Source organism: Equus quagga, chromosome 2, assembly GCF_021613505.1.
Source record: "Equus quagga isolate Etosha38 chromosome 2, UCLA_HA_Equagga_1.0, whole genome shotgun sequence".
Lineage (NCBI taxonomy): Eukaryota > Metazoa > Chordata > Mammalia > Perissodactyla > Equidae > Equus > Equus quagga.
In genome coordinates this window covers 114,058,315-114,130,403 of record NC_060268.1, presented here as the reverse complement: position 1 = coordinate 114,130,403, position 72,089 = coordinate 114,058,315, and the positions used below count along the sequence as shown (strand labels likewise).

The following is a 72,089-nucleotide window of genomic DNA, read 5'->3' as shown; positions in this document are numbered from 1 at the left end:
TTAACAAGAAGCTGTTAAATTACAAAATAAAGTGGGCTGTGCCTTGCCTAAACTCAGTCTAGTCCCAACATCCAGTGCATGTCCACTTATTACACACTCTTTATCTCTTTTCCTGGGCTCAAAGAGAATCCTAACAGTCAAAAACAACCACAAAATTTAGTCAAAGCTTATTATCTGTGGTCAACCTGTGTATGCATTAACTCATTGAAATGTCACAAACCCAATATAGAATAAGAATTATTAACATTCACATTTTACACATGAAGAAACTGAGGCAGACCCAGAGAACTTAAGTACTATGACCAAGACCAAACTGCTAGGAAGTAGAAGAGCTGAGATCTGAACTAGAGCCTGCACTACTAACCTACAATGCTCTGCATGACATACCACTAGAGTGAAAAACAGGTCAGTTTATCAATGGCTCATTTGTTCAACAGCAGAAACTGGAAACAGTCAACCCAATCTACACCTGAGGCAGAGCTGCCAGGCAAAGTTGCCGTGCTAAGAGGAGCAGCTCTCTCAGCTGAACTCAGTCGAGATGGAGCTCCCTCTACCTCACCGTGCACCTGGGTCTCTTGGGTGTTGGTAATTTTCTCAGCCTTCTTGGGCACCTGCAATTGGAGCAGGGAAAGAGGGAACCCTGTCTTAGACCTCAGTCACCTGATTGGGATCATCTGCCTGTTTTGTGCCTGCCAACTCTATGCCCTGCACCCTAGCCCCATCTCCATTCTCACCATCCTATTCTGAAGAAAATTTCCTGGAATAAATTTGTTTGCTTGATATTCCTACTGAGTCTCCTCTGAAATTCTAAAGACATTCATTTTCACCTTTTATCCAGAAATTATACTAATTGAGTTTTCAACATCTGGCCGGCAATTAGACTGGTCTTATGTGTGTGCCTTTATTCTAGCATAGATAGCTGATTTTAACTGTCTTAATTTCCCCAAGAGTCTCACCTCAGCTTTTTCTTGGAGGCCTAGCTGTTGTATTATATTCCTCTGCCCTTAGTAATCTCTTGCCCTCAGGTGCCCACAGGCCTGCAGTCCCCCTGCAGCTCTCTCTCGTGCCACAACACCTGCCACTGCTATCAGCAGCTCCAACCTGATATCCAAACTATGCCACCATTCCCAGCAGCATTCTGAGTTAAGAAGGCAGAAACCAGTCCCTTAGGCAGCCCCCAAATAAACCAGAAGTTGCAAGCAAGTTCCGTTCTTTTCCTTTCATCCTGAGGGAGGAGCCAGGAGTTGGGCAACATTCTCCCTCCCATGCCATGCTGCACTGGAGGGGTGGGTGGTGGGGGTAAGAGTGAACAAAAACACCACAAAATTTCCTACCATTTTGAAAGTAGCTTTTTCTTGGTTAGCGATGGTTGCTAACCAACCTTGGTTAGCTGCAGCTTCTTAACTGGTTTGTAGAGTTCTCACAAATCTATTTTGGTGCATATGTTGTTGTTTATTCAGTGTTTCCATCCAGGAGCAAGAGCCTGGAGCTTCCAAGTCTGCCATCTTGCTGGCCTCACTCCTCAGGTAGATTCTTTTGCAGCTTGGTTTTAAGCTTGGTTAGGGAAAGTCCAGATCAGTCTGTACTCTACATCTAATTTTGCTCCACTATTTAATTATAGCAGTCTGATGATTGTACCTGATGCAATATGTATTTCATTCATAGGTTTTTTTTCATGAAACTGGTGGAAACAGGAACTATCACCATCTCTGTATGAACTCTAGGAATTGTTTTCCTTACTCCTTTCTGGAGTCTTTCCCAACTTTGGGATAGTTTTCTCTTACATGTGCATAGATCAATATTCAGACAAAGACATGAAGTTACCCCTCTGCAGATGTCCAGAGCTCTCTCTATGTAGCCCTCACCCCTTTAATACTCTGGCCCACAATATATAGCTACATGGGCCTCCCTGAATTCTGATCTCTGTCTCCTCAACACAATGAGACCACTAGGCTCTTGTTGCATCCTCCATCCCTGCATTGCAGCCTGGAACCTGCTTTCCTCTCAGACAGTAAGCTATTGTAATCATAGGGCTCACCTTGCTTGTTTCCTTTTCTAAGGGATCACATTTTTTTGTGGTCTTTGGTCCATATCTGTAACCATGTTTCACATATTTTGTCTGGTCTTCTAGCTGTTTAAGGTGGTCCCTACTACTAAATCTTGGCCAGAAGTGTCTTATTTAATATTAATAACTTCCATGTAAATTATTTTGATAGTCTACAATCCCATATTAATGCATACGATGACATTTTTCTTTCTTTCTGTTGAGCAGAGTACAAAGCACCAGTTACCCATCCCAGGGGAGGATTTCAAACACGTCTGCCCACTGCCTCTTGATATCAGAGTCAGCAAGGAAAACAAAATGCAATGAACCACTGGATGGAGCAATGCTTTACTTACACAGAGAAGAGACAGAGCAAGATCAGCTTCAGTAGTGGGCATTGGTCCACCATGGCAAGTGGGTCTTTTATTACATTTTTAATAATAAAATATATAAAAACTGTCACAATGGCAGATGTGATGGGCAGCCCTCTAAGATGGCTCCAAATAATCCCAGCTTCCTGGTGTTCATGCCCTTTTGAAATTCATTCCCCCTTGCATATGCTCTGATGAATACAATATGACGAAAATGCTGGTGTGCTCCTGCTGTGATGAGGCTAAAAAAGACCATGACTTCTGGATGGCTGGCACTTTCTTACTCACTTTCATTTGCTCACCTTGATAAAGCCAGTTCCCATATTGTGAACTGCACTTTGGAGAGGCGCACATGGCAAGGAACTGAGGGCAGCCTCCAACCATCAGCCAGCAAGGAAATGAGGCCTCCAGGCTAAAAGTCTGCAAGAAACAGACTCTCATCAACAACATGTGAGAGAGCTTGGAAGTAAATCGTTCACATGAGATGGCAGCCTCATATGACACCTTCATTGTTGAAACAGAGGACCCAGGGAAAGCATGCCTGCATTTTTGACCCACAGAAACTTTAAGATAATAGATGTTGTTGCTTTAAACTGCTAAATTTTGGGGTAATTCATTACACACCAATAAATAATTGATGCAGCAGGAAAGGGGATACATTGAATTATGCTGTTGTAAAATTCTTTCATGAAATGTAAAATGGAATAATACTAACCCAAGGTGGATTGTGATAGTTTCAGGATGAATGTTGTAATCCCTAGAGCCATCACTTAAAAAACAGTATCTAAAAGGAAAACTTAAAAGCCAACAGGGAAGATAAAATAGAATTCTAAAAAATACTCATTACTCCACAAGAAGTTAAGACAGGAATAAAGAATAGAGCAAACACATAGAAATCAAGTCAGAATATGGTAGATAAAAATTCAATTCATCCATATCTACACTAACTTAAAGAGACTAAATGCTTTAAATAAAAGGTAGAGATTTTTAGACTGTATAAAAAATAAGAACCAATTATATGCTATTTAAAGGAGACGCAACTATAATATGCGAACACAAAAGGTTTAAACAAAAAGGAATAAAAAAATATACCATGCAAGCAATCATAAAAAAAGAATCAGATGCGGCTTTATTAATATGAGACAAACTATATCTTAAGAAAAGGAATATTCTCACAGATAAATAATGATATTCTCAAATGATAAAAGATCAATTTTCAGGAAGACGAAACCATTCTAAAAGTGTAAGCATCAAATAACATAGCTATAAAATATACGGATAAAAAATTTAATATCTAAAAGGAGAAATAGACTAATCCAAAATCATAGTTGGAGATATTAGCACTCCTTTTTCAATAATTGATAGAACAAGGAGTAAAAAATAAAATTCATGTACGGAAGATTTGAATTATACTACTATTTAGCGTAGCTTAATTGACATTTGAAGAGTCCTATACCAAAAGATGCAGAAAACACATTCTTCTCGAGTGCACATGGAACATTTACCAAAACAGACCATATTCTGGGCCATAAAACAAGTTTTAATATACTTAAGAGAATTGCAATTATATAGAATTTGTTATCTGACCACAATGGAATTAAGTTAGAAATTACTGAGAAAAAGAGAAATAGAACATCCCCAAATACTTGGAATTAAGCAACACACTTCTAAACAATCCATGGATAAAGAAGAAGTCACAATGGAATTTTTAGAAAATGTTTTGAACTGAAAAATGATGAAAACACAACACAAAATTTGTGGTATGTCACTAAAGCAGTATTTAGAGGGAAATTTATAGCTTTAATTACACATTCTAGAAAGGGAGAAATGATAAAAATAATTGATCTAGGCTTCTAAATCACAAAATTAGAAAAAGAACAATTTAAAACCAAACAAAGTAGAAGGCAGGAAATGAAAAATGATCAGAAAAAGGAAAATAGACAATAATAAAGAAAATGAACAATGCCGAAGTTGGTGTTTTGGCAACATTAATAAAATTTAAAAACAATGTGCAATACTAATAAGAAAGGGAGAGAGGGAGGAAAAAGGAAAGAGAGAGAAATATAGAATGATAGGGTCTGAGGGAGGGGGGAGGGAGGAGGGAGGGAGAAAGATAAAATCAGGAACAAGCATGTAAGCATCATTAGAGTAGAACAGACATTAAAGGGTAAGACAACTTTATGAACAACTTTATGCCAACAAATTGGACAACTTAAATGAAGTAGACAAATTCCTTGAAAAAATACAGCTATTCAAAATGGACCTGAGAGAAATACAAAAATCTGAAGAGGGGTAAAGCTATTAAAGACCTTCCCACAAAGAAAACTCCAGAATAGGTGGCCCCAGTAGTTGATTATATCAAACATTTAAGGCAGAAACAATGCTAATCTTACTAAGACTTTTTTTAGATAATGGAGGAAGAGGAAACACTTCCCAAATTATTTTGTGAGGCCAGCATTGACTAAATACCGAAACCTGACGGGGCATTACAAGAAGAGAAAACTATAAAGAAATATCTTTCACAATCACAGACATAAAATTCCTTAACAAAATATTACCAAATTCAATCCAGCAATATATCAAAAGCATGATACATCATGACCAAGTGGAGTTTATCCCATAGTGTAAAGTTGGTTTCATATTTGAAAATTAATCAATATAAATGCTATATTTACAGAATAAAGGAGAAAAATCACTTAGATTTGATAAAATTCAACACCCACTCATGATAAAAACCCTCAGTAAACTTGGGATAAAAGGGAACTTGGTCAATTAGATAAAAAGTATCTACCCAAAGAAAGCAAAACCCCTACATTTAACATCATACTCAAGCTTTTCTCCTAAGTTTGAGATTAAGGCAAGATTGCCCTCTCTCACCTCTTCTATTCAACACTGTGTTGGAGTTTTAGCCAGTGCATTAAGGTGATAAAGAGAAATAAGAGGTGTAAAAATTGGAAGGAAAATTGTAAAACTGTCTTCATTTACAGATTAAGTTCTGTAAATAAAAATTTACCGTTTCAAATAACATATATAAGTTCAAAGATCTAAAATAGCCCAGACACTTGAATCGGGAGGCTTATACTGCCTTTACACTTACAGTTACACTGCTACATTTACTATAATACCACCTTGTTTAAGACGGTATGATATTGACCTAAAAATAGATTAATAGACCAGTAGAACAAAATAGGTCAATAGAACACACATACCTGCAGAGCCAATTGATTTTCAATTTTGGTACCAATAAAATTAAATGGATAAAGAAAAACCCCTTAAACAATTAATGCTTGATGAACTGGATATCTGTTTGGAAAAAAAAAAACTTTCACCCCTACATTACACTATTTGAAAAAGTTGAAGATGGATCGTGAGACTTAAACATGAAAGCTAAATCTATGAGGCTTCTAGAAGAAATATGGGAGAATAGCTTTATGACATTGGAGTGGGAAAATATTTTTTAGACAGGATGAGAACAGAAAAAATAGCTCAAATTTCAACAAAACAAATCATGTCAAAAGACATGAATAAGATAGTCTGGGAGAAAATATTTGCGAAACATTTATCTGACAAAGGACCAGCATCCAGAATACATGAAAAACTCCTACAAACAAGTAATAAAAGACAAACAACCCAATTTTTAAAAATGGACAAAATTTGAAGAATTTCACAAAATAATACATACAAATGGCCAATAAACACATTAACAGGGGCTCGACACCATTATTCATCAAGGAAGTACAAACTAAAAACACATTAAGATACCACTACATACCTAGTAGGGTGACTAAAATGAAACAACTAGCAGTGCTAAGTATTGAGGACATGAAACAGCCAGAACTCTCATACATTGCTGGTTGGATTGTATCATGGTACAACTTTGGAAAACTGCTCAGCAATTTCTAATGTAGTTAAACATATACTTCCCATCTTATCCAGCAATTCCATTTCTAGGTATATATCTAAGAGAAATTAATGCAAATGACACAAAAAGATTTTCACAATAATTTTTATAGCCACTATAATTGATAATAGCCAAAACCTGGAAACAAACCAAATGTCCGTTAATAGGATGATGGATAAACAATTTGTGATACTGTCAGGCAATAGAATATTATTCAGCAACAAAATGCGACAGTGTGAATGAATCTCAAAAACATTCTGCTGAGCAAAAGAAGCCAGACTCAAAAGAATAGATACTGTATTATTCCATTTCCATAAAGTTTAGAAAAGGCAGGACTAAGTTATGATGATATAATTCATAACAGTGATTGTTTGTAGGGGCAGGATTGACTGGAAATGGACACAAAGGAATTTTCTGGGCATAATGGTAATATTTCATTTCTTAGTTTGCTTCATTGGTGACATAGGTTTTAACATCTGTTAATACTCTTCGAGATGTATATTTAAGATTTGTCTGTTTTAAAGTGTATAAATTATAGATAAATAAAAATAGGAAAAATTAAAACTATAGAAAGATCATAATGGGATATTTTGAATGCCTTTATCCAAATAAATTTGAAAATCTAGATGCAATGTAATAATGCCTAGAAAAATGCAAAACATCAAAACTGACCCAGGAATATATGGATAACCTGAATAATCCTATGATCATTGACAATATTGAATCACTTATTTAAAACATTTTCACAAAGAAAACTGTAGGGCAAGATGGTTCCCAAGGCAAGTCTACAAAACATTTAAGAAAGAAATTAATACAATAATATGTAAAAGCTTCCAGGGAATGGGAAAATAGGAAATATTCCCCCAATTAATTTTAGAACAGTAAAATTATAGGCTGATATCACTGTGAACATAGGTATAAATATTCTATACAAATATCCAAAAATACATTAAAAAGTAATACACAACAAAGTTGGATTAATATAAGTACAGTCATGCGCTGCATAACAACGTTCAGGTCAATAACAGACCACATATATGATGATGATCCCATAAGATTAATACCATAAAGCCTAGGTGTGTAGTAGGCTGTACCATCTAGGTTTGTGTAAAGACACTCTATGATGTTCACACAAAGACAAAATCACCTAATGGTGCATTTCTCAGAACGTTTCCCTGTCGTTCAGCAACACATAACTATAATACATGATTATTTTAGTATTAGAAAATATGGTTTACCAGAATAACAGATCATATTATCATCTCAATGGATTCAGAAAAATATTTTGATAAAATTTAATATGTATGCATGAAATAACTTTTGGCAGCTAGAAATAGAACAGAAAGATCTTTAAAAGTATCTACCAAAAAACTGACAGCAAATATATGTAACAGTGAAACACTAAAAGTTGGAGAATGGAAACAAGTCAGGTTTGTTCCAATTTCTCCACTTATTAAAAGAATTTTACTGGGCATTCAAGCCAGTGCAATAAAGTAATAAATAAATAAATAGAGAGATAGGTAAATAAATAAGGATTTAAAAGTGTTGGGAGGGGCCGGCCAGTGGTGCAACGGTTAAGTTTGCACGTTCCGCTTCTCAGGTGTCCGGGGTTCACCTGTTCAGATCCCGGTGTGGACACGGCACCACTTAGCAGGCCATGCTGTGGTAGGTGTCCCACCTATAAAGTAGAGGAAGATGGGCACGGATGTTAGCTCAGGGCCAGGCTTCCTCAGCAAAAAAGAGGAGGATTGGCAGTAGTTAGCTCAGGGCTAATCTTCTTCTTCAAAAAAAATCTGTTGGGACAGGCAATTTCTTGCATGCAGCCTTTCAGCCTCCACTTGGCTGCCTAAGAATAGGCCTTGGGCCTGGAACACTTCCTTGTCAAGAGAAACAGAGCCCACACAGCCTGTGCGAGGCTTCTCGCCTTGTGAGGGAATAGCTCTCCCTGTTGGAAGCCCAGTGTGTGCTCTTTTGTTCTGCCTAGCCTGTTTGGCAGTGGCCCTCAGGCCTGCCGCCAGCTGACAGTAGATGTGCTGGGCAGAAGCGTTCGGACTTCTATTCCTGGCGGTTGGCACAGCGATGAGCTTTGCTGTCCCCCACATGGCTGGAGTCCACTTCCGACGTTGGTAACGAGTGCATGGTGTTCTGCTCGACAGGAGTCACCTAGAGCTAACTGAAGAAAATTATGTTTAACTATGTATTTACTGTGTTAATTATTGTTCTTTACTCCTGCAGATCCAGGTTTCCAACCGGGATCATTGTCTTTCATCCTCAAGAGCATCCTTTAGTATTTTTAAAATTGCAAATCTGCTGGTAATCAGTTCTTTCAGCTTTGATTAGTCTGAAGATATCTTCATTTTATCTTCCTTTTTGAAGTTTTTTTTTTTTTGGCAGTAGTAGAAGCTTTTGAAATGATCTTTTAAATATCTAAAGGATTATATGGTATTCCTCTTTTTATTGCTGGTACAGTCACTTCTACTATAACATGACGAATATGTTTCTAAAAATCGTTGTGCTATACAAAATAGAATAAAAACCATATATACAATACTGAAAATGAACATGTCAACAGAAAACTCAAAGAATGTCAGAAGACAAATGGCAGACAAATGTAACCACATGCAATACTTTCTGCAAAATGAAAGTATTAGTAATATATATAAAGCTCCACTGCTAACACACACACACACACACATACAATCAAACAGAAAAGTGCACAAAGTACATCAGCATGCAGTTCATGGACTATGACATGCAGGCATCTAAGAAACGTGTGAGAAGAGCTGAAGCCTCAGTAATGGTCGGGATAAGTACAATCCAAACTACAACAGGGTGTAGTTCTTTTCTCATTAGATTGATAATGATTAAAAATGTTAAAAATATTCAGGTCGGCTGAGGCTGTAGCTGACAGGAGCTCTTACATTACCTACAGTAGTGTAAATCGCTACATATTTAAGAAAGGAATCTGACAGGATTGATAAAAAGTAAAACACCATAATAAATCTGGCCCAAGTATCTCTCTTCCTGGTATCTAAACAAAACAAAGCTGAACAGTAAACTAAACAAAAGCAAGAATTGGAGGACTTATGTAAATGTGTATATATGTGTACTGCAGCATTATTTGTAACTGCTAAAAAACTGGGAAGAAATCGGGACTCGGATTCTGGTTCATGAATATGGAAATCAATCAGAGTCCTGATTTCATTCCAGTTTCTTTGCAATTACAAATAATGATGCAGTACACATATATACACACGCATACTATGAATTATTATGCAGTTATCAAAAAAGAGTGAGTTAAAATTGTATATGTCAACCTGGAAACATATCTGTGGTATAGGTTTAGATGAAAGAGAGCAAGTGGCAGAATAACATACTTAGTCCAAATTATTTGTTAAAAGAAAAACAAAATAACCTTATAAAAGTGTACATGTATTTGATATATTTGTTGAGCCGTGGTAAAAGCTGTGAAACTCAACTGTAATATTGCTTATTTATTTCAAGTGTATTGGGTTGGGAATTTGGGGAGGAGATAATTTCTTCATACATATTTGCATGATGGAATTTTTACAGTGAGCTTATATTAGAATTTTAATTTTAAAATAATAAAAGTAAAAATTAAAATGTAATTGTAAGTGCTTGGCTGTGGGGACTTCAGGGGGAAGGAACATTCAATCATGTTCCTGGATATCTGGCCTGGTGCTGTCACTTATTGATAGAAGGAGGTTCACACCTTCGTGTATATAAATATTTGTTCATAGTAAAGTCAGCACTTTGATGTTAACTATAACCTGTGTTACTTCAGAATGAATTTGTTATGGTCACTTACTAATATCAGTTTTGCTCCCAAATTCCAACATGTGTGTGTGTTGACAGGGGGCGGTCCCCACACCAACAAACAATTCTCAGACACCAACTCTAATAGAAATACTCAATTTTCCAGCTGTGTGGGGAAAAATTCAGTTCTTCTCTCTTTTGTCTTTCTCTTGTGAGTTACCTTTACTACCCACACAAAACACTTCACTTCTGGTCACCAAATGTATGGAAGTTTTTCCCCACATCAAGCAATTCTTTGCAACATCAGCTGGTTTCCTACATATTAACTCAGTTCTAACACTATCTACCTGGAGATAGTGTCAGATCTCACAGGTTAAGGGCTCAGTCTCACAAGCGTGCTCCCAACCTATTTCAGATGCCAATTGCGAGTAGCAGGTCCCCAGGATACCCACAACTTCTGTCAGATTTGGGTACAAATCGGAGGTACCAACGACTCCCTCCTCAGGTTTGATTAATTTGCTACAGCAGCTCACAGAGGTCAGAGAAACATTTTACTTTCTAAATTACTGGTTTATCATAAAAGGATATAACTCAGCAACAACCAGATGGAAGAGATGCATAGGGCAAAGTATGTGAAAGGGGCACAGAGCTTCCATGCTCTCTGAGTAGGCCACTCTCCCCAATCTGCACGTGTTTACCAACCTGGAAGCTCTCCAAACCCCATACTTTTGGGATTTTATGGAGGCTTTATCATGTAAGCTTGATTGAGCATTAATTCCATCTTCAGCCCTTCTCTCTCCTCAGGAGACTTGGGGGACAGGGCGGAAAATTCTAAGGTTCTAATCATGACTTTGTCTTTCTGGTGACCAGCGCCCATCCAGGAGCCCACCCAGAGTCACCTCATTAGAACAAAAGACACTCCTTTCACCCAGGAAATTACAATGGTCTCAGGAGCGCTGCATTCAGAACAAGAGATGCTCCTAGTGCTCTTATCACTGAGAAAATTCCAAGGGTTTTAGGAGCTCTGTGCCACAAACAGGGATGAAGAACAAATATATATTTCTTATTTTAAATCCCAATATCATACTTACACTGTATACTGTAAATGCAATAGAACAATTTGCAGTATGTATGCAGAGAGAATTTCTTTCACAAGAAGTCCTACATTTACACAGACTGAGTGACACAATGCAAACTCACAATGTTTTAAAAAGCATGAGCATCAGGAGGCTGTAGTCACCATCCTTTCAAGAATGGAGTGGCATCCTAAAGATGCTTCCTACAAAGTGAACTGCATTGCTGGGATTCTCTATAGTGATCCATTCTTGTGTAGAATGAATTTGCCCTCATTGGTATAGAAATGAAATCCTAGAGAGGTGAGGGGCGTGAACACAGCCAGGTGGTATCCTTGCCAGAACTGGCTGCTTTGCTTTCGAAACTCTACCTAGCCTGTTCTTTGAGGGAAGACTTCTGCCCTGAACTGATTTAAGCTCATCTCAGAGAGGTTGAGTGGACCAAGCAGGTAGATATATGTAAGCAATGTTTGTAGATGGATAATATTTCTGTGATATGACTCTTGATATTGGTCCTTACTTCAAAACCAGAAGGGCAAGATCTCTGATTTTGGCCGAGGACTTAATGAGGCAATTCCTCATTAAGGCAGGAGGAGGACTAAGGTGACACCTAGACATGACCTTCTCCTTATGGCTCGAATGAACAGGTCTCGTGATGCAGCCCAGGAGCTCTTGAGAAATTAAGCTACTTGGCTCTCTTCTTCCTGCTTTCAACTAGAACTTTAATTCAGTTACCCCCAGATTTATGAGCATTTCTATTGTGTAGAGGGGTTGTTATGTAAGAATTTTGTTTGTATGCATTTTTGAATTTTTTCAACTAGATTGAATCTAGAATAGGGGTAAAGAGGAAGGATAAGGCCCTGGATTGTTCTTGAAATGCAAATTGCTGTCGTGTGCTCAAGTCAGTCAACTTGGTGACGTCCAGAATGAATTCTCAGGGCCATAGTAACCTGCTATCCTAACAGAGAGGCTCAAGGACATCTGCCTGTCTCCTTGCCTAGTAGCCAAGATTAGCGCAAGATAACAAAGCATTCTCCTCTCAGCAAGGACAGAAGCTCTTTTCTCGGAATTGAGGAAAAGGATTCTATTAGTTATTTATTACTACATAACGAATTACCACAAAACTTGGTGTCTTAAAACAACAATAATCAGTTAATATCTCTCATATTTTCTATAGGTCAGAAATTCAGACAGGATGAAAAAGAATGGTCCATCTCTGGTCCATGATTTCTAGAACCACGGCTGAAAGACTTGAAGCCTGGGGGTTAGAATCATCTGAATGTTCACTCATTATCATTTCATGATTGATATTGGTGTTGGGTGAAACACTCACATGTACCCTTTCCATGTAAAGAACCAGATAGAAGTTTTGAAACCTAGCATTGGCAGTCACATAACATCACTTCGACCATACTCTATTGGTTGAGGATTCACAAGCATCCACCAAGATTCAAGAGGAAGGAACACAGACCCAACCACTCCTCAGTGGGAGGAGTGTCAAATACATTGTAAGAAGAGTTTGTGGGATGGCATAGATATGTAGCCATGACCATCTTTGGGAAATATATTCTGCCACATGTACATAGATGTTGGGTACCCTGTGTTTGGGGTAAGTGTGGAAGTGTCATTGTATTTAAAGTTTAATTAGAATCACAGAGTTTCATATTATTGTATGTATTAATTCATGTGTGTTCATATACACGAGTGTACAAAGTGTTTGAATGTTATACTATTTGCTTTTGTGTGAGCATCTCTTTGTGTGAGCCTGTATTCATGACAATATTTTTGACAACTATTGTACATGGTGTGAATGTACATTCATAACATTGCATGAGTGACCATCACAATGACTTTCAACATGAGCCAAGACGTAAAGAAAAACACAATGGTGGAGAATATTGGCAAATATATGCATGTGAATCAAGAATGGCACAGCCTTGGCCCTAATACTCCTACTACATCTGCCTTAAGGGGGAAAATTTGTGTGGGCCCTGAAGCCTACAGACTCTCCTCCGGGTTGAGGAGTCTCTGAGTTTCCAAGACCCCGAGGTCCTAAAATCTTGTAGATTGGGAGTGTAAGTGTATATCAAAAATCCTTCCATTGATTTGGTAGTACTTTTAATGCTCCATGAATGCTGGGGGTCTAGTGGCCATGGGGGAAGGGACAATGGCTTATACCCACTTGAAAGTATATGCTACATTCCTGAAGACAGTAATCTATCCTCTCAAGATATTGTCTTCCAACTGTCAACATAATTGAGTCTTCAGTGAGCCATTCCACTGCTCAATTAGGCGAGCTGCTTCTGGGAGCAGCTGATACAGTATGTGTAAGACCAGTTAATTCCATGGGCATGAGCCAAATGATGCACTTCCTTTGCTGTGAATTGAGTTTCTTGACCCAGATGCAATGCTGTGGGGAGTACTATGATAGCGGATAAGGTATTTTGTGATACCATAACTGGTGCTGGTGCATTACAGTTAGGGAAGGCAAATCCATATCCAGAATATACATCTATTCCAGTAAGAATGAATTTCTGCTCCCTCCATGACAGAAAAGGTAAAATATAATCGACCTACCAGGAGTTGTCTCACAGATCCTCCCAAATAATGGTGCCATATCAGAACTTAATGCTGATGTCTGTTGTTGATGACTCATTAGGGACTTAGCAGTAGCATTAGCCAAGTCAGACTTGGTAAGGGGAAGTCCGTATTGTTGAGCCCATGTATAGGGCCTATCTCTGCCATCAAGGCCACTTTATTCATGAGCTTATTGAGGCTATGATCTACTGTAGTAGATGAGGAAAGAGGCTTGCTGTCATACACAGAGCATACTATTTTGTCCACCTAATTAAGAGTGCCTTCTATAGTAGATGTCCTTAGGTGGACATTAACTATTAAGTCAGAAACTGTGAAGGATCTGAGATTTTTATCTTACTTGCGAGCTAACAAGTTAGCCTACCAAATATACATATATGTATGGTAGGCTAATTTATTAGCTGCAAGAAGGGTAAAATCACAGATATACGCTTAAACACACCCACAGAAAACACGAGGTCTTGGGAGTAGAGATAAAGATAGTTTACTGGTCACAGCAAAGCAGCAGCCGGAGTAACTTCATAGCACTGATTCACTGAACCTCAGCTCCCAGGGGGCAACACAATGAAGGCCAGATGATGCCTATACATGCAATGGAGTGCATTAAAGGAAAGGCATCCTGAAATTAGGAAACAGATTTTATGTAGGCCTGTTGGTGACTTTCAGAGGGTGGAGAGGGAATCTCTTTCCACTGGAATATAAGCATCTTTTCTTCGGGGAGGGGAAGGAGAGTCTTTTTCTTTATTACCCTGGACTATCTCCAGGGAGAGAGATGTCTCTAAGCTTTACAATACTGGAATTTTTTCTTATACAAACACTTTCAATTGAATGTAAATGCCTTTGCTCAAAGGATCCAGACCATACATAAATGTGATATTCATGGAGAATTGTCTCCCCTAACATTTATCCATTTCTACATAGTTTTGGATCCTGGCAAATTTTCCCATGTGTATGCCACTCCATCAGTCACTTTTATTAATCTGGCCAGCACCAGCTGGGACCAAATCTGTTCAGTGTTTCTCACACACAACATAATTAAGATTATTTTCAATAGAACTCCAAGAAGCAGGATGAGGCCAACCTGAAGTATGGACCTCAGCCATGCTCCCAAAGGTCCTGGATCTAGCCAGCCTCACAAATACCATGAATTCTCAGGGTCCACCTTCAAACCAAGTTTGAAGGAAAGGTTCTATATTAAACTTTACACTTGGCCCGAGGCATTGGTCCATGCACAGCAGGATATGTTATCAATCACGCAGACACCACCTTGGTCTGCAAAGAGGAGGTCTAGGACAATTCTTTCATCCATAACAACGCTGTCCAGTGATGAGGCTGACCTGAATGCCTTCAATGTCCAAAGTAGTGTCATTGATTGTTACGTCTGAACTCAGGGACAAATTTGGCACTATATTTTCTAATGGAATGATTCCCATTGTAAGTAATACTGCCCATGTTGTACACAGGAGTAAAGACTCAGCTAACCCTCTGATAATCTCACCCAAGTAACCAAAGGTAGCTTGATTCTCTGCAGTCATCTGGGGGCTACATGATCTACTGGAGGTGTTTTCTCAAATACTTGAGGCAAACACTCTCTTATAACCATTCCTAAGGCACAAGTCACCATGTTTTGGGGAGGGAGGCAAACTAATGCTTATCTCCACATCAGAATTAAAACCCAGAGGGCTTATATGGTGCCCTGGAAACAACTATTGTTTACCTTAGGGTCAGAGTATTTGAATCCAGTCCTTGTTTTTAGAAGGATCACATGAGAGTATTTCAAATGATGTTGTATTCTTGACTTCTCTTTCTGCTAGTTTGTTAATAGTGTGTAGAAATGCAACTGATTTTTGTACGTTGATTTTGTACCCTGCAACTTTGCTGTAGTTGTTGATTATTTCTAATAGTTTTATGGTGGATTCTTTAGAATTTTCTATATATAGAATCATGTTGTCCACAAAGAGCAAGAGTTTCACTTCTTCCTGTCCAATTTGAATACTTTTTATTTCTTTTTCTTGCCTAATTGCTCTGGCCAAAGCCTCTAGTACTATGCTGAATAGGAGTGGTAAGAGTGAGCACCCTTGTCTTCTTCCTGTTCTCAGGGTGATGGCTTTCAGTTTTTCACCACTAAGTATGATGTTGGCTGTGGGTTTGTCATATATGGCCTTTATTTATACTGAGATACTTTCTTTCTATACCAATTTTATTGAGAGTTTTTATCTAAATGGATGTTGGATCTTAAGTGCTTTCTCAGTGTCTATTGAAATGATCATGTGATTTTTATTCCTCATTTAATCTGGTGTATCACGTTGCTTGATTTGCAGATGTTGAACCATCCCTGCATCCCAGGTATAAATCCCACTTGATCATGGTATATAACCCTCTTAATGTATTGCTGTATTTGATTTGCCAATGTTTTGCTGAGGATTTTTGCATCTATGTTCATCAGCAATGTTGGCCTGTAATTCTTCTTTGCATTTTCTTGTCTGGTTTTGGTATCAGAGTAATGTTGGCCTCATAGAATGAGTTAGGAAGTGTTACATCTTCTTCAGTTTTTTGGAATAGTTTGAGAAGAATAGGTATTAAATCTTTGAATGTTTGGTACAATTCTCCAGAGAAGCCATCTGTTCCTGGACTTTTGTGTCTGGGGAGGTGTTTGATTACAGTTTCAATTTCTTTACTTGTGATTGTTCTATTCAGATTCTGTTTCTTCTTCATTCAGTTTTGGAAGGTTGTATGAATCTAAGAATTTATCCATTTCTTCTAGGTTATCCAATTTGTTGGCATATAGTTTTTCATAATATTCTCTTATAATCCTTTGTATATCTGTGGTATCTGTTGTAATTTCTCCTCTTTCATTTCAAATTTTATTTATTTGAGCCTTCTCTCTTTTTTTCTTAGTGAGTCTGGCTCAGCACTTGTCAATTCTGTTTATCTTCTCAAAGAACCAGCTTTTATCATTTACCCTTTCTACTCTTTTTTTGGTCTCTATTTCATTTATTTTGCCTCAAATTTTTATTATTATTTTCCCTCTGCTGACTTTGGGATTTGTTTACTTTTCTTTTTCTAGTTGTGTTAGGTACAGTTTAAGATTACTTATTTGAGATTTTTCTTGTTTGTTGAGGTGGGCCTATATTGCTATGAATTTCTCTCTTAGAGCCACTTTTGCTGCATCCCATAAGAGTTAGTATGGTGTATGGTCATTTTCATTGGTCTCCAGAGATCTTTTTATTTTTCCTTTGATTTTTTCATTGATCCAATGGTTGTTCAGTAGCATGTTGTTTAGTCTCCACATCTTTCTCACTTTCTCAGCTTTTTTCTTGTAGTTGATTTCTTGTTTCACAGCATTATGGTCAGAAAAGATGCTTGATATGATTTCAATCTTCTTAAATTTATTGGGACTTGCCTTATTTCCCAACATACGGTCTATCTTTGAGAATGTTCCATGTGCACTTGAGAAGAATGTGTAGTCTACTGTTTTCGGATGGAATGTTTTATGTATATCTATTAAGGCCATCTTGTCTAGTCTTTCATTTAAGTCCACTATTTCCTTGTTGACTTTCTATCTGGATGATCTCTCGGTTGATGTAAACGGAATTTTGAGGTCCCCTACTATTATTGTATTGCTGTTAATTTCTCCTTTTAGGTCTGTTAATAGTCACTTTATATACTTTGGTGCTGCTGTATTAGGTGCATGTATATTCATAAGTGTTGTGTCCTCTTGGTGGAATGTCCCTTTCATCATTGTATACTGCCCTTCTTTGTCTCTCATTGTCTTTTTTATCTTGAAGTCTGCTTTGTCTGATATAAGTATAGCAACACCTGCTTTCTTTTGTTTTTCATTAGCTCAGAGTATCATCATTCACTCTGACCATATGTTTGCCTTTAAAGCTGAGATCTGTTTCCTGGAGGCTGAATATTGTTGGCTCTTGTTTTTTCATCCATTCAGCCACTCTGTGTCTTTTGATTGGAGAATCAATCCATTTACATTTAGAGTGATTACTGATATATGATGGCTTAATGCTGCCATTTTATATCTTGTTTTCCAGTTGTTCTTCACTTCCATTATTTCTTTTCCCTTGTATTTCTGACTACCATTTCAGTTTGGTGCTTTTCTGTGATGGATTTCTCAGTTTTCTCTTTATTTATGAATTGTGGCTCTGCTCTTATTGTTTGTTTAGTGGTTATTGTGAGGTTTATATAAAAGATCTTGTAGATGAGATAGTCCATTTTCTGATAGCCTCTTATCTCCATTAGCCTAAGCAGGTTCTGTCCCTTTCCTCTTCCCCCTCTGAGGTATTGTTGTCACAAATTATTCTGTTTTGTGTTGTGAGTTTGTGATTAGGATGATGTGTTTATAGTTATTTTTGATGTTTTCCTTCCCTTTATCTTTTATGTTATAATTAAGTGTTTATATCTATATTTTATAATTGTGTTATAATTAAGTGCTAACTTGTTCTGAGAAAGAGCTGCAGTTTTCTGATTTTGTCTGTCTATTTATCTCCTTGTTCAAAGCTTTGTAGACATTTGCCTTTTTGTTTCAGGTATGAGGCCTTCTTTTATCATTTCTTATAAGAGAGGTCTAGTGGCAATTAACTCCCTCAGTTTTTGTTTATCTGCCAAAGTTTTTATTTCTACATTGTTTCTGAAAGATAGTTTCACTGCACAGAGTATTCTTGGCTGGAAGTTTTTGTCTTTCAGTATTTTGAATATATCATTCCATTCTCTCCTAGCCTGTAAAGTTTCTGCTGGGAAATCTGCTGGAAGCCTGATAGGGGTTCCTTTGTAGATTGTTTTCTTCTGCCTTGCTGCCCTTAATATTTTTTCTTTATCATTGACTTTTGCCAGTTTTACTATTATATGCCTTGGAGAATATCACTTTACATTCATGTAATTAGGAGTTCTGTTGGCTTAATGTACTTGTAAGTCCACTTCTTTCTCCAGGTTTTGGGAGTTGTCAGCTATTATTTCTTTGAACAAATTCTCTGCTCCTTTCTCCCCCTTTTCTCCCTCTAGAATATCTATAATCCTTATGTTGCTTTTCCTGATTGAGTAGGATATTTCTCAAAGCATTTCTTCATTTTTAAAAAACCTTAGCTCTCTCTCCTTCTCCACCTGAAACATTTCTATATTTATGTCCTCTAAATCAGTAATTCTGTCCTCCATAATGTCAGATCTATTTTTTAAGGATTCGTGATTATTTTTAATCTCATTAATTGCATTCTTCATATCCTGAATTTCTGTTTGGTTTTTTTTTCAGTTTCAATCTCGTTTGTTAATTATTCCTTCTGCTCATTAATTTTATTCCTGAACTCATTGAACTGTTTTTCTGAGTTTTCTTGTAACTCATTCAGTTTCTTTGTGACAACTATTTTGGAGTCTCTGTCATTTAGGTTGTAAATATTTGTGACTTCAGGATTGGTTTTGGGAGATTTATCATTTTCCTTCTGCTCTGAAGTGTTACTGTAGTTTTTCATGGTGTTTGATGAACTGATCCTTTGCCAGCACATTTGTGGTAGTATTAGGTCACAGATTCTACCCGCCATCACTCAAAGGAAGCAGGAGCTATGTTTCTGATCCCCCCTCATCTGTTGGTTGTTGTGCAAATACAGCATTTGCATGGGCTGGCCACATCTGCTTGGCAGATCACTCTCATGGGGGAACAGCGTCTGTGCCTCCATGCTTAGAGAGTAGGTTGTGTAGGTGCAGGCTGGCATGTGCTCCCTGGTAGTTTGGTGGGCAAGTCACTGTGCTTGGTGGGCAGAGCACCTTCACAGGGGCTGAGCCACAGCTAATCAGTGGGGAGCATTCCCACTGGCAGGTCCACTAGGGCATTGTGGGCACTCCCACAGGTCGGGCTACCCTTCTGAAGGTGTTTGTGCATGCATCCTGGGCTGCCCCCACCTCCTCTTACAGTTGTACTGACTGCTGTGCTTGGTGGGTGGGGCTCCTTCACGAGAGCTGAGCCATGGACTCTCGGTGGGGAGCGTTCCCACTGGTGGGGATGCCACAGCACAGTGGGCACTCTTGAAGACCAGGATAGAGTTTGCATGGAGACTGGACTGCCCCTGCCTCCTCTTAGAGTTGCTGTGTCAGGCTCTGCAACCTGGCTTGCTGCTGCCTTGGAGGGGGAGGGGTGTGCTCCTGGATCTCCACTGCTTCCTGCAGATCCAGTCCATCCACCTTTAGATGTATAGCTGTTAGAGTCTCTCAAGGATCCTGTTATGCTGTGTGGCTATCCTCTATCAGTCAGTCAATGTCTGCTTAGTTGTAATTCAGAAGGAAAGAGACAAAGGGAACAGTTCACTTCATCATGTTGCTGATATTTCTATAGTTCTTGTTATATATTGTTGGATTCAGTTTGCTAGTATTTTATTGATGATTTTTGCATCTAAGTTCATGAGAAATATTGGTTCTGTCTGTAGTTTTATTTTTGTACTATCTTGGTTTGATATTGGTGTCAGGGTAAGAACAAGTCTCATAAAATGAGGTGGGAAGTGCTCCCTCTTCTATTTTCTCGACAAGATTGTGTAAAATTGAAATGAATTCTTCTTTAAATGTTTGGTAGAATTCTCCAGTGAAATCATCTGGGTCTGAAGTTCTCTGTTTTAGGATATTTTTACGTACAAATTAATTTTTTTAAATAGTTGTGGGACTATAGAGATTGTCTATTTCATCTTGGTTGAGTTTTGGAATTTTGTGGGTTTTGAGAGATTATTTCATTTTCTCTAAGCCCTTGAATTTATGAATATAGAGTTGTTTGCAACATTCCCTTATTACCATTTTAATGGCTAAAGGATCTGTAGTGATATTCCCTGTTTCTTTAATCACATCGGTGATTTGTATCTTCTCTCTTTTTTGCTGCATCAGTCTTTTTAGAGGTTTACCAGTTCTGTTGATTTTTTTGGGGGGGGAAGTAGTTTTTTCTTTCATTGATTTTTCTTTATTGTTTTCTTGGTTTTGATTTCATTGATTGCTACTCAGTCTTTACTATTTCTTCTGTCTGCTTGCTTTGAGTCTATTTTGCTCTTCTTTTTCTTAAGTTTTTTGGATTAGAAACTTAGATAATTGATTTGAGATCTTTCCTTCTTTCTAATGTAAGCATTTAGAGCTATAAATTTCTCTCAATACTGCTTTAGCTGCTTCTCACATATTTCGATATGCTGCATTCTCATTTTCATTCAGTTCTATGTATTTTTAAAATTTCCTTTAAGACTACTTCTTTTACTAACAGATTATTTAGATCTGTATGGTTAAATTTTCAAGAGCTTGGAGATTTTCCTGTTGTCTTTCTATTATTGATTTCAAGATTTATCCCATTGTGATCACAGAAGATACTCTCTACAATTTCAATCATTTTAAATTTGATGAGACTTGTTTTATAACCGAGTATGATCTCTCATAGTGAATGTTTTATTGGCACTTAAAAATATATATATTCTGTTGATTTTGGGTGGAGTGTTCTATATGTCAATTGGATCCTGTTAAGTGATTGTGTTGCTTACTTCTTCTCTACTCTTGCTGATTTACTAGTTAGTAGTTTTATCAATTGCTAAGAGGCGCGTGTTGAAGTCTCCAACTTAATCATGGATTTTTCTATTTCTCCTTTCATCTCTATCAGTATGTACTTCATGTGTTTTGAGGCTCTGCCACTTGGCGTGTACACATTTAGGACTGTTATGTCTTCCTGGTGGAATGATCTTTTTATCATTTTTGTCATTATATCATTATGTCTCTATTTGTCCCTAATAATTGTCTTAGCTCTGAAGTCTACTTTAGATGATATTACTATAGTCACTCCTGCTTTATTTGATTAATATTTGCATGATATATATTTTCCATTTTTTTACTTTTAACCCACCTGAGTTGTTGATTTGAGGTAAGTTTCTTATAGATAGCACATTGTTGGGCCATTTTTTTTAATTGAGTTAATGATAGGTTACAATCTTGTGAAATTTCAGTTGTACATTATTGTCCGTCAGTCATGTTGTAGGTGCACCCCTTCATCCTTTGTGCCCACCCCCCACCCCACCTTTCCCCAGGTAGCCACTAATCTGTTCTCTTTGTCTACATTTTTAAATTCCTCATATGAGTGGAGTCATACAGAGATTGTCCTTCTCTATCTGGCTTATTTCACTTAACATAATTCCCTCAAGGTCCATCCATGTTGTTGCAAGTGGGACGATTTTGTTCTTTTTTATGGCTGAGTTGTATTCCATTATATATATATACCACGTCTTCTTTATCCAATCATCTGTTGATGGGCACTTAGGTTGCTTCCACATCTTGGCTATTGTAAATAATGCTGCAATAAACATTGGGGTGCATGTGGCTTTTGGAATTGCTGACTTCAAGCTCTTTGGATAGATACCCAGTAGTAGGATAGCTGGATCATATGATAGTTCTATTTTTAATTTTTTGAGGAATCTCCATACTGTTTTCCATAGTGGCTGCACCAGTTTGCAATCCCACCAGCAGTGTATGAGGGTTCCTTTTTCTCCACAATCTCTCCAACATTTGTTACTATTTGTTTTAGTTATTTTTGTCATTCTAATGGATGTAAGGTGATATCTTAGTGTAGTTTTTATTTGCATTTCCCTGATGATCAGTGATGATGAACATCTTTTCATGTGCCTTTTTGCCATCCATATATCTTTGGAGAAATTCTGTTCATGTCTCCAGCCCATTTTTTGATCGAGTTGTTTGATTTTTTTGTTGTTAAGTGTGTGAGTTCTTTATATATTATGGATATTAAGCCTTTGTCAGATGTATGACTTGCAAATATTTTTTCCCAGTTAGTGGGTTGTTTTTTTGTTTCAGTCCTGTTTTCCTTTGCCTTAAAGAAGCTCTTTAGACTGATGAAGACCCATTTGTTTATTCTTTCTATTGTTTCCCTTGTCTGAGAAGACGTGGTGTCTGAAAAGATCCTTTTAATACTGATGTCAAAGAGTGTACTGCCTACGTTTTCTTCTAGAAGCCTTATGGTGTCAGGTCTCAGCTTTAGGTCTTTGATCCATTTTGAGTTTATTTTGGTGAATGGTGAAAAAGAATGGTCAATTTTCATTCTTTTACATGTGGCTTTCCAGTTTTCCCAGCACCATTTGTTGAAAAGACTTTCTTTTCTCCATTGTATGCCCTCAGCTCCTTTGTTGAAGATTAGCTGTCCATAGATGTGTGGTTGTATTTTTGGGCTTTCAATTCTGTTCCATTGATCTGTGCACCTGTTTTTGTACCAGTACCATGCTGTTCTGATGACTGTAGCTTTGTACTGTGTTTTGTAGTCAGGGATTGTGATGCTTCCAGCTTTGTTCTTGTTTCTCAGGATTGCTTTAGCAATTCACAGTCTTTTGTTGCTCTATACGAATTTTGGGATTCTTTGTTCTATTTCTGTAAAGAATGTCATTGGGATTCTGATTGGGATGGCATTGAATCTGTAGATTGCTTTAGGTAGAATGGACATTTTAACTATGTTTATTCTTCCAATACATGTACATGGAATGTCCTTCCATCTCTTTATGTTGTCATCTATTTCTTTCAGGAAAGCCTTGTAGTTTTCTTTGTATAGATCTTTCACTTCCTTAGTTAAATTCACCCTGAGGTATTTTATTCTCTTTGTTGTGATTGTGAATGGTATTGTGTTCTTGAGTTCTTTTTCTGTTAGTTCATTATTAGAGTATAGAAATAGTACCAATTTATGTCAATTGATTTTATACCCTGCATAGTTGGGCCATTTTTAAATCCACTCTGCCAATCTCTGTCTTTTAATTGTTGTGTTTAGACCATTTATATTTAAGATAATAATTAATATGTTAGAGCTTAAGTATACCATTTTTATAATTTTTACCTTGCTTTTATATTTGAGATTCATTAGTATAAGCATAGTGAATTATATTTACCCCTCTTTTGACCCAGTTCTGTTGTTCTTCTGTCCTTTCTGAAGTTTCAGGTCTTTCTGTTTAGATACTTTCCTTTAGTCAGTCTTTCAGGCAGGGTAGATTTGCTAGTGACAAATTTTATTTGTTATCCTTCATCTGACAGTGTTTCAATTATTTTCTCTTAACTTATGAAATGTGTGCACTTGCTTCTGGCCTTCATGTTTTCAGATGGGAAATTCATTGTCATTTGAATTGATATTTCCCTCAAATAATGTATCTTTTGTCTGGCTGCTTTCAAGATTTTTTCTTTATCTTTATTTTCCAGAAGTTTAATTATGATGTGTCTTGGTGTGAATTTCTTTGGGTTTATTTTATTTGGGATTTGCTCAGCTTTTTGTATGTTTATGGTTTAAAATTTTTTTTTTGCCAAATATGGACAATTTTCAGCCATTATTTCTTCAAATACTTTTTCAGTTCTACTCTCTCCTCCCATTCAGGGACTCCAATGATAGCTCTTTTGTTGTTGTCTCACAGGTCCCTGGGACTCTCTTCCCTCCCCCCACCCCACCCCCCCATCATTTTTCTCTCTGTTGTTTGTATTGGGTAAATTCTACTGATCCGCCCTCAAGTTCACTGATTCTATCCTCTTTTATTTCCACTATGCTACTGATCCCATCTAGCCATTTTTAAATTTCAGGGATTTTTTTCAGTTCTCTAATTTCCATTTTGTTTTCTCTCTGATAACTTCTATTTCTTTGCTGAGATTTTCTATTTTTCATTTGTCTCAAGCATATTTTTAATTTTGATGATAGCTTATTTCAAATCCCAGTCAGATAATTCCAATATCTAATTCATCTCAATGTTGGTGTCTGTCTTTTTTCATTCAAGTCATAATTTCCCTAGTTCTTGGTATGATGAGTGATTTTCAGTTGTTTCCTGGAAAATTTGGATGTTATATTTTGGGGCTCTGGAAACCACTTAAATTTATTTTTTAACAGTCAGTCCCCTTGTTGAGTTACAGCATAAAATGTGGGTTGGGGGAATATGTTGTGCTTCTTGCTGGGTTTTGCTGATACTACCTTGGCAAAAGTGGGTTTCCTACTCATGCTGCCTTGTTGTCCCCTCCTTAGTCAGGTTACCATCCTCCCTGCAAAAATGGAGTGCTCATTCACATCATCTCGTCTCCAGCTGAGGATACAAGCTCAGCTCCCTGCTGGACTTTGCTGATACCAAGGGCCCTACTGGCCCTGCCTTCCACCACATAGCTCTGCTTCTCTGATTCCAAGAGGTGGGAGCTCAACTTCCACTGTTCCACTTGACACTAAATAGGGGGGAAATGGACTAGCTCTCTCTTGCAAAAGCTTGTTTTGCCTCATTGTTGCCAGTGGGAGCAGAAGCTTAGCTGCTTACTGGGCTCCCCTGATAGGTGGTTGGAGGCACCAAATTGCTGACCAGCCATGTTGCCTTGTTTAATCTCATTACTGCCAAGTGGGTAAGGAGGTTCAGCCACCCACTGGACATTACTGACACCAGAGGTGGGAAGAAAGTGGAGTGCCGAGTTGCACTGCCTTGTTCAGCCCAACTGGTTGCAAGTAAGGATGGGGGCTTAGCTCACCACTGGACTCCTGTTCATTACCCTGGTGGGGGAATCAAAACACCACCTGCTTCCACCAGGTGAGAGATGCAAGATCAAGTCCTGGCTCAGCCCCATTGACACTACCCTAGTAGGTTAATCAGAGAACCTTCTGCTTCTTGTTGAGTGGGGATGGAAGATCCGCTCCCTGCTTGGGTTGTCAATATCACCCAGCAGGGGAATTTGGAACACAACCTACTTCCACTAGGAAGGGAATGGAGAATTAATGGGGCAATCAGAGCATCACTATCTGCTACCACACAGTGCGGGGGGAGGTGGGGGGGGAGGAGGAATGTTGGGGAGTTCTCTTAGGCCACTCTTTTCTTGGTCTTGGTTAGAGGAAAAAAACTTTTAAAAAAATTTATTGGAGGCTTCTGCAGTACCTTGTCTGAGATATAAACAAGGTAATAAGAAAATCAATGGAAATCACCACCACTGCTGAAGTATCAAAGTCCATAGGCAGTCAGCCTTCTTCTCACCTTTCACAGTCTTTCTATGCTTGTTTGTTGTGTTATTTCCAGGGTATTTTCATTGTAAGAGTGAATAATTGTAAGGAATAGGACTACTACATCTTAGCCAGAACAAGTAGTCCTGGACTATTAAATTTTGTGTTTGAATTTTAGCAATGTCAGCCTTATGGCAACAAAGAACAAGAGCTTCTTTTAGGACTGCCATGGAAGTTGTCTGGTTCTCAAACCATGATTTTTTTTTTAAAGATTTTATTTTTTTCCTTTTTCTCCCCAAAGCCCCCGGGTACATAGCTGTACATTCTTAGTTGTGGGCCCTTCTAGTTGTGGCATGTGGGATGCCGCCTCAGTGTGGTTTGATGAGCAGTGCCATGTCCATGCCCAGGATTCGAACTGATGAAACACTGGGCCGCCTGCAGCAGAGCGCACGAACTTAACCCCTTGGCCATGGGGCCAGCCCCCTCAAACTATGATTTTTGAAGAGAGATGACAGACCTGAGTTTGTCATTTTCTCTTCATAAGTGCTCAGGAGCACTCAAATAATTTCTCCCACACCACAATCCTTATAGTCATCATTACTGCCATAACAGTCAAGTGCAGCAGTCTCTTGGGCCTCCAAGGCACACGCTTCAGTTAGTATTTCATACATGATAGTTACTTAACTGTGAAGCCTCTGCATGCCGTGGCTTACAAGCATCCTATTTACCGTTGGCAAGGAGATCAGCATTGTACTCATGCTGAAAGGCACAACCAAACCAATCCCCAAATTCCATCTTTGCATGTCTGTCTCCTGACATCACCTCTGGTACCAATTCTGTATCAAGTCTCCTGAAATCTCTCCTGTAGCAATTCTATATTGATCAGAGCCAAATCACAGCACTTGGTAATTAGTATTTTGAGCTAGGAAATTTTAATATAAGGAATTATTAATTACAACAACAGACTGTAGTATTTAAGGATTGAAAGTAAGAAATAAAGAGAATTGTAAAGAATAAGACTTGCATGCATTAATTGTAAAAACATTGGAACTATGCTTTACATATTCTTGCATGAATTGCAATTTTAATTGAAAAACATTTCATGTAAAACCACTCCCACTTGTGAGTTAGTATATCTATATTATTACTTTTAATCGCTAACTACTGTTCCATCTTATACATTACCATAGTTTATTTTTAAGTTGCTTTTCATGGTTTGTTGTCATGAACTAATTTGCAAAGTGATGGTTAATTTTATGCGTCAACTTGGCTGTGTCATGGTGCCCAAATATTTGATCAAACATTATTCTGGATGTTTCTGTGAAGTGTTTTTTTTGTAAGATTAACATTTAAATTGGTAGACTTTGAGTAAAGCAGATACCCTCCATAATGTAGACGGGCCTCATCCCATCAGTTGAAGGCCTTAGTAGGACAAAGACTGACCTCCACTAAACAAGAAAGTATACTGCTAGCAGGCTGTCTTTGGACTCAAACTGAAATTCTTCCCTGGGTCTCCAGCCTGCTGTCCTGCCCTGCAGATTTTGGATTTACCAATCCTCACATTCATGTGTGAGCCAGTTCCTTAAAAGAAATCTCTGTTTCTGTCTCTCTCATCCTGTTGGTTCATCTCTCTGGAAAACCCTGACTAATACAGTACATCATTTGATAGTTATCTACTAGCGTTGTCCTAAACGTAGGAGTGCTAATTAAGAGCATTCTCATTTTGAAGTATGATATAAAGAAACTTCTAGAAAATTTGTATTCCTTACAATAAAATTTGGTGGGAGCAAATATTTTCCCAAATCCATATCAACCCCGGATATTTCCTAGTATTTAAACTTTTCATATAACTTTTTAAATGTTTTCTAATATTACATGTCATAATGGTATATTATGTGATATTTTAAATATTGATAGTTCTTTTATTTCTCACAACATACTTTTAATTAGGTTGTTTATTTTCTTATTGTTGAGTTTTAGGAGTACATTGTATGTTTTGGGTATAAGTTCTTTATCAGATATGTGTTTGGTAAATATTTCCCTAGTCTGTGGTTTGTCTTTTCATTCTCTTAGCAGTGTCTTACACATAGTACATTTCTAGTGTTAATAAAGTCCAACTTACCAAATTTTTTGTATCATGGATGATGGATGATGGTTGATGTTGAATCTAAAAATTCACCACCAAACCTCAGGTCTCCTAAATTTCCTCCTATGTTATCTTCTAGAAGTTTTTTAGTTTGGGGTTTTACATTTAGATCTATGATTCACTTTGAGTTAATTTTTGTGAAAAGTGAAAGTTCTGTGTCTAGACTCATTTCTTTTGCATATGTTTGTCCTATTGTTCCAGCATTATTTGTTGAAAAAACTATGCTTTTTCCATTAAGTTGCCTTTGTTCTTTTGTCAAAAATCAAAATATTGACTATATTTATGTGGGTCTCTATTCTGTTTTATTGATCTATGTGTCTTCATTTGCCAGTACATATTGTCAAAAATTAATTGACCGTGGATGTATGCAGCTATTTCAGGACTCTCAATTCTATTCTGTTGTTCTATATATCATCCCTATAGCAGCACCACACTGTTCTCATTAAAGTAGCTGTGTAGTAACATTGGAAATCACAAAGTATGTCATCCAACTTTGTTCTCCTTTTTCAACATCACTTTGGCTATTCTGGACACCTTGGATTTCCTTATGATTTTGAGGATTGGCTTTTTCACTTTTGCAAATTGGCTGTTGGAATTTTGATAGGAACTGCATTGAATATGTAGATGGCTTTGGGTAGTATTGCCATCTTAACAATATTATGGCTCCCACAGCATAAACATCAGATCTCTTTCCACTTATTTCATTCTACTTTAATTTTTCAGCAATGTTTTACAGATTTCAGTGTACAAGTTCCTTATCTCTTTCTTAAAATTATTCCTAGGTGTTTATTTTTTTGAATGCTATTGGAAATGGAATTTCTTAATATCCTTTTCAGATTATTCATTGCTACTGTATAGAAACACAACTGATTTTTCAGTATTGATTTATCTTGTATCTTGAAACTCACCCTAATTTGTATATTAGCTCTAGCAGTGGTGTGTGTGTGTGTGTGTGTGTGTATTATTTGGGATTTTCTTTATATAGGATCGTGTCATCTGTGAATAGAAATAGTTTTACTTCTTCCTTTCCAATATTTTAGTCTTTTATTTCTTTTTGCCTACTGCTTTTGCTAAAACTTCCAGTACGTTGTTGAAAAGAACTCATGAAAGCTCTTCTTTTTGTCTTGTTCCTTATGTCAGTGGGAAAGTTTTCAGTCTGCTGTCATTGACTCTGATGTTAGCTGTGGATTGTTTCCTAAATGCTCTTAATAATGTTGAAGAAGTTTCCTTAAATTCCTAGTTTGCTGCATGTTTTTTGTTGTGAAAGGGTGTGGAGTTTTTCAATTGTTTTTTCTGTGTCAACAGAGATGATCATGTTTTTTTGTTTTTTGTTTTGCCTTTGTCCTATTACGGTGCTATATTACATTGATAGCAACTTCATTTGTATATTAAACCACCCTTGCATTCCTGGAGTAAATATCACTTGGTCATGGTGTATAATCTTTTTTTATAAGCTGCTGGATTCAGTTTGCTAGTATTTTGTGGAAAATTTTTATATCTATACTGATAAATAATTTTCATCTGTAGTTTTTCTTTGTAATGTCCATTTTTGTTTAAATAAAGATAATACTGGATCACAGAATGAGTTTAGTGTTCTCTCCTCTTTTATTTTATGGAAGAGTATTGGAAAGACTGGTGTTAATTCTTCTTTAAATATTTGGTAGAATTCACCAGAGCAGCCATCCGATCCTAGATTTTCTTTGCTGTAGTGGGGAGGGATTGATTACTGATTCAATCTCTTTACATGTTATGGATCTATTCAGATTTTCCACTTCACCTTGAGTCAGTTTTGGTAATTTCTGTGTTTCTTGAATTAACATTGTTTTATAACTATTGTTGGTGCATTTGTCTTTTAAATTATATGTCAAACCAAAGAGTTACTACAAAAAATACAACAATCCTGGTTCTTATATTACCCACATAGTTATCCTTACTGGTACTTTTTGTGTAACATGGCCTCAAGTTACTGTCTAGAGTCTACTGTCCATCCTTTGTAGTGTCTAAAGGGAGTCTAAAGGAGACTTTAGAATTTCTTGTAGGTCGGGTCTATACAGACGTAACTTGACCAAATTTTAGTCAGGCTTCTCTTCCCCTCACAAGCCCCTGAACTTTGGCTGTCCCCAAGTCTGAGCAAGCACAGAAATACAGAACATCACCTCTCATTGTAGGAACGCTGACCAGAGCGAGACATATTTCATGTCAGACTACTCCATCATGCTGTTCACTCACCTTCCCCACTCACTTGCCCAATTTCTTCTCAAAAGTTCTTGCTAATCCTTCTTCTTCCTCCCTACAAAAGAAGTCTTTTTCTATTTGATTTTGAGATGCTTTGAGATGCTGAAATTGGAGCGTTCTTCCTCTTGCAATAGTCTTTTTGAAATGTTTCTGCTCACCTAAGTCTGGATTTATTTTTATTTGATATTTGAAGGAACTTGTTTACCTTCTTCACTGCTGAGAAAAATGCTGTTGTTTACTTTTAAACAGTACTGTTCTTATTTTCTTGCTAGTATTTCCTAGTATTTAATTCATTTGATTTCCCAGTATTTAAAGTAACCTTGCTATTTATATTTATAAACAACACGGATTTACATCTTTCTTTCCTTGAGTAGCTTGGTGTTCGAAGGCACACTGGTTGAGAAGCTATTTCTCTGAGGTAGTGCAAAAATTCAGGGCTGCATTCAGCAAAAGTGATAACCCTGGGCCACAGTCTCCGAATGCTAAAGCAACAGTAACGTTTCCGAAATTCTCTAAGGCCCTGGGCAAGCAGGTCTACGAGAAACGGAGCGTGGCAGTCCGCGAGCTCGCCGCGCGTGGCCATGGACAGCGGGAGAGGGCGGGGAGTTTCCTGCGGCCCCTTTTGCGCATGTGCAATACCGCGTAGGCGCCGGCCCTGGGAAGATTCCTGGGCCTAGTGTGAGAGCCGTCTCGGAGCCTGCAGGACTGCGCGATGCTCAGGGAGCTGGTGCGGCCCGAGTGCTAGCGGCAGGCGAGGCCGGAGGGTTGGGCGAGAGCCGAGGGGGACCCTGCGTGGCGGGGGTAGCGATGCCCGGCGGTGAGGAGGAGCCTCGCGGACCAGTGAGGGACCCGCGGTGCAAGAACCCGAAAGGGCGGGTGGAGGCGGTCTCGGCCCGGAAAAGGGACAGTGGGACGGGGGAGAGCCTGTCAGGGGAAGGGGCCGGCATTGGACATGGCGACGCGGTACCCCGGGAAGGCTGCAGCGGTCGCGTGGGTCTGAACCGTCCACGACGCGGGCTGCGTGTTCTGTGCGGCCGCGAGTGTGGGGCACTTGCGCATGCGCGATGGGTGCGCTCAGCCCGGGGGTGGGGGGGGCGGGAGCAGGCGGGGTTGAGGAGGGGTTTGGCGATGGGCAGAAGTGGGTGTAAGACAATTGCTGGGAAAGATGGTTAACCTACGTGAGACTTGATTTCCTTGGCTGTGTAACCGAATATATTTACAAGGCGTGCTCCTGGAGTTTTTCAGAGAATTAAATAGTGTAGCACAGTGCCTGGCAGGAAATATTAGCTACTGTTGTTAATAGAAATACTTCATTCTTCTTACTCATTAGTTTATGCTCATCACTCAGGTCAGTATAACTCTCCCCTCTGTAAAAAAATGAGAAAACAGACTGAGAGGACAGTTTTATACCCAAAGTCACAAAACTAGCAGATAAACAAGCTAGAAGACAAACTCAGAAGTTTCTTGAAATGTCATGGTCTTTCTGATGTGCTGTCTTGGGTATCAAAGCCAGCATTGCATCCTCCACAGCACCTGGCAGAAATAATTTGACCTGTGAAGAAATAATTTGAGCTATTGAATCTTACCTTGGAGCAGTTCTGTTTCTGGGATTTCAGGCTGTCTTCACAGTCCTTGGGACAAGACAGTATAATTGTTTCTGAGTTAGTTCTGTAACAGCCTAGCGTTGTGTTCTGAGCAGCCTTGATTTGATTTTATTGAAGGTCCGACTTGGGATTTTATGGGATAAGGAATACTCAGAATTGAACTGTGCGCCTGGATGAAGGATCCGATTAAAGTGAATTTGTCCCTTAGGTGCATTTCACATCTACCTTGAAATAAAGCACCTCTTGTGAAGTAAGGATGAGGTGTTTCTAGGAACAGAATCTCGCTTGGGAGAGAACCACTCCACCATTTGAGCAAGATTCTGAGCAGAGGCCCTAGTTCCCAGAAAGGAGCAGATCTTGGGTTTGCACAGCCTGCTCAGAATGAGTGAGATTTGAATAATGTGGCCATATTCAGAAGCCATCACAGGTTGCCTAATGGAGGAAAGTCTGGACCAGGTTTGAGAAGAGAGGGGAACTGGGCTGAGATGAATGAAGGAAGGCTAGGCTACACAGGAAATATAACTTCCTGTGTATTGCAGGAGTTTTGAGGACATGGTATGGAGAAAGGACCTTTAAAACTAGATCTGAATAAATTCTCTCTCACCAATCCCAATTCAACCCCCACTCTTTATTTTTCACTCTTCCCAGATTCTGAGCTCTTCTCACACAATGAATTTGGCATCTAAAGATATGCTGGTGATTTCCTTATACACAGCAGTACAAGAATAGTTTTCTATTTGTCTTGCAGAAAGTTGGGAAAAATAGGTCCTGAGAGTATAAGTGAGTTTCCCTGGCTTTGTGTTAATTCCCTGGCAGAGCCCAGAATAGATGTTCAGCCTCCTGAAACCCAGGCCAGTGCTGACCACATCATCACTGTTAAAACACGTTTCCTAAAAGGCAGCCTTTAGAGAAACTGCCAACGCTTTAGAACAACAATTTAAAAACTTTACCTTAAAGTGCCTCCATCCCTTTTTTCATAGCTTGGGTAAGTTCTCTACCTCAAGGAGGAAACAAGGAAATGTACAGTGTGACTTTTGATGAAGACTTAGTGTTCCTTCACTTAGTGTGTTACAGTTTGTTTAAGCAGTTTTCTCATAATGCTTTTTTTCTTTGAAATAAAATGAAGGGGTATATACATTGTTTAACAAATCAAGAGAAAATAATTACATTCACCCAATGAAAAGTTACACGCCCAAGCTCTGCTTGACCATATCACAGTCACACATGCACATGCGAGTACTTCTTCGTATGTCCCTTCCTGCCCTTCCCAAGGTTGAAAAGGATATTCTCCCACAGAGAGATATTTTACCCAGGTGATGTTTGCAGGGTTTTGTTTTTGTTTTTTTTTAAATTTTATTTTCACTGTTTCTCCCCAAAGGCCCCCAGTGCATAGTTGTATATTTTTAGTTGTAGGTCCTTCTAGTTGTGGCATGTGAGACACTGCCTCAGCATGGCTTGATGAGCGGCATCATGTCCGTGCCCAGGATCCAAACCAGCAAAACCCTGGGACGCTGAAGTGGAGTGTGCGAACTTAACTGCTCGGCCACGGGGTCAGCCCCTGCAATTTTTTAAATAGGCAAATCCAGGGGTTGCAAGGCAATCTGTATCTCTAATGATTTCATTCCTTTTTTTCTATCCCAGCTGTACCTTCAGAAATTTCTACATTTTTCCAAGACCAGCAAAATATGAAGAAATCCAGTGTGAGTTGTCAAAGTCATTCAACCCTTTTTTTACAATGGATTTTTGAGGTTAATGACTCCTATACTTGAAATGTTAAAGTAGAAATAGATAAAGTGAACCTGAGGGAAACAGGATAGCACGGTGGTTCTCAAACCTTAGTGTGTATTAAACTCACGTGGAAAGTTGTTGAAACTTTCAGAATGGGGCCTGAGAATTTCCATTTTGGACAAGATTGCAGGTAATGCTGATGTTGAGGTCTACAGGCCAGTATCATTGGAAGAGCGGATCACTAGGACAGAGTTGGCAAGGCACATAAATACAGATCGTGTGAAGTTAGACAGTTAGCAAATTTGAGTTGCGTATATTTCTGACTGTTCTGGTAGCCATGGCCAAAGAAAAGACTGTATGGTACATGGCTTTCATTGATGATATTATTAATAAAGCTACCTGATTTCCTTTTGGAACCTAAAGACTTTCTGACACTGAAAGCTAAAACAAAACCTTTTGTGTTTTTTCATGTAAATGATGAATAACCTTCTGGTGGCAACCATGAAATAAATGACTATAGTTATTCTTCAGTGGAAGCAAAAGACAGGGTACCAAGCAGAACTCAGTTAATGAGGTTTTCCAGTGACCATATTACTGAAGCCCATGTAGACAACTTTCTGATGGTCTTGTTTTGTTTGTTTTCCTGGATAAAACCTAGAATATCTAGAGAATAAATTGAATGCATGTCCTTAAAATATCTTTCCAAAATTCTTAGTTTTGCTCAGTAGGTAGAATGTTCAGTTAAGACATGATTTTCTGACACATGTTTCTGTACTTAATCAAATTTCAGTCTGCTACATGCAAAATGAATTCTTGTTCACCATTTGCTGGAATTTGGTTTGTAAGAGTCACCGATGATATATGTTTATTGTGGTTAAATACACATAAAAAGTGAATCATTTTAAAGTGTACAATTCAGTGGCATTTAGCACCTTCACAGTGTTGTGCAACCATCATCACTATCTAGTTCCAGAACATTTTCATCATCCCAAAAGAAAACCTAATACCTTTTAAGTCATTCTCCATTCCCCCTTGACCTCTCTGGTAACCACTAATCTACTCTCCATCTCTGTGGACTGGACTGGCCTCTTTTGGATATTTTATATAAATGTAATCATACAGTGTGTTTTTCTCCATCTTCTTGCACTTAGTATGTTTCAAGGTTCATCCATATTGTAGCGTATTATCAGACTTCGTTCCTTTTTTCTTAGTCTTATTAAGTTATAATTGACTAAATTGTAAGATATTTAAAGTGTCCATCATGATGATTTGATATATGTTTACATTATAAAAGGATTTCTCCCTTTTAGCCATCTAATTAATTAACAGATCCATCACCTTACATATTTATCTTTTTTTGGTAAGAATATTTAAATTCTGTTTTAGCATATTTCAGTTATACAATACAAGTGTTACCAACTATAGTCAGCATGTTATACATTAGATCCTCAGACCTTATTCATTTTATAGTTGAAAGTTTGTACCCTTTCACCAAGATTTCATTTTCTTTTTATAGCAGAATAATATTCCATTATATGGATGTACCATATTTTGTTTATCTCTTTGTTAGTTGATGGACATTTGGGTTGTTTCCTCCATACGGCTGTTGTCAATAGTCCTGTTGTCAACATTCATGTATAAGTTTTTGTTTGAACATCTGCTTTGAATCCTTCAGGGTATTTACCTTGAAGTAGAAATGCTGGGTCATATGTTAATTATATTCTTTACTTATTGAGGAACCACCAAACTCTTTTTCACAAGGGCTGCATAATTTTACATATCCACCAGCAATGTATGAGAGTTCCAGTATCTCCTCATCTTCAACAACACTTGTTATTGTCTTTTTTTTTTACTTATAGCTATCGTAGTGCATATAAAGTAGTATCTCATTGTGGTTTTGATTTGCTCTTCCCTAATGACTAATGAGCACCTTTTCATGTGCTTACTGGACAGTTCTTTATCTCCTTTGCAGACATGTCTATTCACGTCCTTTGTCCATTTTTAATTGGGTTGTGTATTGTAAGAGTATTTCAGTTACTAGACTTTTGTCAGATATATGATTTTCAAATATTTCCTCCCATTCTGTAAGTTGAGTTTTTATTCTCTCGATAGTATATTCATTTGATTTGAAAAAGGTTTTAGTTTTGATGAAGTCTGGTTTATCTATTTTTGTTTTGCTGCATGTACTTTTGATGTCATAGCTAAGAATTCATCGTGAAATCTAAGATCATGAAGATTTACTCCTATATTTTCTTCTAAGAGTGTTATAGTTTTAGCTCTTATATTTAGGTCTTTGATCTGTTTGAGTTAATTTTTGTGTATAATGTGAGGAATGGGTCCAGTTTCATTTGTTTGCGTGTGGATATCCAGTTGTCCCAACACCATTTGTTGAAGAGACTATTTTTTCTCCCAATGAATGGTTTTGGCACCCTTGTTGAAAATCAGTTGACCATAGATGCATGGAAATTTCTGAACTTTCTTTTCTGGTCGGTTGATCTATCTATCTTTATGCCAGTCCCATACTTTTTTGATGCTTTTGCTTTGTAGCAACTTTCAAAGTCAGGACATATGAGTCCTTCAATTTGTTGTTCTTTGTCAAGATTGTTTTGGTGGTTTGAAGTTTCTTGCAATTCCATGTGAATTTGAAGATCATGTCCATTTCTGGAAAAAAGGCTATTGACTTTTCCATCGCATCTGTAAACACTAGGGGGTGTTGCAGTCTTAACTATATTAAGTATTACATTCTATGAACAAGGAATGTCTTTCCATTTATTTAGATCTTTAATTTCTTTCAGCAAAGTTTTGTAGTTTTCAATGTACAAGTCTTGGACCTCCTTGGTTAACTCTATTCCTAAGTATTTTATTCTTTTTGACGCTACTGGAAATAGAATTGTTTTCTTTATTTACTTTAAATTGTTCGTTATTAGTGTATAGAAAAGTAACTGATTTTTGTGTGTTAATCTTGTGTTCTACAATTTTATTGAATTTGTTTATTAGCTCTAATAGGTTTTTGTGGATTCTTTAGGATTTTCTGTTTATGAGATCATGTCATCTACAAATAGAGATAGTTTACTTCACCCTTTCTAATATGGATGCCTTTATTTCTTTTTCTTATCTATTTGCTCTGGCAAGGTCTTCTTTTAGAGTTTTGAATAGAAGTGGCCCGAGTGGGTATTCTTGTCTTGTTCCTGATCTTAGTGGGAAAGCTTTCAGTCTTTTACCATTAAATATGTTAGCTGTGGGTTTTTCTTAAATGCTTTTTATCATGTGGTGGTGTTCCCTTCTATTCCTAGTTTACTGAGTGATTTTATCCTGAAAAGATTATCTCTTTGCTTACTAGTCACATTTTGTATTTCTTCCAGAGTCAGTGGGTAACTTGTGTGTTTCTAGGAGTTTATTCATTTCATCTAAATTTTCACCATATAATTGTGTGTAGTATTCTCCTATAACCCATTTTATTTCTATTAGGTCGGTAGTAACATCTCCACTTCATTTTTGATTTTAATATTTTGAGTCTTGTCTCCCTTTTTTGGTCAATCTAGCTAAAGGTTCATTAATTTTGTTGGGTTTTTTTTTCATAGAAACAACTTTTCATTTTGTTAATTCTATTTTTCTATTCTATTCATTTATCTCTATTCTAATCTTTATTATTTCCTTTCTCCTGCCAGAGACAAAGACCAAAATATATCTTTCTTACCATATTACAATGTCAAAAAGATAGAGACAAACAGGGAAAACACCATGTGATGACAGAAGCAGAGATTGGAGTAATGCACCTGCAAGCCAAGGAGTGCCAGGTATTGCTGTCCACCATCCGAAGCTAGGAGGAGGCAAGGAAAGATTCTATCCAGAGTCCCAGAGGGGGCATGGTCTTGGTGACACCTTGCTTTCAGACTTCTAGCCTCCAGAACTGTGAGAGAATAAATTTCTCTTTATAAACCACCAGCTTGTGGGAATTTGTTAGAGAAGACCTAGAAATATGTGTGCCCATTTAACATAGATTTGTCATCATTGTTTTATGCTTATGTCTTTCAAGTCAGGTAGGAAGAAAAGAGGACTTATTAATCAAAAATATAATAATACTGGCTTTTATATTTACCTTTATGGTTTGCTTTAACAGTGTTCTTTATTTCTACTAATGGCTTTGGGTTGTTTTCCATTCATTTTAGCCTGAAGACTCCTTTTAGCATTTCTATTAGGACAGATCTGTTGGCAAGGAACTCCCTCAGCTTTTGTTTATCTGAGAATGGTTTAATTTCTTTATTTTGAAGAAGAGTTTTTCTAAATATAGAATTCTTCACTGCAAGTTTTTTCTTTTAGCACTTTAATATGTCATCCCACTGCCTCTTTTCCTCCATGGTTTCTAATGAGAAATTGGCTATTAATCTTTTTGAGGATCTCCTCCACATGATGAATCACTTCTCTCTTCTTTCAAGATTCTCTTTTTGTTTTTATCTTTGTTGATTATACTGTGTCTCAGTGTGGATCTCTTTGTGTTTATCCTGTGAAGTTTCTTGAGCTTCTTTGATGTGTAGATTCATGTCTTTCATCGAATTTGGGAGGTTTTCAGCCATTATTTTTCAAATGTTCTTTCAGCCCCTTCCCCTACTTCTGGGACTCCAAGTATGCAAATGTTGATACGCTTGGTGGTGTCCCACAGGTCTCTTAGGCTCTGTTTGTCTTTCTTCATTCTTTTTTCTTTCTGCTTCTCAAACTATATAATTTCAATTTACCTATCTTCTAGTTTGCTGATTTTTTTTTTCTGTCCACATCTGCTGTTGAACTCTTTAGTGAATTTTTTATTTCAGTTATTGTACTTTTCAACGTCAGGATTTCTATTTGGTTCCTTTTTATACTTCGTGTGTCTTTGTTGATATTCTCTTTGGTGGAACTTCACTCTTCTGGTTTTTTGTCCATGTTGTCTTTTGCCTCTTTAAGCTTGTCTAAGACAGTTGATTTCTAATCTTTGTCTCGTAAGTCCAAAGTCTAGGCCTCCCCAGAGAAAGTATTAATTTTCTTCTTTCTTATGAATGTGCTGTACTTTCTCATTTAAGTTCCTTGTAATTTTTTGGTGAAAACTGGACATTTTGAATATTATAATGTGGTAGCTCAGAAATTGGATCTTCCCCCACTCTCCCTTAGAGTTGTCACTATTGTGTGAGGTGAAGTTTTTGTTGTTGTTTAGTGAATTTCTAGAATATTTTTGTGAAGACTGTATTCTTTGTTGCATGTCATTACCTAAGTCTCTATTCCATTTGCCTGGTGTCAATTAGTGATTTACCAGAGATTTCCTTAAACCTAGAGCCAACAAAGCCAAAAGTCTCCCACTACTTGCTGTTGGGTCTGGGTGAATTAGAGCATACCTTCAACACCACACCGTTTACAAGTCTTTCCTCACCCTCATGTCCTGCTGGTGCAGAACTTGGTCCTCCAGAAGTGAGAGCTTAGGATCTTTTTGCATTTTTTTGAACATGTACCTTGTCCTGGATATGTGTGTGTTGTCTAGATTTCCAGGAATATATGGAAACTTTTCAAAGCCCCAAAGCATTTCACTCCCCAGCTTTTCTTCCCAGACATTTTTGTGGCATATCTGTTGTTTGCTCCAACTTATATCCTTTGCACCAGTGGCAGCAACTGGTTCATTTGTCTTTGCATGTTTTCAATAGATGCTCTCCATGTAGTCATTTTTTCCTGTATGAGAGAGTTCTGAGCATTCTGTGTTAGTCTTTCAGGTCTTCACCAGACAGGTCAAAACAGGCAATCCCAACTCTTTGACAACCAGCTCCAGTCTGCTCTCTCTGGCACCAGGAATCCACACCAAGAATATAGGATTCCATCCTCAAGACTGCTGCTGAGCCAGTGAAATGAGTTTAATTGTGTCTCCTGAAGTCATTAGAGTGGGCCCTAATCCCGTATGATTAGTGTCCTTATAAAAGGAAAATTTGAACACAGTTACTTACAGAGGGAAGATGATGTGAAGACACAGGGAGAAGATAGCTGTCTGCAAGCGAAAGAGAAAGGCCTCGAACAGATTCTTGTCTCACAGCCCTCAGAAGGAACAAACCCTGCTGACACCTCAATCTTGGACTTCTAGCCTCCAGATTTGCAAGATAACAAATTTATGTTGTTTAAACCACTCAATCTATGTACTTTGTTATGGCAGCCATAGCTAACTAATACAGCTTGAGGGTGACAGGAAGCAAGGGTAAGTTAAAACAGCACACATCTCTCCTACCAGGTTTCAGTTGCATTTGTTTTAATTAATCATTTGCTTGGTTGTTGTAAACCTTTGTTTTCCGGAGTTCTGATGAAATTGATTCTGATAGTTTTTGCCAGTTCTTTTGTGTTTCTGTGGAGGAGTGGGGCCCTCGTACTTCCCTACTCTGCCGTTTTCCCTGACCGAAGTCTGTTACCAATGATATTTTGCAGTTTTTGAGTTACTGGACCTTTCTGCAGCATTTGAGCATTTGAAGCCTGTGCTCTTCTGCAAAGCCTGGACGGGTGGCCCCTGTCACTCCACGCAACCCCCTTCCTACCCTTCTAGTGATGTCTCCTTCATGGAGTCTTTTTGACTCTTGGTAAATAATGTATTCCCTGTATATTAGTTTCCTGTTATAGCTAATAAATTAACACAAATTTAGTGGCTTAAACCAACACAAATTTATCCTCTTATGGATTTGGAAGTCAGAAGTCTGAAATTAGTCTTCTGGGGCTAAAATCCAGGTGGTGGCGGGACTGGTACCTTCTGGAGGTTCTGAGGGACGATTCTATTTCCTTACATTTTTCAGCTGTTGTACCACCTTCCTCCATTTTCAAAGTGCGTCACTTCAGTCTCTGCCTCTGTCTTTACAGTGCCATCTCCTCTTCCTTCTGTAGTAGGATCTCTCTCTGCCTCTTCCTTATAGGATGTTTATGATCATGTTTAGGGTCCACCTGGATAATCCAGGATAATCTCCTCTTTTCAGGGTTCTTAATCACATCTGCAGAGTCCCTTTGCCATATGCAGTAATATTCACAGGTTCTGGGGATTAGGTCATGGACATCTTCAGGGCCATTGTTCAGCCCACCACACCTGGGCTTTCATCCTCGACTCACTGTTCTGTTCTATTTGTGTCTATACATTGACTTCTCCTTCTGTTTGTGTAAGTGGACAGAAATGTATATATGTATCATGGAAGAGTATGTATTTTTGTTTTATTTGCTTTTTAGAATTATGTAGACCATCTCATTTGATACATATGTTATTACAGCTCTTTTTTTAAATTTAATGTTGCACTAAATTTAGATCTATCCAAATTGACTAATATTTTATTCTTTTTAATGCTGTCTAATACATATACGACGTATATGGTATAATATAATATAATGAGACCATATCACATTTTAGTTGTCCATTTCTTCACTGGAAGACATTTATGTCATTTCCATTTTTCATTCTTATGTATAAACTTCAGTGAACATGTCTTAACATTTTCTCTCTCTGTGTAAGAGTAAGCAGTTCTCCAGAGCATATACACATGATTAAATTGTTGGATCATAAAAAGTAAGAACTTCCGATGTTATTTAGTACTGCCAAAGTGGTCTCTTAAGTGACCGTACCACTCTCACCAGCTGATATATGATAATACATCTTTCTTTACCTCCTTGCTAGCAATCGGTACTGTCATTTAAAAATTATGGCCAATCTGGTGGATGATGAAAACCTCATTGTTTTGATTTGTCTTTGATTTGCATTTTGATTATGAGTAAAATTGGGCCTTTTGGTTTTCTTCTGTGAAATGTTTGTTTATATATTTGTACATATTTTCCTGTTGATTTTGTTCTGTATTTCTTACTAATTTACAGATATCCTTCATGAGTTTTATATAGTAATCCTTTGTTATATTTGTGGCAGATATCTTCTCCAGGTTTGTCTTATCTTTTAACTTTATGGTATCCTTGGTTGTATGAAAGTTTTACATATTTATGTGGTCAGATTTATGGATCTTTTTTTCATAGTCTTTGCTTTTTATTTCAGGATTATTTTTGTGTGTGTGTGGGGGGGGGTTTTGTAGTTCTTTTGTCCTTAGGGTATATTTCCATTATGATGTACAGTCGCATTCCTGTTTTAAATTTAGCACAGATAATCCTAAGTGGTATGACATTAAATTGTGACACAATTAGATTTCATTTATTTCATTTGCTATTTATTTTTTGGGTTTTGTTTTCATTCTGAAAATTATTTTTTATAATCATAAAAAAAATTTGTATTTCCAAAGATGAACTATAAATTATAGCAAGATATATTCAGAGATAGGTCTAACTTCTATCCCTGTCCCCTCCATCCTGTTTCTTGTTTCTTCCCTCACCCTATGCTGGTGACCATTCATTTTGTATTGTTATTTATTTATTTTTGTTGTTGTTGAGGAAGATTGGCCGTGAGCTAACATCTGTCCTACTCTTCCTCTATTTTGTATGTGGGATGCTGCCACAGCATGGCTTGATGAGCAATTCTGTAGGTCCATGTTCAGGATCCAAACCTGCAAACCCTGGGCTACTGAAGCAGAGTACGTGAACTTAACCACTACACCACTGGGCCAGCCCCTGTATTGTTATTTTTAACATAAGCAGATCCATCTGTAGATCTTTCTTTGTCCCTTTTTTATATAAAAACTAGCATGTTATACTTGATTTTCTCAAACTTAATTTCGTTACATAATGATACATTATGGAGTTCATTCTGTGGCACTATGTAGAGATATTCCTTAGTTCTTTTTTCAGTTGTTTAGCAGTCCATTGTGTGAATACAACATAATAGATTCAACCAGTTCTTTATTAATCAACATTTGGGTCATTTCTAGTCTTTTGCAAATATAAGTGGTGAGGTAGCCTTGTGCCTACATCTTTGCTTTTTTGGCCAGTATGTCCTTGTGGTTGATTCCCAGAAGTGGGATTTCTGGATCAAGTGGTAAATGCATAGGTAATTTAGCTAAATATTGCCATTGTAGTTGATCATTTTGTCTTCTCAACCACAAGATATGAGGGTGTTTTTATGCCTATAGCAAATTAAACTTAAGTATTTGTATTGTTATTCTTTTGGATTTCTGCCAGTCCCATAGGAGTGAAATGGTTTGCTGTAATTTTTATTTACATTTTTCTTTTTATTTTAAAGAATGAGCTTGATTTCCTAAGTTTTGGTGGTGTTTGCTTTTCTGTTCTGTGAATTTTCTGTTTATGATTCTTAGTCATACTTCTATCAGGTTGTTGGGTTTTTCCCCTTCTATATTTTTAGGAACTCTTTATATAGGGATATTAACGCTTCTTTGTCATGTAAGTTGCAAATACTTATTCCTAGGTTGTCTTTTTTAGTTTAGTTTTGTTTATTTATTTAATTATGCAGAGGGTTTTACTTTTTTAATTTCTAATTTTATGTAGTCAAATTTATTGATATTTTCTTTTATTGAATCTAGAGTTTTAGTCATGGTTAGGGAAGTTTTATTCATTTTTAATTATAGGGGAATTCACCCAACTTTTTTTCTAATTTTGTAGGATCTCTTTTTTACATTTAACATTGATTAATCCATTTGGAGTTTTCATGATGTGTAGATGAGAATGTATCTTATTTTATCCTTTTTAACCTATCTGTTCAGTTACCCTACCATTTCTTAATGAAAATTCTTTTTCCTACTTTATGACACTGTCTGTATCATTACTAAATTCCAGGTGCATTTGAGCTTCTTTCCTTTGATATCTCTTTCTATTTATCTGCCTGTACCACATTATTTTAATTATGGGAGCTTTGTAATATGTTTATATCTGATAGGTTATCTCTCATTGCTCCTTTTTCAGGTTTTTCTTGGCTTTCCTTGCTTATTCTTCCAGTTAAAATATCTACTCAGCTTGTGTTTCTCTGGGTTAAAAGCTTGATGGTATTTTTTTGAGACTGTATTAAATTGCTCTAGTAACATTATGAACTGAAATCTTTTCGATGCTAAGATTTCCGTTCTGAGAACATGGGCTAGCTTTGAGTTTCTTCAAATATAATTTTTTTAAGGAATGATTTGATAGTTTTCTTTATGTAGATTTTGTTTCTTTCTTGTTACAACTTCATGCCTAAGTATTTATAGTTAAAAAAATTAAAAAATGCTCATTCACCTAGATTTAACTGTTATAAGCCTTTTAACCACATATTCTCTCTCTCTTTATCTGTGATATCCCCATTCGTTCCCAAAGTGTTCTTTATGACTTTATTGGGTTCAAGATTCAATCAAAGATCATGCCTTTGTATTCTTTCGTAATATGGATGTTTTTAGAAAGTCCTGGTCACATGTCCTGTTGAGTAGTTATTCTTGAACTTAACTATGCTTTAGAATCATCTGGAGCTCTTTAAATATTCCTATACCCAGGCTATACTCCATATCAGTTAAGTCAGAAACCCAGGGGTGACACCCAGGCAGTGCAACCATGTTGAGAAGCACTGTTGTAGAATGCTCCTCACATCTGTATTTGACTTATATGTTTTTCCTCATGATTAGATTCAGATTATATATTTTTATTATTTCCATTTATTACATGCTTCTTATAAGGTCAGATTGTACCATTATTGGTAATGCCATCAGACATCTCCATCTGAACAGTAGATGTTCTTTCCACCCTTTAGTAAGCTAATAGTTTGTCAGGTGAAACTTTGAGACTATATGAATGTCCTCTTTCCCAATAACCTTTCATCCAGTGGTTGGCTATTTAGGTTGAGCACGTTTTGGCATGTTTATTGGCCATGTGGATGTCTTCTTTTGTGAAGTGACTGTTCAAGTCCTTTTCTCGTTTTTCTATTAGGTTGTCTTGTTGTTATTTATTTTAGGAGTATTTTATATATTCTGGAATAATCCCTTTATCAGTTCAGTGTGTTGCCAAATTTCCTACTGTCTGATTTACTTTTTTTTTTTAATTTATGGTTTCCCTTTGATTAATAGAAGTTCTTAATGTTAATGTGGTCCACTTTATTTCAGTCTTCTCCTTAATGGTTAGTATTTTTGGTGTATTGCTTAAAAGATCTTTGCTTGTCTAAAGGTCATGAAGATAGTTTTCTGTGTTATTACCTAAAAGTTCTCTTGTTTTACTGATCACATTTCAATCTAAAATCCATATGGAATTGATTTTCACATATTATGTGAGATTGAAGTCGTTTGTTTTTTTCCATATGGATAACCATTTAATCCTTCATGGTTTATTGAAAAGACAGTCCTTTTCTCATTGTTCTACTGTGACACTTTTTTTTATAAACTAGGTGTCCATATTTGTGAGTCTGTTTCTAGACTATAAATTTGGTTCCATTGGTCTTTCGGTTTATTCTTTCACCAATACCAACTTCTCTTAAATTACTCTTAACTTTATATAAATCTTTATATCCACTAGTATGTCAGTTTTCTACTACTTCATAATAAGTTACCACAAACTTTGCAGTCTAAAACAACAGAAATTTATTATCTCATAGTTTCTGTGGGTTAGGATTCTGGGACTAGGTTAGCAAGGTACTCTCCTTAGGCATAAGTCTGCTATCAGGGTGTCACCAGGGACTCCTTATCTGAGGCTTGTGGTCCCTTCCATACATGTCACAGAATTCATTTCTATGTAGCTGTAGAACCCACAGTAGTTTGCTTCTTCTTTGAGGCCAGTAGAAGCATCTCTGATATTTTACGTTCTTTTAAAAAACTCACCTAATTAGGTTGGGCCCACCCAAGGCAATCTCCCTTTTAATTAACTCAAAGCCAGCTGATTAAGAGATCTTAATTATACTTGCAAAATTTGTTTTGCCTTAGAATGTAACATAATCACAGGAACACAAGTCTCTCCCATACTAGAAAGGAGGAGATTATATAAGGGTGTGGGTCATTGGAGGTCATTTTAGAATTCTGCCTACCATAATTAGTGTGAATTTACCCAGTTAATTTTTCTTCTCCAAGATTGCTTTGTCTACTCTTGATCTTTTGAATTTCTATATAAGTTTGAGAATCAACTTGTCAGTTTCTACAAAAACGTCTGCTAAGTTTTTGATAAGGATTGTCTTGACTTTATAAACGCATTTGGGGAGAATTGAGATTTTTATAATATTGAGTTGTCCAATCCATGAATATAGTATATCCCTTCATTTGTTTGTTTTTGTCAATAATCCTTTATAATTTCTGTGTAATAGTCTTGGACAATGTTTTGTTAGACTTAAGTATTTCATGTTTTTGATATTACTGTAAGTGGTACTTTAAAACTATCAATTAGTTGCTGGTATCCAGAAATCCTGTTGATTTTTATATATTGAGCTTGCATCCGAAAACTTGCTAGGCTCACTTCTTAGTTCTAGTAATTAGTCTGTAGATGTCTCTGCAGTTTCTTCATAAAGAGTTATGACATCTTCAAATAACAGCTTTATTTATTCTTTTCTAATCTTTATAATTTTTATATCATTTTCTTGCTTTATTGCACTAGTTCATTTTTACTCTATTTGACCTATTATTTCCAATTGACCAGTTTTTTTTACCTAATATTTGACTTCTTCTTTTGCAATTCTCAGTATATGCCATGAGTATTTACAAGCTATTTGTTTTGATAACCTGGGAATGATACTTCTCTGTCTCTGCTTATGTCTGTTGGCTCATGATTATCCACAGTAGTCATCTCCTAAGTGAGGGATATGTAATGTAGGAGCTGTAAGATAGTCCATTCGCATTTGAGAAGAAAATGTTCAGATGCCTACTTACATTTATTTTAATCTAAAAACATAAGAATGAAATTTAATATATAAATTGACAATATAAGTTTACAATTTATAAATAAAAATGTTTCCCAGATGGAAGAGTAACTGAATATTTTGGACACCCATATTCTATAGGAGTTGTGTCCAAAATTATTCAGTAACTTATTGCCTGAATACCTCTTTAGCTCTTTATCTTGTCATAGTCCCATAAAGTACCCTCCTATGTGCTGATTGCTTTTCCTTTAACTACATATTTGAGATGTGTCTGTGGTTATACTGTTGCCCCAGGTTCATGAATGTTACTCTGTTATTGTTTAACAACTCAAAGCTTTACCTCTTCAGTGAACAAAACCACCCAAATAGCAGGAATAGAACTTTTTTCCCCTTTGTAACCTCAGTCACCTTTGCACATCTTTTCGCAATAGTAATATCTTATTGTGTTGTATGCTTATATGTTTGTGTCTGTTTATCAAACTAATGCTCCTTAAGAACGGTAACATTGTTTTATTTCTCTTCAAATTCTCCCAAAGTAGGAGAGTTCTTTATGGCACATAGGCACATAGTGCGATACTGATAACTTATTACAGTGGTGGGGAATATCTTTTATGATTTCTCCTTCTCTAAGCAAGTACAGTATAAAAGTCAACATCCCATAAACACAGTTTCTGGTATCTCTAAATAGTGAGCATCATAACAGTTCTCATACAGCTTTTTCATGTCTTCCAGTTCTGATTACTTAAATTGGAACGTAAATATGCTGTTTCAGGGATCCTTATCAATTGAGGATGTGACTGTGGGCTTCACCCAGGAGGAGTGGCAGCACCTGGACCCTGCTCAAAGGACCCTGTACAGGGACGTGATGCTGGAGAACTACAGCCACCTCGTCTCAGTGGGTAGGGACTGTTTTCCATGTAGACTCCTAGTGTGCACATCCTTTCTTGGTTGCTGAAAACTGTGGGAACTTTGTTGAATTTAATGATATTTAAGTTTGAGATTCAGGGTGTTAAGCAGAAGGACTGTTGAGACTCCATGAAGAATGTTTTCTTTTTCAAGATTGAAATTGGCCCCTGAAGCTTCGTTTTCTGTCTTCTTCAGAGGCCCTGAGGTCCATGAGCCTAGCCCAATTCATGTCATTTCCCATTTACAGGATATTGCATCCCTAAACCGGAAGTGATCTTCAAGTTGGAACGGGGAGAACAGCTCTGGATATTAGAGGAAGAGTCCTCAAGCCAGAGCCACCCAGGTGAGTTAGTGAGTATTAAACAGATGGACACCGGGTGACATGGTGCGCAGTCTTTTTATTCTCAAGTGTTTGCTCGTATGTTCATTTTCCATTCAGCAAATATTGAGTACCTACTGTGTGTCACTAAAGTTTTAGGTGCTGGAAATGCATCAATGAACTACATTTTGTCCTTGACTTCATGGAACTTATGTTCTGATAAGGAGAGAAAGATAAAAAACAAACAACAACACATATACACACACATATAATATGCCAATAAAATAGCAAGGAAATTAAAGAAGGTTAAATATGATGCAGTGTTATACATTTGAAAGGAGCTTCAGAAAAGCCTTTTTGATGATATCAACTTGATTGAAATGAGGGTGAGAATCATGGGGAGTCTTGATGGCAGAAGTAACATGAAATGTCAGTCCACCGAGGCAGGAATGTATTTAGTGTTTTTGAGCACTCACAAGTGTCAGTGTGGATTGGGGGAAATGAGTGTGTGAAGAGTGGTAAGAGTTGGCATTATAGAGGTAATGGGAGCTCAAATTATGTAGGGCCATTGGGCCATGATAAGGACTTTGATTTTATTCTGAGTGAAATGAGAAGCAGTTAGTATAATTTTACCTGATAAACATCATGTGCTGTTTTATCTTTTAAATTGATTTCTCTGGCTGGTGGGCAAAGAAAATAATATAGGGGGCAGAGGGATGAAGGCAGGAACATCAGTCAGGACAGTATTTCAATCTATGAGAAGGTGATGGTAGCTTACCCTTGGGTGGAAGTGGTGACGAAGATTAAAAGCAATTGGCTTCTGCATCTGTTTTGAAAGTGGGGCCTATAAGATTTGCTGTTGAATTGGTTAAAGGATGTGAGAGAAAGAGAGGAGTAAAGACTGACTGCAAAGACCTTGTCCAGCAATTGGATGAATAGGTTCCAGTTGCCAAGATGGAATTTTGGGGAGTAACAGTTTTGCAGGGATATTAGAAGTTTCAGTTGCACATACCAAGTTCCAGATGACTATAAAATATCTAAGTTTACATGTGAATAAGCATTTGGATGTATAAGCAGAGGTGGTTAGGGAAAGAGTCTAGGTTGGAGATAATTTATTGGGTAAATAAAAATTATAAATTAGATATATAAATTATATTTGGTATATGTAGATGTAAATTACCAGCTTATGGTATATTTAAAGTTTTTAAATTTAGTATTTAAAGCTAAGGGATTAGATATCCTCTCCTTAGGGGTAGGAAGGGACAGATTTGAGAGGTCTTAAGGTTGCTCCCTGAGAACACTATCTTTCAGAAGTCGTGAAAGTGAGGAAACTCAGCAAAGAGCAGAGAAGAAGCAGTTTAGGGGTGAGGGGGGGGACAGGGAATGCGGTATCCTGGAGTCAAGTGAGGGTAGTGTTTCAAGGAGAGTGAAATTCTTTGAAGGAGGAGGTGTAAGTCAGCATTTTCTCTCTCTGTGCCTGCAAATCATTCAGAAACATTAAGGAAAATGAGCAACAGAGACTCCATTTTATGACACTAGAGGATATCTGAAATCCCAAATCAATACAAGTGTAAAAGCTGCAAAATCATTGAAAAAATCAAGCAGGAGTGTATGTATCAGCAGATGGATAGAAAATAAGAGCATTTCTGATACTCAAAGGAACTGGCAAAGTACTTTTCAGGGACAAAGTACGTAGTCTGAGCTGTGGGAAGCTAAATCTTTAGAGTAACAGTGATGCTGTGCACAGGATAGGGATAGCTGGACCTTCCTTGGATACACTTCAGTTTTGCAAAGCAGATATATTAGGATTAAGTGTGGAAACAGATACGCAAGCCATATTTTTCAGTAGCACTCTGTTTCTATGACAGTACAAGAAAAGAGACTTTCCATTTGGGGAAAAAAACCTCACGGACGCCTATATACAGAGAAATAAACTTACATGCTATCCTAGTGGGTATTCCTAGAATGCAGACTCTGAAGCAAAATCTTACTTGATAACAATTGGTCAGGATGTGCAGACCTACAAAAATGAGGGCACGGGGGAGTAAGGCTGGTTAGGAGGAAGGGAAAGTACAAGGGGGCAATTACTTAGTTAGCTATAAAGAGCTTAGTTAGCACACTAATAAGCATATCTGATTGCTCAGTCTAGCAAGATATCTTCAGAGTCTTCATGTGAACCACTGTGTTCCGGAACAGCCTGTCAGAAAGGTGGAAGGGAAAATGATGTATCTGCTGTCTTCTTGTTCGTCTCTCTCATTAGATAAGGCTGTTCTGTACAGTTTTAACTCCCTCTCATTTCTCGATTACATCAGACAGACTCTCTTGGCACCTGCTGGAGATGCCAGAGCCTCCTTGGGTCCAGTTCAGCCACTTGGGCAATGTGTAGTCTCTGTGAACTCAGCACAATACTTGGTGTTCCTCAGTCGGTAGCTGCAGCAGTGCCAACCCCAGTGACCTGGCTTCACGTTTACCAACAGAGCAAGCCATTGCTTAAGCTACTCTGGTGAGATAGGAAGGCAGATCTGGGTTGATCTATAAACTGAGTCTGGTACATGGGCAAAACACTTGTTCAAGAGGAATTATCCTGTTAGCGTAAAGACATGGCTCTATTCTCTCTCCCAGGTAAACCTCATGCAGTGAGCTGTCCCTTAGCTCATGCCAGCACAAAATGTATACAAACTCTCAAGAAAAAAAGGAATGAAAAAATTCAGAAAAAAAGTAGTTGGTGATTGAGTTGTCATCTGATCAAAGTGGTCATAAAGTATATAAATAATGTGACCAAATATTAAACCATGAATTTCAAAAAGGAGAACTAATTGAATTGGTTACCTCTGTGATACAAGAAAGATGTTAATAAGGCAATAGTAGAAAATGAATTGTGGGATGTCAAACTCAGAAAGGAATTGTAACAGGAAATAAAATCATAGTAAGGAAGGCAAAGTGGAGGAATCCCAAGGAAGAATAGGGACTGCTGAAATTCAAAAATAAATGAGAAAAGTGAGCAAGGAGAAACTGAGATAAATAAAACTTGAAGATTACATAAAAAAGAATAAAAGAGATTCCATATACATATCATACTTACAATTCATTCCCCAAAATAGGAAATCAAAGAAATAGGACAAGTATTTTAAATATTCCAAGAACTCTTTTTTGGAGGGAGAAAAACCAGTACAATTGAATCTACTTAAGAGGGCAAACCTTCAGTCAGGGTAATGGAGCTAAAATAGTGAACATCATAATGTAGCCTAGTAAAATAAAGATTTCAAAGTTACTAGATTTCAAAGACAAAGGATCATTTTGACAGCCAGTAAAGAAGAAAAAGTCCAACTAGCTTCAGTCTTTTCCATAGCAAAATTTGCTGCTAAAAATCAACAGAGCAATTCCTACAAAATCCTCAGGGAGTCAGATTAAGAATTTTATACCCAGTTGAAAAGATGTTTTTTTTTTTTTTAAAAAAAGAGCAAATCTATTTTGAATAGGTAGGAACTCTGAACCTTTGTTCCCAGAAGCCTCAGTTAGAGGATGAATATCAGATAGTCAAGAAGTGACAAAAAAGGACAGTAAAAAGATTGGTGGTGAACTCTGAATTTAACTGAAGAACTAATTTTAAAGCAAAGGTGGAAATTAGATAACAGAAGAGAACGTAACAGTTACAAATCTAGGCAACACAGAAAGGTTCTATCTGTTTTGATGACAGGCTAAAAACAAGTGGAAAGAAGTGAAGGTATACTAATACAGTGAATTCTGTTATAAAAATATGTGCATTCCTAAAAAATCACTGCTCTATACAAAATAGCGTATTGAAAATCTCAGGGCTAATGGGAAAATCAGGTGGGGGTATAATATTTAAAAGCTTTGTCATTGACACAGTAAGAAAGCAGTGTTGAAGTCTCCAGCTATACTGTCGCATTTGTTTTTTACTCCTTTCAGTTCTATTGGTTTTTGCTTTATGAATTTTGAAGAATTGTTAAGTGCACATATATTGGGATCTTTATGTCCTCTTGATGAACTGACCCGTTTATGATTATGTAATGTCTCTCTCTGTACCTGGTAGTACTCTTTGTTCTGAAGTCTACTTTGATAATATAGCTACTCCAGCTTTCTTTTAATGAATGTTTTCATGGTATATCTTTTTCCATCTTTTTAGTTTTAACCTATTTATATTTAAAGTGGAATTCTTACAGATAACACTTGGTTGGGTCTTTTTTGTCTAATGTGAAAACCTCTACTTGTTAATTGGAATATTTCAATCACTTAAATTTAACATAATTTTTGTATGTTTGGACTCAAATTTATTATTTTGCTGCTTGTTTCCTATTTGTCCTATCTGTTCTTTTTTTCCCTTTTTTCTTCTTTTTATCTCTTTTTGATTAGTGGAGAATTTTTATTTTGCTTTATCTCTACTATTTACTTATTGGTATCACCTCCATTTTAGTTTATGTTTTAAGTGGGTGCCCTATTGCATCAGACTGCTACTGGGGAAGCCAGAGCCTCCATGGGTCCAGTTCAGCCACTTGGGCAATGCAATCTCTGTCAAGTACACATTATACGTCTTCAGCTTATCACAGTCTAATTCAAATGACATTATACTATTTTACATGTAGCCTTACAATCTTATAAGAGTATACTTCTATTCCTCTCTCCCACTCTGTGATATTGTAGTCAAACATTTTTACTTAGAAACCTCGTAATGCATTATTAATATTTTTGCTTTAGACAATCGTCTTGTAAAGTTATTACAAAGTCTTCATTTTACCGTCTTTTTTTTTTTTTGTAACCGTTTTCAGTACTCCTTACGGTCGTGTGTCACATAACATTTCAGTCAATCGCGTGTACGATAGTGGTCCCGTAAGATTGGTACCCTATACCTAGGCTGTACTCTTAGGTTTATGTAAATATATTCTATGATGTTTGTATAACGACAAAATCACCTACCGTGCATTTCTCAGAATGTATCACCATCATTAAGCAACACGACTGTATTTCTTTGTGTATCTTACTCCTTCTAATGCTTCCTTTAGTATTTCTTGTAACACAGCTCTGTTGGCAGTGAATTCTCTCAGCTTTTATTTGTCCTCAGAAGCATTTATTTCATCTTCACTAGTGAAAGATGTTTTCTTTGGGTGTAGAATTCTGGATTGACACTTTTTTCTGTCCGTCCTTTAAGGATGTCACTCCATTGTCTTCTGGCTTAAGTACTTACTTCCTCCTTTAATTTTTAAATCGTTGTCCCACTGTATTTAATGTTCTGTTTTCTCTAGCTGCCTTAAAGAATTTTTTTTATCTGTGGTTTTTAGCTGTTTGGCTTTGATGTTTCTAGGTTAAGCTTTTTTTTTCCCTTTGATTTTTCTTTCTTGTTGTTCTCTTCACTTCTCAACTCTGTGCTTTGATGTCTTTCATCTCCTCCCCCTCCCCCCGTTTGGACTCCAGTTAATTATCTGTGGCTCTGTCTGATGTTATTCCATAATTCTTGGATCTTTTGTATCAGGAGAATTTTCTCGATGTTTGTGCTCCATTTTCAGCTGTTAGTTATCTTTCCAAGCCTGTGTCACAAAAGGTTTATCTCCTGCCCTTGCTCCTTCTCCTGCAGCAGACTTCTGCTACTTGTTACTCCGTGCTTCACTTGTGGTGGTGGCAGGGATGTTCTTTGTTGTTCTGATCCATCCTCATTCTGAGGTATGTGCCTGGGCCTCAGCAGTAGGGCTTTCTCAGTGTGCCTGCCTCTTCTTGAGTGGTAAGAGACATCTACTTTATATCAGTAAAGGCTTCTAGGCCCAAGATGGTTCTGTGCTCCTCCCCTAGGGATAGAGTGTTCATCTTTTACTCTTTCTTCCCTATACCCCACATAACGGTATCCAGATTGTTGGCTAAATCCATCTCAGATTAGTAGCTTGCTATAAGCAAAAGAAAACGAGTCCTCTTTTAAGGAAAAAAGTACCCCCAATTCAGGGCATTAGGATTCTCACTTACAAAGTTCAATAAAATATGTGTGTAAAAAAACCCAAAAAGCGACATCAGCAACATGGTGGGGTGAGCTGTTCGCTTTGTCTCTCTCTCTTCAAACTACAACTAAATGGGCATTCATTGATCAGTGGAGGATACCCACACAGCACATCAGGATGCCTGATAGACCCATGTAGCTATATGTCAGAAGGTGGATGCACTACCCCTGGGGAGGTGGTGAGATAGATGAGCACTCTCCAGCCCCCCAGCAGCCCTGTGCACATGTGCAACTGCTCTCCCAGCTAGAACAACCATAGCACCTCTGTGGTCCCGAGGGTGGGAATGTGCATCAGCACAACTGTGGAAACAGATGATGGCAGCCATGAATCCCCAGGTGATTGCTTTGCTGTCTGGTGGGAGAGGCCACAGTGCCGCTGTGGTCCCCAGGGAGCAGCCCAGGCTCAGGCCCAGTGGGGAGGCCCCGCCCACCAAGCACAATGGGTGGTGTGACCTAGGAGGAGATGGTGGCAGGTCTGTGCACCTGGGCAAAAGAGTTCCAGGGTGCTGTGAATGCCCATAGTACCATTGTGGCCCAGAAGAGGGGAGCGTGTCTTGGCAGGACCATGGGAACAAGTGGAAGCAGTCTTGAGCCCCTGAATGATCACTTTCTTGTCCAGTGGAAGAGCCCACAGCCCCACCATGGTCCCAGCAAGTGGCTCAGGTTTGGATCCAGTGGAGAAGCCCATCCTACTATGTGCATCAGCTGGTGTGACCTAAGAGCAGATGGCAGCAGATCTGCATGCCCAGGCGAACAAGTTCCTGGCTGTCTCAGATACCCATAGTACTACTGTGGACTCGAAGAGGGGAGTGTATCTTGGTGGGACTGTGGGAGCAGGCGGCAGCAGCCCTGAGCCCCTCCGTGATCACTTTCCTAGTTGGTGGGAGAGCCCACAGGGCTGCTGCAGTCTCAAAGAGTGGCCCAGGTTTGGATGGGCACAGCTGACAGAGATCATGGTGGGCTCAGAATACATAGCTCCTGCCCCCACACCCCCCACAATGATGGCAGGTGAAATCTGCGACAAGATACTATCACTATGCAAAGGCACACATCCACCCTATCAAATAGTATGAAGAAGTTGTTAATGTTCTAGACCAGAAGGAAAAAGACAAACATCCAGAAATCAATCCTGAAGGCACAGAAATCTACAATCTAAATGACAGAGAATTCAAAACAGCTATCAGTAAAAAACTCAACAACTTACAAGAGAACTCAGACACTTAAGTGAAATCAGGAACAAAATTAATACAGAGGGAATTCTTCACAAAAGAGATTGGAACTATAACAAAAAATCAGTCGGAAATGTTGGAGGTGAAAACACAATGAATGAGATAAAGAAAAATCTGGAGTCCTTAAATAACAGAGCTGATATCATGGAGGATAAAATTAGCAATTTAGAGGATAGGAATATAGAAATGCTTCAGATGGCAGAGGAGAGAGAACTAAAACTAAAAAGAAATGAAGAAATTATTTGAGATATCCAAATCAATTAGGAAATGGAACCTAAGGCTCATAGGTATTCCAGAGGGAGAAGAGAAGGAGAATGGAGCAGAAAGCTTGTTCAAAGAAATAATAGCTGAGAACTTCCAAAACCTGGGGAAGGAGCTGGAAATATGAGTGAAAAAAGCCATTAGCTCTCCTAACTACATCAGTGTAAAAAGACCTTCTCCAAGGTTAGTAATGTGACTTATATTTTTAAAATATGTAATAGGTGAAATTTAAGGTTTTCTCCCTTAATGACCCTTAAGTGTGGCTACCTCTCATCTCTGTGGCACAAAAACTGGTACTAAATTCCCATTTAATCCCCCTTCCTAAGTATCACTCATACATGTGCTTTCCTTCCCTACAACTTTACATTGGATTCCTAGGTACTTGATTCTTGTAAATTCATATGTGAAAAGTACATGGAACAGTGCCTAGCTCATGATGATGATTTGCTATTCTTCCTATTGTTATCATCATCATTATTATTTTTGAGCACATTTCTAAGTTTAAATTCAAAGTTCCAGATGTTATTTGAATTATGCTTTCTCCAAAGAGAGCATATCTTGCTTTGCTGTGTAACATATAATGGATGTTGGATCATTACATAATTAACTGTGACTCTTGATGAATGAGAGAGCCTTTATGTTTATTCATTCAGAAAATTCTACAAGGAATTGAATTTTTTTATGTTAATTTTTATTGAGTTTATGATAGTTTACAATCTTGTGAAATTTCAGTTTTACATTATTGTTTGTCATTCGTGTTGTAGGTGCACCCTTCACCCTTTGTGCCTGCCCCCACCCCCCCTTTCCCCTGGTAGCCACTAATCTGTTCTCTTTGTCTACATGTTTAAATTCCTCATATAAGTGGAGTCATACAGAGATTGTCCTTCTATCTGGCTTATTTCACTTAACATTAATTCCCTCAAGGTCCATCCATGTTGTTGTGAATGGGATGATTTTATTCTTTTTTATGGCTGAGTAGTATTCCCTTGTATATATATACCATATCTTCTTTATCCAATCATCAGTTGATGGGCACTTAGATTGTTTCCACATCTTGGCTATTGTGAATAATGTTGCAATGAACATAGGGGTGCATGGGACTTTTGGAATTGCTGATTTCAAGTTCTTTGGATAGATACCCAGTAGTGGGATGGCTGGGTCATATGGTATTTCTATTTTTAATTTTTTGAGAAATCTCCGTACTGTTTTCCATAGTGGCTGCACCAGTTTGCATTCCCACCAGCAGTGTATGAGGGTTCCTTTTTCTCCACAACCTCTCCAACACTTGTTACTTTTTGTTTTGGTTATTTTTGCCATTCTAATGGGTGCAAGGTGATATCTTAGTGTAGTTTTGATTTGCATTTCCCTGATGATCAGTGATGATGAACATCTTTTCATGTGCCTATTGGCCATCCGTATATCTTCTTTGGAGAAATGTCTATTCATGTCTCCTGCCCATATTTTGATCGGGTTGTTTGATTTTTTGTTGTTGAGCTGTGTGAATTTTTTATATATTATGGAGATTAACTCTTTGTCGGATATATGACTTGCAAATATTTTTTCCTAAATGCTACTGATTTCTGTAAGTTGATTTTTATATCCTGCAACTTTGCTTCAGTTGTTGACTATTTCTAAAAGTTTTCCAGTGGATTCTTTGGGGTTTTATATATAAGATCATGCCATCTGCAAACAGTGAGAGTTTGACTTCTTCCCTCCCTATTTGCATTCCTTTCATTCCTTCCTCTTGCCTAATTGCTCTGGCCAAAACCTCCAACACTCTGTTGAATAAGAGTGGTGATAGAGGGCATCCTTGTCTTGTTCATGTTTTCAGGGGGATGATGCTCAGTTTTTGCCCGTTGAGTATGATGTTGGCTTTGGGTTTGTCATATATGGCCTTTATTATGTTGAGGTAATTTCCTTCTATCCCCATTTTGTTCAGAGTTTTTATCATAAATGGCTGTCGGATCTTGTCAAATGCTTTCCCTGGATCTATTGAGATAATGATGTGGTTTTTATTCCTCAATTTGTTGATGTGGTGTATCACATTGATTGACTTGTGGATGTTGAACCATCCCTGTGTCACTGGTATGAATCCCACTTGATCATGATTTATGATCCTTTTGATGTATTGCTGAATTCAAGTTGCCAAAATCTTGTTGAGAATTTTTGCATCTATGTTCATCAGCAATATTGGCCTGTAGTTCTCCTTTTTCATGCTGTCCTTGTCAGGCTTTGGTATCAGCGTGATGTTGGCCTTGTAGAATGTGTTAGGAAGTGTTCCATCCTCCCTAGTTTTTTGGACTAGCTTGAAAAGTATAGGTATGAAATCCAGTTTGAAACTTTGGTAGAATTCCCCAGGAAAGCCGTCTCGTCCTGGGGTTTTATTCTTTGGGATGCTTTTGATTACTGTTTCAATCTCTTTCCTTGTGATTGGTCTGTTCAGACTGTCTGCTTCTTCTTGACTTAGCTTTGGGAGATTGTAAGAGTCCTCTGTGTTTTGGCCTACCCATTGACTTCTGCAGTTTCTTATTTCCTTATTTATTTTTGTGTCTCTGTTCTGTTTTTAAGTTTAGTGGCTACCCTGAAGTTTGTATTCAGAATCTCATGTATAACATAGTTCACTTTCTGGTGGCCTCTTATTTCCTTAGCCTAAACTGATTCAGTCCCTTTCCTCCTCCCCTCCTAAGTTATTATTGTCATCTCTCATTCCAACTTGTGTTGTGAGTTTGTGGTTAGTGTGCTAAAATTGTCTTTGTTTTTGGTGTTTTCCTTCCCTTTACCCTAATGCTATAGTTGTATATTTGCTGTTCTATTCTGATTCTATTTGTCTCCTTACTCTGTGTTTTGTGACCCCTTTCTCCTTTTTTTTCTTTTTTTAGGTGTGAGGGCCTCCTTTAGGATTTCTTGTAGGGGGAGTCTCGTGGCTACAAAGTCCCTTAGCTTTTGTTTGTCTGGAAAAGATTTAATTTCTCCCTCATATATGAAGGATATTTTTGCTGGATAGAGTATTCTTGGCTGAAGGTTGTTATCTTTTAAAGTTTTGAATATGTCATTCCAATCTTTCCTAGCTTCTAAGGTTTCTGCAGAGAAATCTGCTGAAAATCTGATAGGGGTTCCTTTGTAGGTTATTTTCTTCTGCCTTGCTGCCCTGAGTATTCTTTCTTTGTCATTCACTTTTGCCAGTGTTACTACTGTATGCCTTGCAGTAGGTCTTTTTACATTGACATATCTAGGAGACCTGAAAGCTTCTTCTACACACGTTTCTCTCTCATTCTCTAGATTTGGGAAGTTCTCTGCTATTATTTCTTTGAGCATGCTTTCTGCTCCATTCTCCTTTTCTTTGCCCTCCGGGATACCAATTATTCTTATATTGCATTTCCTCATTGAGTCGGCTATTTCTTGGAGATTTTCTTCATTCATTTTTAGTCTTAATTCTCTCTCTTCCTCTGTCTGGAACCATTCAACCTGTCTATCTTCGATTATGCTGATTTTCTCCTCTATGGCGTCCACACAGGCATTCAGGGAATCCATATTATGTTTTATTTCTTCCATTGTATTTTTCATCTCTAGTATTTCTGATTGATTCTTCTTTATACTTTCAATCTCTTTTGTGAAGTAACTCCAGAACTCGTTGACTTGTTTCTCTATATTTTCCTTTACCTCATTGAGTTTTTTGACAATAGCTATTCTGAATTCATTGTTGTTTAGTTTACTTATTTCTGAATTCTCAGGACATAATTCTGGGTGCTTGCTTTCCCTCTGGTCTGGAGATTTGATGAATTGACAGATGCTGGAATATGGACAGATGCTGGAACTACTGGTCTTGTCCATTGATATTATTCGGTTGCAGTTACGGCGTGTTGCCACTAGATGGAGGTGGAGAGCCATGTATTCTGAGACCTCCACCTTCAGCCAAGATGGCCGGCACAGTGCATGTTGGGGGAGGGGGTACACTTTCTCTTGTCTGCAGACCCTGGTTTCTTGATCAGCTCTCACTATCTGCTCTCGTGGGGTCTTGGCTTGACGAGGTCACCACATGTGAAAGCTTTTGCCCCATTAGGGGGCTTCTGTCTGGGCTGCAAGGACCCTAGGGGTTCCTGGGTGATCCTGGGGATGTACAGCCCCTCCCCCACTCCTTCCCTCACAGAGCTTCCTGCAGGAGCATCCCAGTCTTTGGGGAGGGGGGGAAGCGAAGTTCTCTCTTACCCCATTCCAGCTCCTCTGAGGGGGGCTCCAGCCTCTCCGCCCTCTGTCATTTGGCTGCTGTGGGTCTCTGAGGATTCATGTGCTATTAGGATATTTTTTGTTGAAATTTGAATGCTTCTTTTTGTTGTATGTTGGAGGGGAAAGAGTGCTGGGCAAGCTCATTCACCATGACGCTGACGTCGCTTCCAAGGAATTAACTTTTAAATGCACATGTTGGGTTGTAAACCTCTAGCTTCTTATTCAATTATAAGTATATATAAAACTTGAGGTTTGTATTTTGAAAAAACATACTACTTGTTAAGGAGCATTAATTTCATAGCCACTGTGAGGTATTCAAAGGAAATCAGAGATAAACACTTGTAAGGCCATAGGTTGTAGTTGGAAGTAGGAAAAAGAAACTGAAGTATTTTAAATTTCTGTAGTTGACAGGGAATGTTTATGATACAAAGGACTGTTATCTAATGTTGAGATAGAATGAGATGTGTAGAATGTAATTTTAAATTTCAATGTAAATAGAACTGGAAATTCTAGAGATGTTTGTGAAGACTTATTTGGAAGAAGAAATGAGACAATGTCATTTCCCTGAAGAATGCATGAGTTCTGAGAAAGCTAAAATGGTAATGTCAGCCAGCTGAGTGAAATTCTTGCTTGAACTTGAACAATTTTATGGCAAGTTTATGGTCTGGCATGTCTAGAAAGAAAGACACTTATTGTGGACTTGTGGAGTGATAACAGCTTTGACACTGAGTATGAATGTAGTTGGCATAAAGTCGTCTTTTCCCCAGAATTGTAACTTTGGTCTGTTTTGTCTAATGGTGCTTGGAAACAGTGGTTTCTGGACAGATTTTCTAACACAGTTGGTGGTGTTGTAGTCTATATGCTGAGCAGGAAGATAACAACATGAATTATTCCTGAGAATTCTTAGGGTAAACAAATATAAGTATCAATGACTGTTTTAGGTCAGGTCTTCCATGGTTTTAAATATCAAGAAAACCCAGAAAAGTGGAAATATGAGTGTAAAAGAAAAAAAGTATTAATATTGTGTCAAAGCAAGTTTAAAATGAGGAAAAGTTAGCATCTGGTGGTAGAATAGGTTCACTTTTGAACAATCTCTGAGAGAATAAGCTGAATGTACCACAACTAAAAACAACTAACAGATCTGGTCCTATTGCAATCTTCTTTCTTTTCTCTTTGATTTTACATTTCCTGGTAGACATTTGTATTCTTTGTAAGTCACATGAGTAGAGGGAGAGTTAGAAACTAGGCTACAGGACTCCTTAGGCATGAAAAATTGGTGGTTTCAGAAATTTAATTTGATATTAACACTATACAAAATAAACAATACATAATAAAAAATAAAAGTGATTTTTAGAAGAGGAGAATGAAACTGGAAATGTAAATCATAGAATTTAGCTGCAATAATGTAAGTATAAGGAGAAAATTATGTAAAGTCTGAGCTGCTTCCTTCAAAAAATTGAATCATTCCTCTGATATTTTTCCAGGGCTCTCATAACTACAAATCTTGTTGTCTCTTTAGTTCTGTCTTTCATATCACTGGATCAGCTGGGTTTTTTTCCTCCTTCAAAATCTGTTTTACTGTATTCATTGTGCTTTGTTTTTATTTGTAACCTCTATATTAAGTCTTGAGGTAAATATTTGTAAGTTACCAAATGTAGATGTGTGTGTTCTGAGTTTCTGTCACCTTTTTTCACTCTTATCAGGTTTTGTTTGTTTTTTTCTAAGTCAAAAGAATGGGGGAAGTGAACATGGTGGATTTTTCTTATTTTAAGAAACTAAATCAACTATATAAAAGGGCATTTGTATATATGTGTAATTTCATCATAATTATAATATGATTCTTAACTTATGATTATTTTTCTCCTTTCTAGAAGTCTGCAAAGTTGATAACCAACTGGAACAGAGTCACAAAATCCAGGACAGACATTTCTGGCAAGCTCCATTTCTCAACAACAAAACACTGACTATAGTGAGAGGTAATGTATTAGGAAATATGTTTAATTTTAGCACAGACCTAGTTACTTCCATAAAAATACCCAGTAAATGTGATTTATGTGGTATGAGTTTGAGACACATTTCAGAATTAATTATTAATAAGAAAAATTATTTAAGAAAGAAGCCTGATGACCTCAGTGCATTTGGGAAATTGTTCCTTCATATTAACCGTGAAAAAACTCATATGGGAGAGACACCTTTTGAATTCATTCAAAATCAGAAATACCTCAGTCAAAATGAAGACTTCTTTCCATGTCAGAAAAGTAAAAACGTAGAGCAATCTTTTGAATATAAGGAAAGTGGGAAAGATTTCCATGAGAAAGCAGTTGTCATCACCTATAAACAAGCTCACATAGGAGAGAGTCCTTGCGAACATAAGGAATGTGATAAAACATTCTGTAATTGTTCAACTGACATGGTCCATAAGATAACAGAAAAAAGAGAAAATCTTTATGAGTTTAATGAATATGGGAAAACCTTTGAGAAGTCATGTCTCTTGAAACATAGAGCTCATTTGAAGGTGAAAGGTTATGATTGTATTGAAAGAGTGGGTAATTTCAGCAGGAGATCAAACTTTCCTGACAGAGGAGAGAGAACATTTGAATGTAACAACTTGAGGGAACCTCTCTGGGAGAAGTCAATTCTTAATGTAACTCAGAGAACACATGCACAAGACAAAGTCTATGAATGTAATGAATGTGGAAAAGCATTCTGCGAAAAGTCAAAACTCACCAAACATCAGAGAATACATACAGGAGAGAAACCCTTTGAATGTAATGCATGTGGGAAATGCTTCTCTAGGAAATCCCTCCTCACTTTACATCAGAGAGTCCACACAGGAGAGAAACCCTATAGATGTAATGAATGTGGGAAATCCTTCTCTAGGAATTCACACCTCATAATACATCAGAGAACTCACACAGGAGAGAAACCCTATGAATGTAAGGAATGTAGAAAAAGCTTCTACCATAAGTCTTATCTCACAGTACACCAGAGAATTCACACAGGGGAGAAACCCTATGAATGTAATCAATGTGGGAAAACCTTCATAAGCAACTCAGTCCTCACAATACATCAGAAAATACACACAGGTGAGAAACCTTTTGAGTGTAATCAATGTGGGAAATTTTTTTCTAGGAATTCATACCTTACAATACATCAGAGAACTCACACAGGCGAGAAACCCTATGAGTGTAAGGTATGTGGCAAAACCTTCTGTCACAAGTCAGATGTCAATAAACATCAGAAAACTCACATAGGAGGAAAACCCTATGCATGTATTCAATGTGGGAAAACCTTTAGTCGCAACTCAGGCCTAAAAGTACATCAGAGAATTCACACAAAGGAGAAACCCTATGAATGTAATGAGTGTGGGAAATCTTTCTCTGAGAAATCAGTCCTCACAGTGCATCAGAGAATCCACACAGGAGAAAAACCTTATAAGTGTAATGAATGTGGAAAAACCTTCTACAATAAATCAGACCTCACTAAACACCACAGAACTCACACAGGTGAGAAACCATATGAATGTAAGGAGTGTGGGAAATTCTTCTCTAGAAATTCATACCTTACTGTACACCAGAAAATTCACACAAGGGTGAAACCCTATGTATGTAAGAAATGTGGGAAAATTTTCTATTATAAGTCAGACTATACAGTACATAAGAGAACACACAGAGGGGAGAAAGCTTATCACTGTAGTCAGTGTGAGAAAACCTTCACTTGCAATTCAGTCCTCAGATCACATCAGAGAACTCACACAGGGGAGAAGCCCTATGGATGTAATGAGTGTGGGAAAGCATTCTCTGAGAAGTCAGTCCTCACTGTACATCAGAGAATACACACAGGGGAAAAGCCTTATAAGTGTACTGAATGTGGAAGGTCCTTCTATCATAAGTCAGATCTTACTAAACATAGGAGAACACACACAGGGGAGAAACCCTATGAATGTAATCATTGTGGGAAAACCTTCAGTTGCAACTCAGGCCTGAAAGTACATCAGAGAAGACACACAGGGGGAAACCCTATGAATGTATTGAGTGTGGGAAAAACCTCTAAGAAATCAGTTCTCACTGCACATCCAAAATTACAGGGGAAGGACTCTTACAGCAATGAGAGAAATCTTTCTCTAGTGATTCATTCACCTCAAAATACTATGGAGAAGTCACACAGGACATGACCCCTATGAATGTAAAGAATGTGACAAATCTTTTACCATAAGTCATATTCCAAACTAAATAAGAGAATATATATAGGGGAAAATATTATGAATGTGGTGAATGTTTGAAAATCTATTATAAATAGGACCACTAAAAATTACTGAAAACATGTAGAAGAAACCCTCCTAATGCATGTATGGAATGTGGGGAAATAGTTTTATTATAGTTAGAGCTTATTAAATGAAAAATTTACATAGGAGATAATCTCTGTGACCCAAATGGATGTAGGAAGTTGTTCCTCCAGAATTTGGCCATTAATAACAATCAGATAAACCAGAACCTGGGAAAAATTGTTAACGTCTTGTGTTTTTTGAGACCCTCATACACAAGTTGTACTCACTGTATGTCAGAGAAATAATAGAGAAGATACCCAAAGGATGCAGCAAATGTAGTTGAGCCTATATCAAGAAATGCCATTTTACTGAACAAGACAATTGATATTGAGATGAATTCGTAAAGATGTTTTGAATGTAACAAAATTCAGACTTTATTATGTCTGAAGAGTGTATTGAAGGAGGTCTGTCAGTTTAAGAAATATGGACAGAAATTTTCCTTTAGATATGATGTTATTCTAAAGTTATGTTTTGTTTTGCTCTGATCTCAAATGTTTCAGTAGAAATAAAAAAAATAGACATAAAAATGTTAACTGTGGAATTTGAACCTTCTTTTTAAAAACAGAAATAAGTTGAATAATTTTCTCAGCCTCTGATTCCACTTTTGGAGAAACACGTATCAGCATGACCCTCCCCATCATGAACCATCACATGTTTTGGCCTAGTCTGTCCCCCAACTACGCTATTACCTCTGCAAATAATGCCTAATGGTCTGATTCATCCTGGGATGTACTTCTAGGGGATCTCAGGATGGGCCAGCCCCACACCAGAGTAAACACCAGACCAGCCACAGACAGCCTTGAGGCTGCATCTGCCTCCTCTTCTTAGGTTCAGGAACTGCAAACACCATTGAATGTGTGAATAAAGCTAGAGTAATGCCTAGAATATTCTAGGATATATGATCTCAATACTGAGGTCATATATTCAAATTTACGGGAAGCTCATCATAGCTTACTTTCTTGACTCCAAGCCTGTTGACCCAATTATAGCCCACCCTTTCAGGGGACAGAAACTTGGTATTGTTTTGGTGAAATACTTCATATGTGTGTCAAATTATGAGCAATAACATAACCATCAGTATGCCTATTGCATGTTGGAAGTAAGGTATTAGAAGAATAGTTGAAGCATCTGCGTAACATCCCCAAACGCATTCCACGTCCTATAACACATTCAATACTTTACTAAATTTGGTTTATATTGATCCCACGTCTCATTACTTTTACAATAATAACATACATACATTATTGCATGTGTGTGTGCATAATTACACTGTTTTGTAAGTATTTATATCAGTGGGGACCTGTGTTCTGCAACTTGCTTTTTTCTTCAAATGAATAGTTTTGATATATATATGTGTTTATATATTTAGTTCTAGTCAATTCATTTTAATAAAGCATAATATATGACTAAGTATAACGATATTGTCTATTTTCCTGTTTATCAAAGTTTTCAGATTTTTCAGTTTTACTCTTAAAATGGTAATGCTTGAAAATTTTTTAAAAATCAGTTCTGAGGTATTATTTAAACATGATAAAATATGCACTATTTAAGCAGCCAATTTGATGAGTTTTAAGAAGAGTATACCCACATGTAATCACTCCTACAATTAAGATAGACAACTTACCCATTATCCAGAAGGTTTTCTAGCTCCTTTCCAAGTCACTCCTGACACCTCCCTCTCCCTCCTGGCCCCTAGCAACTGATAATCTTCTTTCTATCCCTGGGTTAGATTAATTTTTAAAAATCTCCTTTCATATAAATGGGGTTGTACAAGATGTTCCCTTTTGTCTTTCTTCTTTCGTTTAGCATTATTTTGAGATTCACCCCTGTTTTAGCATGTGACAGTAACATTTTTATTGCTGAGTAGTATTCCATTGTATGCATATATTACAGTTCATTGATTCACCTGTTCACAGTTATTGATTATTATGAATATAGCTGCAGTGAATATTCATGTGCATTTTTGTGTTGACATGTTTCTATTTCTTTTGAATAAATACTTAGTAAAATTTCGGGGTTTGTAGGGTTAGTATGTGTAATGTCAAACTTTTCTGAAGTGGTTGTTCCATTTTACATTTATGTCAGCAATGTGTAACAGTTGTGATTGTTCCACGTTTTTCCAAATCGATTGTTCCACATTTTTCCGAATACTTGGTATGGTCCCTTTTGAATGTAGCCATTCTAATGATTGTATTTTGCTATTTCACTGTGGTTTTCATTAGTATTTCTCTGATGGATAATGATGTTATGCATCTTTCACTTACTTCTTGGCCATTCGTGTATCTTATTTTGTGAAGCATCTGTTCAAATCCTTTGCCACACTTCTTAGTTGGGTTTTTTGTCTTCTTATTACTGAGTTCTAAGAATTCTTTATTAATTATGAATGTTTTCCCCCAGTCTGTGGCTTTTCCAAAGAAGCTTTTCATTTTGATAAAGGCCAGCTTACTTTTTTTCTTATCAAAGAAATATTTGCAGATCCAATGATATCAAAGTTTTTTTCACATTTTCTAAATGCTTTAACTCTGTGTTTAAGTATGTGATCTATTTTGAGTACATCTTTGTGTGTAGTATGCGGTAAGGGTTGAGATTTATGTTATTCCACTTGCATATTCAATCATTTCAATACCATTTGTTCAGAAGACTATCCTTTCCCCATTGAATTACTTTGCCACCATTTTTGAAATCCAGTTGATTCTTTGTGTTTGTACGTGTGGGGGGTTACCTATAGTCCCTTTATTCTGTTCCGCTGACCTATATATCTTCTTTACACTACCTGTATTCCCTTACATTTAGTAAGTCTATGACATAGTATAAATTCTTCAACTTTGTTCTCCTGTTTCAAAATTGTTTTGCCTATTCCCAGGCCTGTTCATTTCCACTTACATTTTAGAATGAACTTGTCAATTTCTAAAAAAAAAAGATAAAGGCTGCCTTTAATATTGTTTTAGAATTTCATTGACTTTGTAAGTCAGTTTGGAGAAAACTGACTTCTTAGTTTTGACACTTCTGATCCATGAATATATCTCTCTTTTCAATTGGATCTTTAATTTCTTTCAATAGTGTTTCATAGCTGCTGGAGTACGGAAATTGCACGTTTTATTAAATTTCCCTCTAAGTATATCTTGGTTTTGAATGCTATTATAAATAGTATTGTTTATTTAATTGTGATTTCTTATTGTGTTTTGTTAGTAAATAAAAATACAGTTGATCCCTGTGTATTGACGTTAATTCCTTTAACCTTGATTAGCAAACTTAGCTTGGGTAGCTTTTTTGATTCCTTAAGGTTTTCTCTGTCTATGATCATGTCTCTTGCACTTGCTTCTTCCCTTCTAATTTTCGTGCTTTTTACATCTTTTTTCTTGCCTTATTGCATTTTTACTACAATGCTGAAGAGAAATGGTGACAAAAGATATCCTTGTCTCACTCTCAGTCTTAGAGGGGAGCATTGAATCTTTCACCATATTTCATGTCACTTGTAGGTTTTTCAGATTTAGGGTTTTTTTTTTTTTCTATTCGAGTTCTCAGAGTTTTATCATGAGTAGATGTTGATTTTTGTCAATTGGTCTTTTAAACATAAAATCTAATAATCACGTGATTTTTTCTTTTACTTTTCTAGTGTGATTAATTGCATTTATATATTTTTGAATGTTCAGACAGGCTTGTATTTCTGGGATAAAATCCACTTGATTGTGATGTATCATTTGTATATTGCTGAGTTTGATTTGCAAATATTGTGTTAAAGACTTGTGTCAATGTTCATGAAGAGTAAGCCTATGAGCTAAATCTGTACTGATGTCACCCATCTCGTTCTTAATATTGGTAGTTTGTTTTCTCTTTTTCTTAATCAGTCTTGCTGTAACTTTATCAGTTTTACTGATTGTGTTTTTCAAAAGAATGAGGTTTTGGTTTCATTGATTTTCTCTATTGTTTGTCCTTTTTCTTTTCATGGACTTCTGTTCATTTCTTTGTATTTTTATCCTTTCACTTATTGTGAGATTAGTTTGTTCTTTTCCTAACTTTTAAAAATAGAAATGTAGGTCATTAATTTTGAAATTATTTTTATTCTACTGTAAGCTTTTAAAATCTGAATTTCCCTCCAGCATCTAGAAATTTTGTAAGTTACGTGTTCATTTTCATTTAGTTCAAAATATTTTCCAATTTATCTTGAGATCTCTTTTCTTTTTCTTTTTTTTTTTTTTTGGTGTAAAGGATTGGCCTTGAGCTAACATCTGTGCCAATCTCTCCCTATTTTGTATGTGGGCCACCACCACAGCATGGCTTCATGAGCGGTGTGTAGGTCCTCGCCTAGGATCCGAAACTGCCAACCCTGGGCCTCTGAAACGGAGCACATGAACTTAACCACTGTGTCACCGGGCCAGCCCCCTTGAGATTTTTTTTTCATATGGATTCTTTAGAAAAGCCTTGTATAATTTCCAAATATTAGAAGATTTTTCAGATATTTTTCTGTTTTTCATTTCTAATTTAGCTTCTTTGTGTTCAGAGAATATAAATCTTTATGACTACATTTGTTTTAAATTCAAGGCTTCTCTTATGGCTCAGTACACTCTCTTTCGTGGTGAATGTTCCATGGGCACTTGCAAAGATTAGGTATTCTGCTGTTACTGGGTAAGATGTTCTAAAATGTCAGGTCGAGTTGGTTGATAATGTTTTGCAAATTTTGTATATTTGTGCTGATTTTCTCTCAATTTTTAATCAATTTTTAAGAAAAGACTGTTAAAGTCTACGACTGTAATTGTGATTTTGTGTTTTTCTATTCTGTCAGATTTTCATGTAACTTGAAGCTCTAATTTCAGAGCATTCACATTAAAATTATGTCTTTTTTTCATTGTGTGATTTTCCTGTTTATTCCTGCCAAAATTCCTTTTTCTCAAATCTGCTTTTTCTGGTTGGATGTAACCACTTCAGCTTCTCATGATCAGTGTCTGCATGGTGTAGCTAATTCCATCTTTTTCTTTTACCTATGTTTGTCTTTATATTTAAAGTGAGTTTTCTTTTTGGCTCACTTTTTTTCTGTGCTCTCAAGAGCATAGAATTAGCTCTTGCTTCTTATCCTGTCTGATAATCTCTGCCCTCTATTGGAGTAAATTTTTATTTTAACATCTACCATCTTGCCAAGTTTTTCAGTTGAAGTTTTTATGTGATGGTTACAGATTCACATGCAGTTTTAAGAAACAATACAGAGAAGTCCTGTGTACCCTTTACCCAGTTTTCCCTATTGGTAACATTTTACAAAACTGTAGTATAAATATCACAACCAGGATATTGAGGTTGATACAATCCTTGGACCTTACACAGACTTCTCTGGTTTTTCTTGTACACATTTGTTTGTGTGTATGTATTTAATACAATTTTGTCACTTGTGTAGGTTTGTGTATCTACTATCATAGTCAAAATACTGAATAGTTCCATCATCACAAGGACCTCTTGTATTACCCTTTTATAACCACACCCTCCTTACCCCTATGTGCTCCTCCACTGTGCATTCAAAAATGTTGTAGAGATGTATATGTGCGTAACTTTTTGGGATTGGTTTTTTGCACCAAACCTAGTTCCCTGAATATTTATCCAAGTTGTTATGTATATCAGTAGTTTGTTTTTGTTGCTGAATAGTACTGCATATTAAATACAGGCCACAGTTTGTTTAACCGTTCACCCATTCATTGATGGACATGTTGAGTTTCTTCCAGTTTTTGACTGTTAACAAATAACCTGCTATGAATGTACCATTTTACATTCCCACCAGTTATGTATGAGTGATAATTTCTCCACATCTTCACTTTCATTTATGTTATCGCTGTGCTTTGTTTTAACAATTCTAATAGGTGTGTAGTGATATCTCATTGTCACTTAAATTTGCATTTCCCTGATGATGTTGAAAATATTTTCATGTGTGTTTTTGCTGTCTATTCTCTTTGTTGAAACAGTTCTTTGTGTCTTTTTCCCATACTCTAATTGTGTTGTGTTGCTACTGTTAAGTTTTGAGAGTACTTTGTATATTGTGGATTGTAGCTCTTTGTCAGGTATATGATTTACAGATATTTTCTCCCAATCTGTAATTGGTCTTTTCATCTTCTTCACAGGGTCTTTCACAGAACAAAAGTTTCTAATTTTGATGAGGTCCAATTTATCAATTTTTCTTATTTTTTGTGTCAAGTTAAGAACTCTCTGCCTAGCCCTGGATCCTAAAGATATTTTCCTGAAAGTTTCGTAATTTATTTTACATTTTATTTTATTATCTATTTTGAGTTAATTTTTTGTAAGGTTTAGGTTGAGGTTCATTTTTTTTGCCTATGATGTCCAATTATTTCAGCATCGTTTGTTGAAAATGCTATCCTTCCTCCATTGAATGGATTTTCCACCTTTGTCAAAAATCATTTGGTGTTATTTGTGTGGGTCTGTTTCTGGAAACTCTGTTGTGTTTCATTGATCTATGTGTCTGTTCCTTTGACAATACCTCACTTCTTGATTACCGTAGCTATATCATAAATTTTTGAATAAAGTTCAGTGATTCCTCCCACTTGATATACTTTTTTAAATAATTGTTTTTAGCTATTCTGTTTCCTTTGCAATTCTTTTTTTTTAATTTTTATTTTTTTCAGATGTGCATCACATTTCGAATTCTGTATGCCACCCGAACATTAATTATAGTCCATCCCCTCACATGTGAGCCTAATTACTCCTTTTGCCCTCCCCCCTCCCCTAAAGGTAACCACCAGTCCAATCTCCAATGCTGTGTGGGGTTTTTTTTTTTGTCATTTTTATCTTCTACTTATGAGTGAGATCATATGGTATTTGACTTTCTCCCTCTGACTTGTTTCACTCAGCATAATACACTCAAGCTCCATCCATGTTGTCACAAATGGCCGGATTTCGTCATTTCTTGTGGCTGAGTAGTAGTCCATCGTGTATAAATACCACATCTTCTTTATCCATTCGTCCCTTGATGGGCACCTAGGTTGCTTCCATGTCTTGGCTATTGTGTATAATGCCGCAGTGAACATAGGGGTGCAAGTATCTTTATGCCTTTGTGTTTTCAAGTTCTTTGGATAAATACCCACCGGTGGAATCGCTGGATCATATGATAGATCTATCCTTAATTTTCTGAGGATACTCCATACTGCTTTCCATAGTGGCTGCACCAGTTTGCACTGCCACCAGCAGTGAACAAGGGTTCCCTTCTCTCCACACCCTCTCCAACATTTGTTGTTTCCTGTCTTGTTAATTATAGCCATTCTGACTAGAGTGAGGTGATACCTCATTGTAGTTTGGATTTGCATTTCCCCGATAGCTAATGATGTTGAGCATCTTTTCATATGCCTGTTGGCCATCTGCATATCTTCTTTGGAGAAATCTCTGTTCAGATCTTTTGCCTATTTTCTAATTGGATTGTTGGTTTTTTTGTTGTTGAGCTGTATGAGTTCTTTGGATGTTTTGGATATTAACCCCTTATCTGATATATGGTTTGCAAATATCTTCTCCCAATTGTTAGGTTGTATTTTCGTTTTGTTGATGGTTTCCTTTGCTGTGCAGAAGCTTTTTAGTTTGCTGTAGTCCCATTTGTTCATTTTTTCTTTTGTTTCCCTTGCCCGGTCAGACATGAGACTTGAAAATATGCTGCTCAGACCAATGTCATAGAGCGTACTGCCTATGTTTTCTTCTAGAAGTCTCATGGTTTCGGGTCTTACATTCAAGTCTTTAATCCATTTTGAGTTGATTTTTGTGCATGGTGTAAGGGAATGGTCTACTTTCATTCTTTTGCATGTGGCTGTCCAGTTTTCCCAACACCATTTATTGAAGAGACTCTTCTTTCTCCATCGTATGCTCTTGGCTCCCTTGTCAAATATTAGCTGTCCATAAATGTATGGGTTTACTTCTGGGCTCTCAATTTTGTTCTATTGATCTGTTGTCTGTTTTTGTGCCAGTATCATGCTGTTTTGGTTACTATGGCTTTGTAGTATAATTTGAAATCAGGGAGGGTGATGCCTCCAGCTTTCTTCTTTTTTCTCAGGAATCCTTTGGCTATTTGGGGTCTTTTGTTGTTCCGTATAAATTTTAGGATTCTTTGTTCTACTTCTGTGAAAAATGTTGTTGGAACTTTGATAGGGATTTCGTTGAATCTATAGATTGCTTTAGGAAGTATGGACATTTTATCGATGTTAATTCTTCCAATTCAAGAGCACGGAATATCTTTCCATTTCTTTGTGTTTTCTTCGATTTCTTTCAACAGTGTTTTATAGTTTTCGGTGTACAGATCTTTCACGTCTTTCGTTAATTCCTGGGTATTTTATTCTTTTTGTTGTGATTGTAAATGGGATTGTATTCTTAATTTCTCTTTCTGGTACTTCGTTGTTAGTGTATAGAAATGCAACTGATTTTTGTACATTGATTTTGTATCCCACAACTTGACTGTATTCCTTTATTATTTCTAAAAGTTTTTTAGTGGACTCTTTAGGGTTTTCTAGATATAAAATCATGTCATCTGCAAAGAGTGACAGTTTCACTTCGTGTTTTCCAATGTGGATCCCTTTTATTTCTTTTTCATACCTGATTGCTCTGGCTAGGACTTCCAATATTATGTTAAATAAGAGTGGTGACAGTGGGCATCCTTGTCTGGTTCCTGTTCTTAGAGGGATAGCTTTCAGTTTTTCTCCATTGA

At 37.2% G+C, this 72,089-nt stretch overlaps 1 protein-coding gene across 7 annotated transcripts; it reads left to right on the top strand.

Annotated features, from left to right (window-relative positions):
- The first annotated feature begins 30,757 nt into the window (after positions 1–30,757).
- Positions 30,758–64,741, top strand: LOC124235685 (zinc finger protein 33B-like). Of its 7 annotated transcripts, none has more exons than XM_046654026.1 (6): positions 30,758–30,819; positions 33,338–33,396; positions 37,093–37,221; positions 46,918–47,044; positions 47,299–47,394; positions 60,957–64,741. In XM_046654026.1, exons 2-6 carry the CDS (start codon positions 33,382–33,384, stop codon positions 63,257–63,259), a joined length of 2,670 nt encoding a protein of 889 aa, XP_046509982.1. In that variant the 5' UTR covers positions 30,758–30,819; positions 33,338–33,381; the 3' UTR covers positions 63,260–64,741. The 7 variants fall into 7 exon arrangements, with proteins under 7 accessions (XP_046509982.1, XP_046509985.1, XP_046509986.1 ...); XM_046654024.1 differs by having other exon boundaries at positions 30,788–30,909; XM_046654025.1 differs by lacking the exon at positions 30,758–30,819 and adding an exon at positions 30,894–30,932.
- Positions 64,742–72,089: the final 7,348 nt, after the last annotated feature.

Bases quoted from the DNA above. Each gene is read 5' to 3' on its own strand.
- LOC124235685 (XM_046654024.1), top strand. The intron at 33,397-37,092 runs GTGAGTTGTCAA...TTCTCCTGCCAG, and splicing joins AAAATATGAAGAAATCCAGT to AGACAAAGACCAAAATATAT. The intron at 47,395-60,956 runs GTGAGTTAGTGA...TCTCCTTTCTAG, and splicing joins CTCAAGCCAGAGCCACCCAG to AAGTCTGCAAAGTTGATAAC.